This window comes from Lepus europaeus, chromosome 10 (assembly GCF_033115175.1).
Source record: "Lepus europaeus isolate LE1 chromosome 10, mLepTim1.pri, whole genome shotgun sequence".
NCBI classification, from domain to species: Eukaryota; Metazoa; Chordata; class Mammalia; order Lagomorpha; family Leporidae; genus Lepus; species Lepus europaeus.
Window position 1 is genome coordinate 51,875,797 of NC_084836.1, and position 71,870 is coordinate 51,947,666.

The following is a 71,870-nucleotide window of genomic DNA, read 5'->3' on the forward strand; positions in this document are numbered from 1 at the left end:
ATAGGCAGTGAGAGGGAGAGATAGAGAGAAAGGTCTTCCTTCCATTGGTTCACCCCCCAAATGGCTGCTACAGCTGTTGATGCGCCGATCCAAAGATTGGAGCCAGGTGCTTCCTCCTGGTCTCCCATGCGGGTGCAGGGGCCCAAGCACTTGGGGCATCCTCCACTGCCCTCCCGGGCCACTGCAGAGAGCTGGACTGGAAGAGGAGCAACCAGGACTAGAACCCGGTGCCAGTTTGGGATGCTAGCGCTGCAGGTGGAGGATTAACCAAATGAGCCATAGCACTGGCTCCCTACATAATGTTTTGGTTAACAAATGCATAAGTGACAGTAATCTCATAAGATTATTTCTGTCACTTAGTGATATTGTACCTTAATTCATGAACATACTCTATGTTTGCACAACTACAAAACCGCCTAATGATATATTTCTCAAAACTTATCCCCCCAGGTACACAATCGTGAATACTCAGATTTTTTTTCCATTAACCAATTTTTGAGTTCCAGTTGGTTCAGATAAACCATGTACATTTAAAATACTGACCGTAGACTATTGCAATTTTGTTGTGTTCTGTATGTGTGGTAGCTTTTATGTTCCTCCTTTCTTCCCTTGCTGTCACTACACAAAACACAACAGAAGCCATGCTTTGGTTTCTCATTAATTTTCCTTTGTGTATATTCTTTAGATATTCTGTGGTTACCACTGTAATTACATTAAGCATCTTAAAGTTATAACAAATCAATATTAAACTTGTGACAATTTAAACTTCATTTGTGTATAAAACCACTCCCTTATACCTCTGCCCACTCTTCACTGTGTTACTGATGACACAAATCATGTATTTCTATTAGTACCCATTAACATAAGCTTATAATTACTTATCATGCTTTTGTTTTAAAAATTCTACCCAGTGGAAAAAGATATTCCATGCTAACAGAAGCAAAATAAATAAATAAATAAATAAATAAATAAAAGCCAGTGTAGCCATCCTAATATCAGACAAAATAGACTTTAACACAAAAACTTGAAAACAGACAAAGAAGGCTACTATGTAATGATTAAAGGGATCAATTCATCAGGAAGATGTGACTATAAACATATATGTACCTAATTACAGGGCACCTGGCTATTTAAAAGAAATGTTAATGGATCTAAAGGGAGACAAAGACTCCAACACAATAGGAACGGTGGACTTCAATACCCCACTTTCAGCAACGGACAAATAAACCAGATAGAAAATCAGCAAGGAAACAACAGTTAATTGACACTAAAGACCAAAAACCTAACAGATATTTACAGAACTTTTTATCCTACAGTTACAGAAGAAACATTCTTCTCACGAGCACATGGAACTTTCTCTAGGACAGAACACATGCTAGACCATAAAGAAAGTCTCAGCAAATTCAAAAAAATCAAAATTATACCATGCATCTTCTCTAACCAAAATGGAATGAAGCTGGAAATCAACAACTCAAGAATCTCTGGGGCCAGCAGCGCCGCCACCCCGGGTTCTAGTCCCGGTTGGGGCGCCAGTTCTGTCCCAGTTGCTCCTCTTCCAGTCCAGCTCTCTGCTGCGGCCCAGGAGTGCAGTGGAGGATGGCCCAAGTGCTTGGCCCTTCACCCGCATGGGAGTCCAGGAGGAAGCACCTGGTTCCTGGCTTCGGATCGGTGCAGTGCGCTGCCCGTAGCGTCCATTTTGGGGGTGAACCAGTGGAAGGAAAACCTTTCTCTCTGTCTCTCTCTCTCACTGTCTAACTTTGCCTGTCAAAAAAAAAAAAAAAAGGAACTTAACCCCATGCCAAACATTCTAATTTGTCACAAAATGATTCCACACCAACTTAAAGACAGACACAGATTGTCAATAATAATAAAAAAAAGAATCTCTGGAAAATATGCAAACTCATGGAGACTGAACAACATGCTCCTAAAAAAAAGTGGCTCACAGAAGAAATCAAAAGAGAAATAAAAAAAATTCTGGAAATGAATGAAGACAATAACAACATATCAAAATTTATGAGATATAGCAAAAGAAGTGTTAAGAGAAAAGTTCAGAGCAACGGGTGCCTATATAAAGGAACTGAAAAGGCACCAAAAAATGAGTTATCAATGCATCTCAAGGATCTAGAAAAATAGCAAATTAAACCCAAAATTAGTAAGAGGAAAAATATCTAAAATTAGAGAATAAGAAAACTGAAACAAAAAAAATAAAAGATCAGCAAAATGAAGACCTGGTTCTCAACAAAACTGATACACCACTGGCCCAACTAACCAAAAAATGGAAAAAAAAAGAGGAAAAAGACCTAAATCAATAAAATTACAGATGAAAAAGTCAAGATAACAAGTGATACCACAGAAATAAAAAAAATTATCAGAAATTACTACAAAGAGCTGTGTATCAGCAATTCAGGACACCTGGAAGAAATGGACAGATTCCTGGACACATATAACCTACCTAAATTGAGCCATGAAGACACAAAAAAGCTGAACAGAACAATAACCAAGATGGAAACTGAATCAGTAATAAAGACCCTCCTAGCAAAGAAAAGCCCAGGACCAGATGGCTTCACTGCTGAATACTACCAGACATTTAAAGAAGAATTAACTCCAATTCATCTCAAGCTATTCAAAACAATTGACAGGGAAGGAATCCTCCTAAACTTGTAGCATCACCTTATCTCTGAAAACAGAAACAGATACAACAGAGAAAAAGAACTACAGGCCAATTACCCAGATGAACATAGATGGAAAAAATCCTCAGAAAAATACTAGCCAATTGAATCCAATAACATATCAGAAAGATAATTCGCCCAGATCAAGTGGGATTTATCCCCAGTACACAAGGATGGTGTAATATTTGTAAATCAATTAACATCACATTAACAAATTGAAGGACAAAAACCATATGATTATCTCAAGAGAAGCAGAGAAAACATTTGTCAAAATACAACATCCTTTCATGATAAAAACTTTAAGCAAATTGAGTACAGAAGGAACATTCCTCAACACAAAATCAAGGCAATTTATGACAACCCATGGCCAGTGTCCTACTGAATGCAGAAAAGTTGGAAGCATTCCCACTAAGATCCAGAACCAGACAAGGATGCCCACTCTCACCACTGCTATTCAATACAGTCCTGGAAGTTTTAGCCAGAGCCATTAGGCAAAAAAAAAAAAAAGAAAAGAAATCAAAGGGATAAAAATTGGGAAGGAAGAAGAAAAATTATCCTGACTCTATAAATAGGGGATCCAAACTCCATTAAGAGCCTATTGGAACTCATAGAAGAGTTTGGTAAAGTGGCAGGATATGAAATCAACACACAAAAAATCAATAGCCTTTGAATACACAGACAATGCCATGGCTGAGAAAGAATTTCCAAGATCAATCCCATTCACAATAGCTACAAAAACAAAATACTTTGGAGTAAATATAACCAAAGACATCAAAGACTACTATGATGAGAATCACAAAACATTAAAGAAATAGAAGACACCAAAATTGGAAAATCTTCCATGTTCATGGAATCAATATCATCAAAATATCCATACTTCTGAAAGCAATTTACAGATTCAATGCAATACTAATCAAAATACCAAGGACATTCTTCTCAGATATAGAAAAAATGATGCTGAAATTCATATGGAAACACAAGAGACCCCGAATAGCTAAAGCAATCTTATTCAATAAAAACAAAGCCAGAGGCATCACGGTAACACATTTCAAGATATACTATAAGGCAGTTATAATCAAAACAGCTTATAATCAAAACTGTTACAAAAATAGATGGAAACTCCAGAAATCAACCCATGCATCTACAACCAATTTATCTTTGACAAAGGAGCTAAAATCAATCCCTGGAGCAAGGACAGTCTCTTTAACAAATGGTGCTGGGAAAACTGGATCTCCATATGTAGAAGTATGACGCAAGACCCTTACCTTACACCTTACACAAAAATCCACTCAAATCGCTTAAAGACCCCAATTGATGGCCCAATACCATCAAATTATTAGACAACATTGGGGAAACCCTGCAAGACATTGGTATAGGCAAAGAGTCCTTGGAAAAGACCCCAGAGGCACAGGCAATCAAAGCCAAAATTGACAAGTGGGATTATTACATCAGTTGAGAAGCTTCTGTACAGCAAAATAAACACTCAGCAAAGTGAAAGAGGCAACCAACAGAATGTGAGAAATTATTTGCAAACTATGCAACTGATAAATTACCAGAATATATAAAGAGATGAAGAAACTCAACAATAATAAAAAACAACCCAGTGAAGAAATGGGCATAGGACTTAAACAGGCATTGTTTGAAAGAGGAAATCCAAATGGCCAACAGACACATGAAGAAATGCTCAGGATTACTAGTTATCAGGGAAATGCAAATCAAAACCACAATGAGGTTTCACCTCACTCCTGTTGGAATGGCTTTCATACAGAAGTCAACAAGGATCAGTCTGAATATAGACCTATCATATGACCCAGCCATTCCACTCCCGGGAATTTACTGGGAAATGTAATCAGCTTATGAGAGTTGTTTGTATTCCCATGTTTATTCAGCTCAACTCACAGTAGCTAAGAAAGTGAATGAACCCAAATGTCCACCAACTGAAAATTGGGTAAAGAAATTATGGGATATGTATACCATGGAATACTGAAAGACAAACAGAAAAAGGAAGGAAGGAAGGGAGGAAGGGGGAGAGGGAGGGAGAGAGGCAAGGAGGGAGAGAGCGATCATGTCATTTGCAACAAAATGGATGCAACTGGAAAACATTTCACTTAGTGAAATAAGCCAGTCCCAAAAAGACAAATACCATATGGCCTCCCTGTTCTCTGAAAACTAATAGAGCACCTAAAAGGTAATCTATAGAAGTGAAATTGGCACTTTGAGATGTGATATCTTTGAACAGCCCTTATCTTGACTGTTGAGGAAGTTTTTTTTTTTAATATTTGTTGAACTCTTTACTTAGTATAGTTAATCTTATGTGTATAAAGTTAATCAAAAATAGATCTTAGTGAAAAATAAGAATGAAGAATAGCAGAGGGAGGAGCAAGAAGGGTGGGATCATGGGTATGGTGGGAAAAATCACTGTATTTCTAAAGTGTATTTATGAAATGCATGAAGTTTCTATACTTTAAATGAAAGGTTTCTGGAGGAAAAGGAAATTCTATGCTGGGGGCCAGTGTTTTGCCATAGCAGATTAAGCCTCCTTTGTAGCACTGGCATCCCATATGAATGCTGGTTCAAGACTCAGCTACTCCACTTCCGATCCTGCTCCCTTCTAATGTTCATGGGAAAGCAGTGGAACATGGCCCAAGCATGTGGGAAACTTGGAAGCTCTGGGCTCCTGGCTTCTGCCTGGCACAGCCCCAACCTTTACAAACAACTGGGGAGTGAACCAGCGGATGGAAGATCTCTCTCTTCTCTTCTCTAACTCTGCCTTTCAAATAATTTTTTTATAAAAAAGGGGGAAAAATCTACCTAAGATTTAAAAGTTCTTTTCAGGCCCACTTACGTTATAGGACTCTGCTTATCAATATATCTCTATAATTGTCCATATCCATGGAGGATTGGTTCCAAGCCCCCTGCAGATACCAAAACCCAGATGCTTAAACTCTTTTTATGAAACAATATTTACATATAATCTATGTGCAACCTTCCATGTATTTTAAATCATCTCTAGATTACTTCTTTTAAAAAAGATTTATTTAAATTTAGAGAGAGTGAGAGAGGTCTTCCACCCACTGATCCACTCCCCAAATGGCCACAACGGCTGGAGCTGTGCCGGTCTGAAGCCAGGAGCAAGGAGCTTCTTCCAGTTTCCTATGCAGGTGCAGGATTCAAGGACTTGGGCCATATTACACTGCTTTCCAAGGCCATAGCAGAGAGCTGGATTGGAAGAGGAGCAGCTGGAGGCTTAGCCTGCTACACCACAGCACTGGCTCTCTCGAGTGAGTTTTAATGTGTTTCTCTAATGGTTAATGATATTAATCACCTTTTGTGCCCCTATTTCTAATACCTAATGCAATGCAATTGTTACCTCCATAGCTGTACTTTTGAATTCTTTGGCATCTCATCTAACTCCATTTCATTCGGGGTGGTTTCTGGAGATCTGTCCCTTTAAATGTGCCATGTGTCCAATTGTTTTGCAGGTCTTATTTTTCGTTAGCATTCCAGGACTTCTCCAATTTTATGGCCTGGTTTTATACAGAGAAATATTCCTCCAGTCTGCTTGGCTAGAGACCCTGGAGGCCTCTGAGGCTTTTTCATGGAATGCATGTTCTCTACCATCCTATGTGAGCAAACAGATTTGCCAGTGTGTACTCAGGAGCTCCCCCTGGTGTTTGTGATATGGTAGCCTCGCTGGTGCTGTAGTATTTGCTGTGCTAGACCTCCGCCTAGTGGCCATCTGCAGTACCACAGGCTTCAGTGTGCTCGAATTGTCTGTTACGAAGGACACCAACTTCACACCCTGTTCCTGTCAGTGCTTGGTTTGAAGCAGGACACAAACCGGTCCCAAGGGCAGAACACATGTTCTACTTCTTTCTCTTCCCAGGGAGAAGACCAAAGTTGGGAGCCTTCCTCCCAACGATGCCACGCATGGAGGGTGTGGTGGCAGCAGGAGGCTCTGAAAGAGTGTTCTGAATTTTCCTGCCTGATTTCAGTGAGGTGGGTCAGACTCACCTGCGGTACAAGACTGGCTTCAGGACTTCTCAGAGGTTAAGATTTTTCTGTGGGTCTGCTGACAGATTACAACAATACTCCTTTTAAAGACTATATCCTCCCCCTTCAGTCCCTTCTGAATTCACCCGCATCCTATTCTCATCACCACACTAAAACTGCACAAGTCAAGTCTCTGAAGAACCAGCTGTCAAATGATCAGTTCAGTCTTCATCTCAATTTCCCTTAGCATATTTTCCAATTCCTCTTAGGAAGCTGGGCTACTGGGACATCCCTCCTCTTTCTTTTCTAGCTCTCATTCCAAAAGCAGCCTCTTCTCAGGATTTATTACCCAATCATTATTTTAAATATAATTACACATTTTAAAATATAATTAACTTGGCCGGCTCTGTGGGTCACTAGGCCAATCCTCCGCCTGCGGCGCCAGCATCCTGGGTTCTAGTCCTGGTCAGGGTGCTGGATTCTGTCCCAGTTGCTCCTTTTCAAGTCCAGCTCTCTGCTGTGGCCCAGTAAGGCAGTGGAGGATGGCCCAGGTCCTTGGGCCCTGCACCCGCATGGGAGACCAGGAGAAGCACCTAGTTCCTGGCTTTGGATCAGCGCGGTGCGCCGGCCGCAGCAGCCATTTGAGGGTGAACCAACGGAAAAGAAAGATCTTTCTCTCTCTGTCTCTCTGTCTACTCTGCCTGTCCAAAAAAAAAAAAAAAGATTTATTCTTTTGGGGCCAGCGTTGTGGCTTAGAGGGTAAGGCCACTGGCTACTTGCTGGAATCCCACATGGGCACTGGTTCAAGTCCCAGATGCTCCACTTCTGATCTAGCTCTCTGCTATGGCCTGGAAAAGCAGAGGAAGATGGCCCCCAAGTGTTTGGGCCTCTGCACCATCATGGGAGACCTGGGAGAAGCTCCTGGCTCTGGAATGGCATAGCTACGGTCATTTGGGGAGTAAGTGAACCAGTATATGCAAGACCTCTCTTCTCTTTGCCTGATAAATAAATCTTTAATAAATTAATGAATACATTTTAATAAGGATCCCATGTTGAATTTTTAAAAAGTACCCTCTTATTTTTTACATAAACCTATCACTAGATGGCAGCACACTAACATTTCAACATTATCTGTCACTAAAAAAATTGATACCAGTGTTCATTGACAACACTAATACCTTTAAAAAAAAAAAAAAAACATTATTGGAGCCTCCACTGTGGCAAGGCAGGTAAAGTCGCTGCCTGCAGTGCCGGCAAACAATATGGGCACCGGTTCTAGTCCCGGTTGCTCCACTTCCAATCCAGCTCTCTGCTACGGCCTGGGAAAGCAGAAGGTGGCCCAAGTGCCTGGACCCCTCCACCTGCATGGGAGGCCCAGAAGAGCCTCCCAGCTTCGGGTCAGCACAGCTCCACCCATTGTGGCCATCTGGGGAGGTGAACCAGCAGATGGAAGACCTCTCTTTCTTTGCTCAGCCTCTCTGTAACTCTTTCAAATAAATATATTTTTAAAAAATCCATTATTGAGAATGATGTACAGAATTATGCACTGTCATATTCAGCCATGGTAAAGGTAATGGAGGAACAATTTAACATATCTCCACAAGAAGCCCATTTTTGGAAAATGAGATTTATGTTACAATTATAAAGATATTCACTTTAGTGTTCTTATGCTGGTCAAAATTCTAGTGAGGTAACTTGAATGTTCAACATCCTAAGTATATCCTAAGTTGAAATAACAGGTAATTCAATATATCCTAAGTATATCCAAAGTTGAAATACTAGGTAGTTATTTAAAAAGTTAAAAATACAACTTGCTCATTTTTTTTTTCTTTTTTTATTAAACTTTTATTTAATGAATATAAATTTCCAAAGTACAGCTTATGGGTTACAATGGCTTCCCCCTCCCAAAACTTACCTCCCACCCACAACCCTCCCCTTTCCTGCTCCCTCTCCCCTTCCAATCACATCATGATTCATTTTCAATTCTCTTTATATACAGAAGATCAGTTTAGTATATATTAGGTAACGATTTCAACAGTTTGCCCCCGTATGGCAACAAGAAGTGGAAAAAAAAAACTGTTGGAGTACTAGTACAACTTGCTCATTTTTTTTTTTATTTTTTATTTTTTATTTGACAGGCAGAGTGGACAGTGAGAGAGAGAGACAGAGAGAAAGGTCTTCAACTTGCTCATTTTTAATGTGCATACAAATATCTTGGAGACCTTGTTCCAATGCAGATTCTTTTTTTTTCTTTTTCTTTTTTCTTTTCTTTTTTTTTTTTTGACAGGCAGAGTAGACAGTGAGAGAGAGACAGAGAGAAAGGTCTTCCTTTTGCCGTTGGTTCACCCTCCACTGGCTGCCGCGGTGGGCGCGCTGCGGCCGGTGCAACGCGCTGATCCGATGGCAGGAGCCAGGTGCTTCTCCTGGTCTCCCATGGGGTGCAGGGCCCAAGCACTTGGGCCATCCTCCACTGCACTCCCTGGCCACAGCAGAGAGCTGGCCTGGAAGAGGGGCAACCGGGACAGGATCGGTGCCCCGACTGGGACTAGAATACGGTGTGCCGGCACCACAAGGCGGAGGATTAGCCTAGTGAGCCGCGGCATCAGTCCCAATGCAGATTCTGACATCACAGTCTGCCCTTGTAGTGTGATGTCAATAGTCCCTAGACCACATTTTCACAAGTTTTTAAGACTACAGAGTTTCAAATGTCCTCCACATACCCCACCTGTAAATACTAAGAAACTCACTGGCATGAGAAAAGTACACTTATATTGACTTCAACCAGCTGTTTCTTTTTTTTTTTTTTTTTAATCAGGCAGAGTGGACAGTGAGAGAGAGAGACAGAGAGAAAGGTCTTCCTTTTGCCATTGGTTCACCCTCCAATGGCCGCCGTAGCCGGCACACTGCGGCCGGCGCACCGCGCGGATCTGATGGCAGGAGCCAGGTGCTTCTCCTAGTCTTCCATGGGGTGCAGGGCCCAAGCACTTGGGCCATCCTCCACTGCACTCCCTGGCCACAGCAGAGAGCTGGCCTGGAAGAGGGGCAACCGGGACAGAACCCGGTGCCCCGACCGGGACTAGAACTCAGTGTGCCGGCGCCGCAAGGTGAGGATTAGCCTATTGAGCCACGGCGCCGGCCAACCAGATGTTTCTAAACTCTATCAATAGTACTTTGTGATTTCATATCTTCATATTATGTGAACCAACAGAACATAAGTGCAAGATTTGGTTCAATGTAAACTAAGTATTACTCAGCTACAAAGAAAATGAATTTCTGATATGTGCTGTGGTAAGGATGAACCTTGATAGAAGTTGGTCACAAACGGAAAACTGTTCTAGACTCCATTTACATGAAGAACCTAGAAAAAGCCAGCTGAGACAGAAATGCAATAGTGGTTGCCAGGGGCAGGGCCAGGATGGGCATAGGGAGCTCTTATTTAGGGAGCATTTTGTTTGAGAGGTTGACAAGCTTAAAGCAATGGACAGTGGCAAGGGCTGTACAATACTGGCAATGTACTTACTGCTCTTGAACTGTGCACTTAAAAATGGCCCAATCGGGGGCCGGCACTGCGGCTCAATAGGCTAATCCTCCGCCTGCGGTGCCGGCACTCCGGGTTCCAGTCCTGGTCGAGCGCCGGATTCTGTCCCGGGTGCCCCTCTTCCAGGCCAGCTCTCTGCTGTGGCCTGGGAGTGCAGAGGAGGATGGCCCAAGTCCTTAGGCCCTGCACTCGCATGGGAGACCAGGAGAAGCACATTGTTCCTGCCTTCGGAATAGTGCGGTGCGCCGCCCTGCACGCCAGCCACAGCGGCCATTAGAAGTGAACCAACTTGGTAAAGGAAGACCTTTCTCTCTGTCTCTCTCTCACTGTCCACTCTTCCTCTCGAAAAAAAAAAAGCCCAATTGGCAAGTTTCATAAGGTTTCACAATGAAAACTTCTAGTTCTTAGACTATGTTTAAGCTAACAAGATTACATGGTAAACACTTAAAAGACATTCACTCATGCATCATGTAAGGTCTGTGTGCCAGACCCTGATGTAGACTCCTGGGACTTAACAAAATAAAACGACTTTTGCTTTCATGAGGCTTTATATTTGGATAACTGCATTGTTAGGCAATAACTAACTGAGAAAAATACAGAGTAAAGCAGACTACAGGGAGGGAGTAGGTTCGGCTTAATGGAATATTGGGGATAAATCGGAGACACGTACACAGGTGTCCACAGCATCTCGGGCAAGGGAAATGTCACTGAAAAGGCTCAGAGCCAACAGCAAATAAGGCCTCTCTGAAAGGCAAAGGAGCAGAGGAGCGGCAATGAAGTGGGCACTAGGGAAGTTACTAGGAGATGCAGTCCAAGGCATCTGTGGGAGGAGGCAGGGTGAACAGTATAGAGTTCAGCCTTGGCATTTTGAGAGGCCTATTAGACATTCAGCAGAGATGTCCAGTAAAGTAAACTCTCCAGTTTGGGGGTTAACTGGTCTAAACAGGGATACAGACTTGAAAACTGACAGCATATAGACATTACTTAAACCCCTGAGACTGGAGTATAGGGAAACTAAGTTCCCTAGGAGGGCACCAAACTCAAAGTCATGGGAAAGAAAGAACAAAATAGACTAAGAAGGGTGTAAATACCTGTCAACGTGAACTTTCACTTGATTTAACTCTACAAACTGATCAACCGGTCTTGGCCAAGTCTAGCGAGGGCATATTCTGTCCTTGATATGTGTGTTAAGAAATTCTTAACCACCATCAGGTATTCTGACTAGGGAAAAAAGACACTGCCTTTCAGTGTCCATTCATACTCTCACTTAGGAAAGACAACAGAAAACGTACTGCTCTATCAGTTTATATGTAGTCTCTCAGTGGGCACACACACACACATTAATATATTTGTGAGAATGTGAAACAGTTCAACAGTTAAACTAAGACCAACCATTAGCTGGGAAAAGCTAGCCATCACTAAATTCATTTATTAACTGTTACATTCAGTGTTCTTCACAATTCCACAAATCACTTTTAAATTAGCCACGTGTTCCTAGGATAAATTAGATGTGCAATACAGTGATACACTGAGCCGAAGTTGGTATACCTTAATAAGATAGGGCCAATCTCTAATCTGCCTAATAGCAAAAGGGGGAACTACATAAATAGACTCTGTTCAAGTATTTATAGGACTTTTCTTAAGCATTTTTCCTAATTTTGAAAGGCAAAGTGACAGAGGTCTTCCAGCTACTGCAGCCAGGCCAGGCAAAAGCTAGGAGCTAGGAACTCTTCCACATGTGTGGTAGGGACCCAAGCACTTGAACCATCATCTGCTGCCTCTTAGCAAGCAGCTAGATTGGAAATAGAGGCAGGACTCAAGCCCCAGCACTCTGATATGGGATGCAGGCATACAAAGCGGTAGCTTAACCTCCTATGCCACAATGCCCAACCCTGCATCAGTTTTGAAATACAACAGGACACCACTATGCTGCTATGGCCTGTCTTACACAAAAGTATCCTGAATGGAAGGTGTGGAAGGGAACATTTTAACGTGATACATTCCTAAATGCCTACAGGTCATACATCACTAAGCTTTAAAAAGCACTTAAGGGAGCAAGCAGTGGGAAGGGGGGCAGTTCAGCTTGACATATTCAGCAAACAACTGAAAATTTACAATTATAAAATCATTCTAACTTCTACTCACCACTCTGCTGGTCACCACCTCTCAGAGCCTCCTATGGGAGAGCCAAATATAGGGCCAGCGTTCGTTGTGGCACAGCAGGTTAAGTCGCTGCCCACGATGTAGGTCCTGCCTGCTCCACTGCCAATGTGCCTGTGAAAGCAACAGAGGATGGCCCAAGTCCTTGTTCCCTGCCACCCATGTGGGAGATCTGAATGAAGCTCCTGGCTTTGGCCTAGCCTAGCTCTGCTGGTTACAGCCATCTGGGGAGTGAACCAGCAGATGGAAGATCTCTGCCTTTCCCTTTGTGTGTAAAGTCTGATTTTCAAACAAACAAATCTTTAAAATATGTTATCCAATCTACTTTATGGGGTGACAAAGAAACTAGAGGGGTAAAAAACACAAAAGCAACTTGAAGGGGCTGGCAGTGTGCCACAGAGGGTTAAAGCCCAGGCCTGAAGCACCGGCATCCAATATGGGCCCCAGTTTGAGTCCCACCTGCTCCACTTCTGATCCAGCCCTCTGTTATGGCTTGGGAAAGCAGTAGAAGATGGCTCAAGTCCTTTATCCCTTGCACCCATGTGGGAGACCTGGAAGGAGCTCCTGGCTCTTGACTTTGGATTGGCTCAGCTCCAGCCATTGCAGCAATTTGGGGAATGAACCAGCACATGGAAGACTCTACCTCTTTCCATAACTTTCAAACACATCTTTAAACAACAAAAAAAGCAACTTTAAAACGGGACTAGAATCCGGGTGCCAGCGCCACAGGCAGAGGATTAGCCAAGTGAGCCGTGGCATTGGCCATGGCTAACCCTAAATGTAAAATGAAATCGCTGTGCAAGTTGTTTTCATTTCTCACCACCTTTTTCAGATCTGTTGTGAGATGACATCACTCAAGCCATAGCTTGTGCAAAGAGGGTCGTCAGTGATCCACAAGGCATCAGAGCATGGTATGTGTTTCATGTATGATGTGAGAGAAGACTTTTTAAAAAATTTTTATTTAGTAAATATAAATTTCCAAAGTACAGCTTATGCATTACAATGGCTTCCCCTCCCCCCCATAATTTCCCTCCCACTCGCACCCCCCCCCATCTCCCGCTCCCTCTCCCATTCCATTCACATCAAGATTCATTTTCAATTATCTTTATATACAGATGATCGATTTAGTATATATTAATTAAAGATTGCATCAGTTTGCACCCACACAGAAACACAAAGTGTAAAATACTGTTTCAGTACTGGTTATAGCATTACTTCACATTGGACAACACTTTAAGGATAGATCCCACATGAGATGTAAGTACACAGTGACTCCTGTTGCTGACTTAACAATTTGACACTATTCTTTATGGCGTCCGTAATCTCCCTAGGCTCTAGTCATGAGTTGCCGAAGCTATGGAAGCCTTTTGAGTTCACTGACTTTGATCTTATTCCGACAGGCTCATAGTCAAAGTGGAAGTTCTCTTCTCCCTTCGGAGAAAGGTACCTCCTTCTTTGGTGGCCCCGTTCTTTCCACTGGGATCTCACTCACAGAGATCTTTCATTTAGGTCTTTTTTTTTTTTTCCCAAGGTGTCTTGGCTTTCTATGCCTACAATACTCTCATGGGCTCTTCAGCCAGATCCGAATGCCTTAAGGGCTGATTCTAAGGCCAGAGTGCTATTCAGGACAGCTGCCATTCTATGAGTCTGCTGTGTATCCCGCTTCCCATGTTGGATCGTTCTCTCCTTTTTGATTCTATCAGTTAGTATTAGCAGATACTAGTCTTGTTTTGTGATCCCTTTGACTCTTAGACCTATCAATGTGATCAATTTTGAACTGAAATTGATCACTTGGACTAGTAAAATGGCATTAGTACATGCCACCTTGATGGGATTGTAATGCAATCCCCTGGCACGTTTCTAACTCCACCATTTGGGGCAAGTCCAATTGAGCATGTCCCAAATTGTACATGAGAGATGACTTTCTAAGCCCAAAATATGCTGTTGAGAACTGAATATGGTCGTTTTGAGTCTGTTCTACAGTGTATTGCCTAAATCCTTGAAGATACAATGTATTTTAATGGACTCAGAATCTCATTCTTTCATTCCTCATTTGGGGGATTTCTAGGGTTTCTAACTATCCACACTCTGCCAGTTCCTTGCCGTGTCTTGAGATTAGGTTTAGAATAAGCAAATATGGAACATGGTTTGTGTCTGCTGTTGCACAGAGCATCTCACTCAGTGTTTGCACTTCGCATCCTGTGCTTTCCTGAGGGCAGAAGGGAGGCTGAAGTGCTTTGTGTGTGTATTTCCTTTTAGCAAGTAGCAATGCCTCAGTCTGTCTGTGGTCTTCATTTTATTTATTTATTTGCCTACTTTTCTTTTATAAGAAGTGGAACTCTATAGTGTAAAATGTCATAATGTCAGATGGAACTGCATAAAACATTTTGGCTTCCTTTTCTTCAGAGAAGGTGTTATTTGGAAACTTTCCCATCCCCCACCCAACCGCCCATTCTTCTACATCCAAAGTCGAAGGCAGGTTATCTTACCGGATCCATCACATCTTCTGAACTGTAAAACCACTCATCCCACTTTTTACAAACCTTTATTGAGTTACTATATTTAAGGGTCAAAGAGACAGAGACAGAAAAGATCTTCTATACACCGATTCAGTCTGACATGGCCACAATAGCCAGGGGTGTGCCAGGCCAAAACCAGGAGGCCAGAACACAGTCTTAGTTTCCCACATGGGGGGCAGAGATGCAAGTACTTGAGCCATCAGCTTCTGCCTCCCAGGGTGCGCATTAGCAGGCAGCTGGCAGCAGAAGGGAAGACCCGGATTCTCACACCAGCACCATGGTGGATGCAGACATCTGAACGAGCATCTTCATGGCTGCACAGAAGCCTGTCCCCCCTCCCATCCCCACTTTCCTCCCATCTTCAGCAACCTAGAAAACTTGCGCTGTGCCAGGGAAGACGCCACAAAAAGGATGGTGCAGCTTGTAACATAGAGCCTCCCATCCTAGGGAGGTGAATAGCCCTCTACCCTGGACAAAGAACTCTCTTGTTTTCTTTCCATGTCCTTTTTTTTGTGGTTTTTTTTTTTTTTTAATTATTTATTTGACAGAGTGAGACAGTGAGGGAGAGAGACAGAGAGGAGAAAGGTCTTCCTTCTGTTGGTTCACCCTACAAATGGCTGCCATGGCTGGAGCTACACCAATCTGAAGCCAGGAGCCAGGTACTTCTTCCTGGCCTCCGACACGGGTGCAGGCGCCCAAACACTTGGGCCATCCTCCACGGCCTTCCTGGGCCACAGCAGAGAGCTGGACTGGAAGAGTAGCAACTGTGACCAGAACCCAGTGCCCATTTTGGGATGCCGGCACCACAGGGTAGGATTGACCAAGTGAGCCATGGCGCCGGCCCCTCCATTTCCTTTTGACTAGACTGAAGCATGCGTTCATTGGGCTAGCTGTGGCACAAACTGGTCCCTTCTTAGAGAAATGAAAAACACAAATTACCAGCCATCCAATGACTTCTGAAAAAGAAGTCAGCAACAGCTTGAAGAAAAATTCCTCTTTTCAACCAAAAATGTGGGTAGACCCAGGTAAATATGCACACTTGACAAGAAACTGAACATTATTCACATACAAAATTAACCGTGATTTCTCGTCTTTATGCTTTTTTGTCACATCAAAGATTTAATTGCAACATTGGACCTCAGTTCTTATTCAGTAATTCTGTGTCTCAGGAGGAGTCAAGATTGAAGACATCACTATGTGTCACTTTTTAGCATCTCTCCTTATTTCAAATTAGAACATGTATTTGAAATGTAGTGCCATGGTCTCAGCTGTGCTGTTGATAGTGGCTGAAACTGGAAGACATTTTTTGAAAGCCCTTCGGTCATCCATCCTTGCTATTTATGTTGCCTTCTTGTTTGGAACAAGCAGCAAAGAAATTCACAAACACCTGTCTCAAATTAACAGGTCTTCAGTTTGCAAAGTCATTTCTTCATAGTGAAGCAAACTTGAGGAGAAGGCCCGCTTCAGCTGTTTCTTTCTTCCTGAAGAAGTAGGCAGGATAGCTGCATCCCAAGGGCAAAAGCAGAGTGTCCGTTTGCGTTCCAAATCCTGGAAGTATGTGGAGAAGACCCCCACCTTTGCAGAACATGGAAAGAGACTGGATAGGAGTAGAATTCTGTCTTTAAGATGAACACGAGGCCGGCACCGCGGTTCAATAGGCTAATCCTCCGCCTTGTGGCGCCGACACACTGGGTTCTAGTCCCGGTAGGGGCGCCAGGTTCTGTCCCAGTTGCCCCTCTTCCAGACCAACTTTCTGCTGTGGCCCAGGAGTGCAGAGGAGGATGGCCAAAGTCCTTGGGCCCTGTACCCATATGGAGACCAGGAGAAGCACCTGGCTCCTGGTTTCGGATGAGCGCGGAGCGCCGGCCGCAGTGGCCATTGGAGAGTGAATCAACAGTAAAGGAAGACCTTTCTCTCTGTCTCTCTCTCTCTCTCACTGTCCACTCTGCCTGTCAAAAAAAAAAAAAAAAAGAAAAAGAAAAAAGAAATGAAACACATAATGTTTTTAATTCATTTTAAAATCCTTCAACAAAAAGTACATAGAGAAGAAGCAACTATTGCAAAAAGAACTTAAAAGTCAGTTATTTGAGGGCAGTCATTAGGCAAAGCAAGAAAGATGCCGCTTAGTAGCCTGCATCCCATACTGGATTGCCTGGGTTCAGAGTCCTCACTCTGCTCCCAATCCTAGCTCCCTGCTACCCGGAGATGGAGCAGGTGACGGCTCCAGTAGCTGAGTCCCTGCCATACACATAACAGGCTGAGATTGAGTTCTGAGATCCTAGCTTCTGCCTGGCCCACACACAGCTGTTTTGGACATTTAGGGAATGAGAAGTATTTGTTATTCTACTACCTCTAATTTTCTGTGTATTCAGAACATTTCATAGTAATATATATACAATCAAAAAAGGAACCAAGACCAAATCACTCCTCTCCTCCCCTGAGTCAGCAGGAGGAAAGCATCAGTAAGGCCATTTACAGTTAACAGATCATTCCAGAAACTTGCGCATATGAAAGAGCACCAACCTTTCATACTACCAGCTCTTTACTTTCTTACTTGGGGAATTAGGAGGAGGATAACAAAACTTTCTGGAAGCTGTGATGGGAGCTTTCCTAGGTCCCTCACGAATTTGTCTTGAATCTCTACTCTTACAAGACACCCAGAGGGGTCCTGTGCCATCACTCAAGTATTATCAAGTCTTACCACTGCAGGGTATACGGCAGGAGTTAACTGCTCCTGGGGTTTTGCCGTCATCACACCAGTAGCGGCTATTGATCTGAAATATTCCATAATCGGTGCTTTGGTCTCCAGGTAGTTTGTGTGTTATAACTGCTCTCCCATTTGGTCAAACACATCCCTGAAAAAGTAATTTTTGTAATGAACAGCAACATAAAATGACTTACAGTGTAAACAAAAAGCAATCCACGTGTCTAACTCTGTTTTACCAACGACTTGATGTGTTTAACTTATAACTGAACACTTTAGTGAAGAAAGGCCCTTAAGAGAACCATTTTTGTAATGCAAGTGAACTTCTGCTACTACTGCAGCAAGAGAAGGTGCTTCAAAAATATTAAAGTAACAGTTTCTTCTTTCCTTTTACCCTCTCCCTGCTCCCATGGCGCAGGCAACATGCAGCCTTGAATAGAAAAATCTACAGAGTTGACAGGCTCAGGTCTATCTGAGTCTAACAGCAAACTGGATGTTCCTTTCTTTGATGTGGGCCTGTGAGTCACTGTAAAATCTACCAATAAGATGCTAACTGTGCTAAGATGGGCAGTTTGATTCTTCATGATTCCTGGTCTCTCTTCACAGGCCAGGGGAGAGATTTTGGGGCCCAAGAGAATCTCTATCAAAAGCATTGGGGAATAGGCTGGGCTTTGTTATCGGGAAGTCGGAAGGAGTGGAGACTTACAGTTCACCAACCTGATTCCCCTGAAGCCCTCCAATGCAAATCTTTTCATAGTTCTGGCCAACTCACACCTTTCATAGATCTTTGCCTGGACAGTGGTGGAAAGGAGGAGCCCCAGCATCAGGAGCGCCTTCCTATTGACTGGGAAGCTGGACCTCTATGCTGACAGGAGAGAGGCAGCCCCAGTATTTAACCTCTTTCAACTTCCTTCTTCACCAGGTGGTTTGAAGGCTCTACCCTTTGTGTGGAAAACATGCCTGATTTTCTGATCACTGACTTGAAAGGTTTTTTTTTTTTTTTTTTTTTTTAATGTTTGAAGAGAAACGGTCTGATGTCCTAAGCATTAATCTCAGTAAAATGATGAAAAGACATTGCTTGAAGATTTGTTCAGGAAGAATTGGGAAGTAGCAGTTTTCCAAAATAAAAGTTTTCTTCTATTTTATTAGGAGTTTAAGCAAATGCGAAGAAAAAAATGGACTGTGTTATGTAACTTAAGATGAGCTGTGATTTTTTGGCTAATATTTTCATTTCCATTAAATGGTCTGTGTAAATTCACTATTTTGTATTCATCTTCACTTTACAATTATTTTGCATATACTTTTATAGAGAATGGACATGGCACTTGGACCTGTTGTCTTCATGGGTACATAGCCTGTTACCAAGAACTCAGTCCCTGTCCCCAGTGCCAATCAAAATAATGAGGCCAAGGTTTGGGATGAAGGGAAGAGAACACTTAATCAGCTGACAGATGAAAGCATGGCAGACCTCAGGGTCTCAAGAACCACCACCCTGCTAGACAGGGTGTTTGGGGCTTTTAGAAGAATTACAGGGGAGTCGGGAATAAGAGGGACAAAGGAAAGGGACAGCTGCATGTTGGCCCGCTGGCCAGGCACTAAGGCCTGCACATTCCTTTTCTGTTTAATGCTCCGGTTGTCTGTAGAAGAAACTGAGGTAAGGAGAAAAAGCAATGTGTGCTTAAGACAGCGGTGAGTGGGAAGCCAGGAGTCCAGCTCCAATGCATCACCCAGATGCTCTGCTGGTAGGGAAGGGATATGAATGTTGCTGGGGTCCTGGGTGATACGCTGGAGGAAATGGCACGTTATACCTGCTGTGGGAGTAAGGATTATAGCCCATGGGCATGGACGTTTGGCAATATCCAGGATATCCTGGATGTGGTGGATGCTGGGTCTGTGAAGGAGGGGCTGAAACAGGGGTTTGCGCCACAGCTGGTGCAAGATCCCAGTTCCCACAGGAGCCAGAGCAATAGCTATTTTGAAAGAGGGTGCCAAGTTTTACAATGAGCTACTGCTGAAATCCTGGTCAAGTTCCAAAACAAATGCAATCATACAGTATTTGCTTGGAAGACAGGAAGAGGGGAACTCTTCAAAGATTTGCAACAAAGCATTGCCTGAGAACCTAGTGCTCCTTCAGTCCCTACACTTGCCTATCAGTGTTCCCCAGCAGGAGGACATGCACCAGCTCCCTGACCCCAGTACCAAGAAACATGCTGCCTCCTAAGCCCAGGCCCCGGCCACCACCACCTGTGCTTGCAGCAAGTAGTGCTCCTTCTGCACATTTTTAAAAATGATGCAATCAGCACTCCAGAGGAACTGTGCTTCCAGATCAACCTATGAAGACAGATTCTTTTTTTTTATTTTTAAGACAGATTCTGAGCCACACAAGAATACCATCACTTCGTAGCTATCCTTATTTTGCATCAGTGACAGTCTCTTTCTCTTTGGCCTTTACAGACTGTCAGTATTGGCTATGACTGCTGGACCCTGTCCAAAAACCAAGTATAACTCGATGTATTAGGTCAGGCCTAATTTTGAAGCAGTGAGATAGATTTTTCAGGACCCAAAGAGACAAAAAAGGAGCTAAAAGAGTTCATCTCTAGTCTCTTATATATTCTTCTAAACTCAAGGGCAAAGAACATCCAGTTATTAACTATGCTGGTTTCGACTTGAGATTAGCTCTTCTTTTGAAATGTTTGGATAGATAAAGTCTAATTTCTTAGAGTGGAATAAACAAATATTTGGAAACCGAGAGCATGACAGCATGTAAGTACTGAAAAAGAAGAAGTGTTTTTAGTCCCTTTAACTCTGAGATCAAAGGGCCTAATATGGCCTGAACTCCATGGAAGAGAAACACTCGCTAGACTTATCTGAGTGGCAGCACTGAGCTATTACTCTTATTAGGTTAGTTTGATGTGGGTGATGTGTACATCTGGAACAACCCTGAGCTATCCTTTGTTGATACATTTCTTATCTATTCTCAGAAATATTCTCCCTAATATTAATCTGTAATCTTTTCAATAGCTGCTTTCTAACACACAATACTCTCCCTGGCCCTGAAGATGAAGAAAACAATTCTCAAGCAGTAAGAAATTTATTCTCCCCCCTTTACCTAAATCCCATCTTTTAAGGCCAAGCCAATGTGTGCTCACTGTGTGATACATAAAGATAAATTCTTTCAAGAACTGACCACTTCAGAACACTTCCCAAATCTCGTTGAAATTCACTTGTCTTCTGCCCTGAATACATCTTAAATTTGTCCTTTTACAGATCTTGCTTATTTCCATCAACAGTATTGTGGTGCCCAATGTGGGACCCAGAGAAGACTCAGGACCCCTGGAGATCCAGATTAGCACTTGGTACCAGCACCAGGACCCTTGTGCTCCTCTGACCTCAGCTTCTTCCCTGGGTGGAATGCTAACTATTCCTGGGCCTCCAGACATCCCTTCTGGTCACTGATGTTCAGGGTTTATTCCTGACCCATTTTTCCCTTTTTCTTTTTGTCCTTCTTGCTCAGAACATTTTTTCAGTACCTTAAGTCACACATCTAAGAGGCCTCTCCTTCTTGATCCTATCTATTGGCTATTTCAAAAAAACTAAAGAACAAGATCAACTCACTTCCTACGGTGCATAAGCTGGCATGACGCCTTCCTAGAGAGGAGCACAGTGTGCTCCAGTCCTGCACAGAGACACCATGATACTTCTGAGATCCCCAATAAAGCGACATCAAAGCTAGTGGTGCTCAAGTCCTGCCCAAACCCCACCACCTTCGAATACTAACCTTCCTGGGCACCATCCCCTAGCCTATAAAAGGATGACCTGCTGGTATGGGCAGCAGCACTGCCCTCCTCCTAAAGAGAGGTTGCCCAAACTCACACCTGAGCATGTGCTATCTCTTTCAATAAATCCTGCTCTCCTCTATACCTTTGCATCTCCTCTTTCATTTCTTTTTTTTTTTTTTAAGATTTATTTATTTATTTTAAGGCAAAATTATAGAGATAGAGAGAGAGAGACAAAGAAAGTGGCAGAGAGATATCATCCATCCATTGGTTCACTCCCCAAATGACTACAACGGCCAGGACTGGGCCAAGTCAAAACCAGGAGCCAGGAGCTTCAACTTCCACTTGAGTAGCAGGGGCCCAAGGACCTGGGCCATCTTTGACTCTTTGCCTGGTGCATTAGCAGGGAACTGGATCAGAAGTGGAGCACATGGAACTCAGGTCAGCACATATGGGCTGCTGGTGTTGCAGGCAGTGGCTTAACTCACTGCACCACAACACTAGGCCCTGCTCCCTGAATTCTTTTCTCACGTGGAGCAAAAACTTGGAGCAAGCCCAGCTGGGGACTGAGTTCCCCACAACAAGTAGACCTTATAGGTCAAGAACATGCCCTTGCATGAGGGTGATCTCAGTGGCTCCCAGTGAAACCATGGACAGCAAGCTTCCCAACACTGCAAACCACACTAACAGCTGACAATAGTCATGTGCCTACCTGCTGCATAGTAACATAATACTTGTTTGGGATTAAGAAAAAACCTGCTGCCACATCTTTCCAAAACCCGTGATACAAGTAAACCTAACTTGTGGAGCCAAGACTGTAAACGAAGCATGTGCAGATCCACTCAGACTGACCTGAGAGTTACCTAGTGCTTCGTTATCATGTTAGGTGACACACATGCTAAGTCTTTCACATGGGTGCCAGAGGTGAAACACTTGAGCTACCTCTTGCTCACTTCCCAGGCTCTTTAGTAGAAATTTGAATCAGAAGCAGAGGCCAGGATGTGAAACTGGCACTCCAATATAGGATGACAAAACCACAAACTGTGGCTTAACCCACTTAACCACAACACGAGCCCCATGCAACCCAATTTTTTCAAAAGCACAAATTACGAGGGCCAGCATTGTGGCTTAGCGGGCAACGCTTACACCTACAACACTAGCATCCCATATGGGCACTAGTTCAAGTCCTGGCTGCTCCATTTCTAATCCAGGCCCTTGCTAATGTGTCTGGGAAAGCAGCAAAAAATGGTCCAAGTGCTTGGGCCCCTGCACCCATGTAGAAAACCCAGAAGTTCCTGGCTTCTGGCTCCAGCCTCATCCAGCCTTGGCTGTTGTGGCCATGTGGGGAGTGAATTAGTGAATGGATGATCTCTGTCTCTCCTCCTCTCTCTGTAACTCTGTCATTCAAATAAATAAATAAATAAATCTTAAAAAAAAATACAAATTATACCCTCTCTGTAATTCTGCCTTTCAAATCTATCAATATTAACAAAAAATTATATCGGAGGCAACTTTTTTAAAAAAAGAACCCTGTTGTGAATTCCCTCATAATTTATAGTAAACAGAACTAAATTATGGGGGCTAATGCTGTGACACAGCAGGTTAACACCCTGGCCTGAAGTGCCGGCATCCCATATGGGCGCCAGTTCTTGTCCCGGCTGCTCCACTTCCGATCCAGCTCTCTGCTATGGCTTGGGATAGCAGTAGAAGATGGCCCAAGTCCTTTGGCCCCTTCACTTGTGTGGGAGACCCGAAGAAGCTCTTGGCTCCTGCCTTTAGATCGGCACAGCTGTTGTGGCCAATTGGGGAGTGAACCAACAGATGGAAGACCTCTCTCACTCTCTCTGTGCCTCTCCTCTCTCTGTGTAACTATGAATCTCAAGTAAAAAATAAATAAATCTTTAAAAAAACAAATTATGTTCCTAATTCACTTCTTTTGAATATTCTGCTTTTAGATACCACAATAAACAATACTGTAAATCAATTTTGATTTTTCCACTAGCAGTACATTTCTAGTATTTCTAAAGAAATAATCATATAAATCATGGCAAAGCTATAGTCACCATCAAAGAAACACTATAATAAATAATACTAAAAACAAAAAATCTAGGGCCAGTGCTGTGGCGTAGCAGGTAAAGCTACCGCCTAGAGTGCCAGCATCCCATATGAAAACAGTTCTAAACCCGGCTGCTCCATTTCTGATCCGGCTCTCTGCCATGGCCTGAGAAGGCAGTGGAAGATGGCCTAAGTGCATGGGCCTCTGCATCTATGTGGGAGACCCGGGAGAAGCTCCTAGCTTCGGATCAGCCCTGCTCCAGCCATTGCAGCCATTTGGGGAGTGAACCAGTAGATGGAAAGTCTCTCTCTCTCTCCTTGTCTCTCTGCCTCTGCCTCTCTGTAACGCTGGCTTTCAAACAAATAAATAGTAAAAGAGAACAAAAAAATCCAAAACAATCTAAAATGAATATAAAATCTGACATTCATTAATTATATTTTGAAGCACAGAAGCATAATCATTAGTTCTAGCAACAAGAGGCTTCTGATGAAGTAGCTTTTGATAACATAATGTATTCTAGAAAAATAAAATGTAGGGGCCAGTGCTATGGCACAGAAGGCTAAGCCTCTGCCTGCAGTGGCAGTATCCCATATGAGTGCCAGTTCGAGTCCTGGCTGCTCCACTGCCAATCCAGCTCCCTGATAATGCACCTGGGATAGCAGAGGAGGATGGCCCAAGTGGTTGGGCCCTGCACCCACACGGGAGACCAACATGAAGCTCCTGGCTTCGGCATGGCCCAGCCCTGGCAGTTGTGGTCATTTTGTGAGTGAACAAGCGGATCTAAGACCTCTCTGTGTCTTCCTCTCTCTCTTTCTCTGTGGCTCTGCCTTTCAAATAAATAAAATATCTTTTAAAAAAAAAATCTTGTATCATAATGATTTTTCTGAGGTAGATTTTCATACGCATCTTTGAAGACTATTTTTGGGAATACTTCATTACTTTTACAAATATTTAAGTGACCACCAATACTGCTATACCACCTAAGTATACAACGGGGGTAAGAACAGGTTCTCAGCATCAGGAGCCAGATGTCCTGCCTTAAAACCTGACGTGCGGGAGGCCACAGCAGAGAGGTTAGGAAATCACTGTCAAGGCTCAGGTAGGCTCCAGGTCGACTCCGTGAAACAGCAAGCCGCTGCTGTTCACTGCTTCCTAGGTGCCAGGCAGGCACAAGTGTTGTTCCTCACACGCATCCATTCGTCTCTCGCCGGCCGCCTTGGCGTCTCCTGACCCACGGCCACTTTCCTGAACTTTCTACGCCTGGGTGCCTCAGCGGCGCACCCGCCTACCGGGACCTGGGTGGGCAGCAGCGTCCCGGGCTCCCCAAGCCCCCGCTGGTCGTGTCTGTGTTCCGGCGGTGACGCGCCGAGCCTGGGGACCAAGGGACACTGCTTTTTCGCTCTCCGCCTTTGGCTCGCTCTCCGCCTTGGAGTCGCGGTTCAAATCCCCGGGGAGAAGGCGCGAAGGGGAAACGCGCGGGAGAGCGCCACCCCCGGCAGGGCGGCGCGGCCAGCACTGACCTTCACTCTCCCCCCGGAGTCAGGCCCAAATTCGGCCATTCTCTTGAACATATTGTCCCACGGAAGAGGCCGCCGCTGCCAGGGAAAGAGACCGGGCCGGCGGGGTCGCCGCTGCCCTCAGAGGACCCGCTCCTCCCGCGCGGGCGCAGGCGGACGCTTTCCGGCTGAGGGAAGGCGAGTCACAGCGGCTCGAGGCGCTCAGCAGCCGCCAACCCGTCCAGGCGGACGCCTTCCCTGAAGGCCATTCAGCCCCGGCGCGGCGCGGGAGGAGGGCAGAGCGGGAGGAGGGCCGACGGCGACGCAGTACGCAGGCGCGCCGGGGTGGCGCGCGCACGCCGTACACACCGCGCACGCGCCTGGGCGGTGCCCTGCCAGCACCAGAGGGCTGCTGTAGTTCCTGAGAGAACAAAGTGGAAGGGAGGACCTAATGAATACATGGTTCCAGAGGGCTTGCCAGAACTTAAGCATAGGAGTTTCCACACTGAAAGAGTCCACGCTGTGCCAAGATGAAGACAGACCCACCTGGTGATCTCTGCAGAACATCGGGGACCCAGAGAAGATCCTCCACACGTCCAGTTATGAAGATTCTGGAATCAGAACGGCTTCAGATTGCTCAGTAGCAACAGTCTAGGGAGCAGTGCAGTGCTACCCTCGATTTTCTGAAGGAAACTTACTTCCAATTTAGTTGCAACGCTTGGACAACTATCCTGCAAGTTTCAGACATGCACAATCTAAACTAAACGTGCCTCTCAGTCACCTTTCTCAGGAAGATGCTAGAGATGGATCCATCACAATGAGGGAATGAGCCAAGAAGAACATTAGGAAACACACTAGATACGAAACATAAGGGGAACATAGTGAATGCCAAGAGGATGCTGAAAGAGCCATAATGCCAGCTGTGCGCAGGCACAGCCAGCCAGCTGCCCCGGCCAGACTTCCTTTTGGTCAGAAATCTGGGAAATTCTGTCTCAGAGGATGGATTTGACAGCACTCCAGCTGCATCTGAATCTGAAGAGAGATTTAATGTTCAACCTAGAGTCTGGGAGTTGAACGGATACACAGAAACCTAAAGAGATTTAAGGATCATGAAGGTATTAGCTTCAGGGAAAACAAGATCTGTGCAACAAAGGGAGGTGTATTTATGACTACTGAGTGTTATTTAACCCACACGCGTGGAAGGACGGGCTTTGGAGAGAGTGATCTACATGATGAAGGTAGGAGAGGAGGATACAGAGCTTCATCTTTAACTCCTATAGGTTGAGAAACCAATATCCTAAAATAGGGGGTGGGGGAAGAAAGAATAATATAAACTTAATATTTATTTTTTAAAGATGTATTTATTTATTTGAAAGTCAGAGTTACACAAAGAGCAAAGGAGAGGCAGAGAGAGAGAGAGAGAGAGAGAGAGAGAGATAGTGAGGTTTCCATCCATTGGTTCACTGCCCAATTGGTTGCAATGGCTGGAGCTGGGCTGATCCGAAACCAGGAGCCAGGATCTTCCTTCAGGTGTTCCACCCGGGTCCAGGGGCCCCAGGACTTGGGCCATCCTCCACTGTTTCCCAGACCATAGCAGAGAGCTGGATGGGAAGCGGAGCAGCCAGGACTAGAACTGGCGCCCTTATGGCATGCCAACGCCTTAGGTGGTGGCTTAACCCACTACACCACAGCGCTGCCCCCAAACCTAATATATAAAGGCATGAAAGTAACTATAACACTGTTCATGGTAAGCTAAAAGAGAAGAAAATCACAACTGATAATTTTTAGAAATCCCAGCAAATTTTTTACAAAGATTTATATATTCATTTGAAAGGCATAGTTACAAAAAGAGAAGAAGAGACAGAGAGCTTCCATCTCCTCCTTCACTATCGTAAGGCCACAACAGCCAGGACTGAGCCAGGCTGCAGCCAGGGGCCAGGAGCTTCTTCCAGGTCTCCCACATGGCTGCAGTGTGCAACGCATCTTCCACTGTTTTCCCAGGCGCACTGGCAACAGAGCTGGATCGGAAGTGGAACAGTGGGGACATGAACCAGCACCCATATGGATGCTGGCATGGCAGGTAGTGGCTTCACTACTGCCCACAAGGCGGGCCCCAGCCAGCCTTCTTCAGTCGACTTTTGTTGATCTCTGGCCGTTTCTCCAGTCAGCCCGTTATTGGACTATCCTATAGGCACCATCTGTGTTTCTGAACTGCCATTCTCCAAGTCTCAGTACTCTACTTTGACCCATTCTTGTACACCTCGGGCTATACTGATCTGAATTAACTCAAATTCTTTCTGAGTATATCGGCATCAGAGTGGTCCTAGAATCTTGAAGCCAAAGTACGCACTGGCGTAGAGGCCCTCTGCTACCCTCTCATGGCTGATCTATGAACTACACTTACATAAACTAGTTAAAACTGGATTGCAGAAACTATTGCTTGGGAATCCTGTGGGTTAAAGGGTAAGGAAAATCTTAGAGTGCTCAGCACAGAAGGAATGTACTACATGAGCAATATGGCTATTCAATCAACTTATGTTCATTCCAATCACTGCTCTAGATGTTTGAAATAAGGAGGTGAACAAGAGCCAAACACGTCTCTCTTCCGAATCAGGGCAGTGGCTCTGCATGGTGTGTCAGACATGTGACATGATAGAGAGCATCCAGTGGGGAGAAGGAGCAGCCCACCGAGGGGCTTCAGAGCCTTAGTGGAGGCATCTGTTACACGGTGTGCCCGTATTGGGAGATTGATTGATATATTTTGAGGATATTTATTAAGCATGGTGGATATATGTTTCTCACTGTCAGACAATCGAGCATAAAACATGAAGAAGGAGAAAATTCAAACCCCATGGCATGGTGTAAGATTAGCATTGCAGGTATTGGTGTGAGTTAATGAATTCTGATATAAAGATATAAGAAAAATAAATTGGGGCGAGCATTTGGCACAGCAGTTAAAATACCACTTGGGATACTCATATCCCATATTGGAGTGCCTGAATTTGAATTTCAGCTCTGCTTCCCATCCAGCTTCCTAATACTGTGCACCCTTAGAGGCAGCAGGCAATGGCTCAAGGAGTTGGGTCCCTAACACTTATATGGGAGGCCTAGATTGAAATCCAGGCTCCTGATTATGACCTGGCCCAGGATTGGCTGTTATGGGCATTTGGGGAGGAACCAGCAGACAGAAGATCGATCTCTCTCTCTTTCTGAGTCTCTGTGTCTGCCTGCCCTCTGTTTCTCTTTCAAATAAATAAAAATACAAAAATGTTCTTTAAAAAACCCCAAGGGGGCGCCAGCGCTGTGGCATAGTAAGTTAAACTGGGGCCTGCAGCACCTGCATCCCATATGGGCGCCGGTTCCAGTTCAAGCTCCTTCTCTTCTTATCCAGCTCTCTGCTAATGAGCCTGGGAAAGCAGCACAAGGTAGCCCAAAGCCTTGGGACCCTGCACCCACTTGAGAGACCCAAGGGAAGCTTCTGGCTTCCGGCTTCAAATAGCCCCAGCTCCGGCTGTTGTGGCCATTTGGGGAGTGAACCAGTGTGTAGAAGATCTCTCTCTCTGTCTCTCCCTCTCTCTCTCTCTGTAACTCAGCCTATCAAATAAAATAAATCTTTAAAAAAAAAAACCCAAGACTTTAAAAATTGTTTAAATTTAAAAATATGGTGTATATATATATGTATATATATATATGTATATATATATATATGTTCTCTAGCTTTTTCCACTGACACTGTCACCTAGGAACACCCTAATGTCCAGATCTTGTTTTAAAAATATTATTAACCACTGTGATAAATTAGGGCTTCTTGAAGAAATGGCTATTCCAGGGCTGGAGCAAGGAAAGAACAAGGCATACCTTAGAGTACCTTGTGCCAGAAAACAACTAAGTGCTCAAAAAATTATAGTCAAGTCAAAATGAAACAGAAGTCAGCTTGCAGGGGCTCACTGCCTAAATAGGGCACAGTGTGGACAGCAAAGTAAATGGTAGTAATGAATTATGACTCATTATAATTTGACTAAGACAGAAACCATGGGTCCACAGTGATCTCATAAATAAATGAAGTTGGAAATTTGATGAGCAACAGTCTCCTAGTACCTCCCTTACCAGAAACTTTACAATGGACATGACTTACAACCACATTTAAATCAAGTTGTCTAAGTGAACATCATCAAATCAAGACTGCATGCCACTTAAGGCAATGAGAAGGGAATCACTTCTGTGGTATTCCTGCCAAAGTTGCAAAACCTACTCTAATTAAGAGAATATCAGAAGCACCTTAGAGAAATTCTGCAGTATAACTGGTCTGTGGTCTTCAAGAATGTCTAGGTCCTAAAAGCCAAGAAAGAAACAACCATTAGGAAATGATCCAGATTGAAAGAGACTAAAAAATATGGCAACCAAATACAACACATGATTTTTTGGAAAGATTTGTTTCTTTGAAAGGCTTATAGAGAGAGGTAGGGGGTGAGGGAGGTTTTCCATCTGCTTGTTCACTCCCCAGATGGCTGCAACGGTCTGAAGCCAGGAGCCAGGAGTTTCTTCCGAGTCTCCCACGTGGGTACAGGGGCCCAAGGACTTGGGCCATCTTCTACTGTTTTCCTAGGCCATAGCAGAGAGCTGGATTGGGAGTGAAGCATCCAGGACTCGAACTGGTGCCTATATGTGATGCCAGCATTGCAGGAAGCGGCTTTACCTGCTATGCCGCTGTGCTGGTCCCTAAGGGTCCCTTTGAGATCTGTAGCTATGAATTTAAAGTGAGACATGTAGCATGCTTGTGGATTTTTATCCAGCAATATCCAGCTGTTCAGATGCATATGAACACATAGGAGATTTTAAGAGTGCCAAGTTATTTTTTTATACGTATGGCATAGCAACAGTTAAAATACTCCTTTCAGGTTCCTAGAATCCCATATCAGAGACTCAAACCTGGGTTTGAGTCCCAGTTCTGCTCTCAATTCTAGTGTCCACTTGATGCACACACTGGGAGGCAGCAAGTGATGACTCAAATAGTTGGGTCGCTACTACCCATGGTGGGAGACCTGGACCAAGTTCCTGGCCCCCAACTTTGGCCTGGCCCAGTCTTGATTATTGTGGGCATTTGAGGAGTGAAATCTTCTAAACTGAAATGAGGAATGAAAGAATGAGATTCTGGTACACTGGGTTAAGCCACTGAGGGGGTTGCCCACATCCCATATCAGAGTAATAGATTCAGTGCTATGAATCTGTCTGTGAGGTCAGTTTTACTTGGGTGATATACACAAAGGTTCTGTTAGGCCTTTGCTTTCTTGAGCATCCCTGAGCCATCCTTTGTTCTTTTTTTTTTCCATTTTTTTAAACTTTTATTTAAGGAATATAAATATCCAGTGTACAGCTTATGGATTACAATGGCTTCCCCCTCCCATAACTTCCCTCCCACTCACAACCCTCCCCTCTCCCCCTCCCTCTCCCCTTCCATTCACATCAAGATTCATTTTCAATTCTCTTTATATACAAAAGATCAATTTAGTATAAAGATTTCAACAGTTTGCACCCACATAGAAACACAAAGTGAAACATACTGTTTGAGTACTAGTTATAGCATTAAATCAAAATGTACAGTACATTAAGGACAGAGATCCCACATGAGGAGCAAGTGCACAGTGGCTCCTGTTGTTGACCCAACAAATTGACACACTAGTTTATGGCACCAGTAACCACCCTAGGCTGTCGTCATGAGTTGCCAAGGCTATGGAATCCTTCCAAGTTTGCCGACTCTGATCATATTTAGACAAGGTCATAAAAGACGGAGTGAGGATAGTAACCAATGATCCTAAGAGTGGCATTAACCAGGTTTGAACAATTATACAGCATTAAGTGGGGAAGAGGACCATCAGTACACACAAGTTGGGAGTAGAGCCATTGGTGGTAGAGTAGAGGTTATGATTACAAAGGAATGAGGCCCAAGTGCGCTAGACAGGGTCTAGAACAAAGGACAGAGTCAATATTAGAGGAGCTAAGAAAGGTGCTGTCTAAGCTACAATTAAGTTTTCTGATTGAGAGGCAAATAGGACCTGATAGAAGAATAGAGAAATGAGGGAACAAGTACTAGATCACCTGCTGACAATAGCAATATTACATGAATACTTAGCAAACCATTTCAACCATTAGATAACAACTTAAGAAAACATTTACCAGACGGTCCAATGCCTTCTATAAATTTTAAGAATCATGTATTTGAAAACACCTCTTAAATATCTAACATGGTGTACTTTGTTTAACTAGTAAACTTAAGCACAACCATATAAAATGTTTTTAGTTTCTTTCCACCAACAAGTTTAAAACATATGATACACAGAGTCAGGTCACACAAATTAAAATGTATCTTTGATTGATTTTAGCAGCTTAAATTTATGGACAATCTTATCTATAAGCCATTTAAAATAAAACTCTTAATAAAATTTCCCCATGTGGACATACAATATGTACACACATATAACATAGCATAATAGACCAATATAGCAATTTTAATAATAGCTTTTAAAATCTTTAACTCTTTTTGTGGCTTGCCAATTGATTTGAATTGCTTTTTGTTTTAGTAAACTCAGTCAACCATACTTTCTCTTAGTTGGTACTGTTAATACATTATTGGCTTCATCTGTTTACAGAGCCATCCCAAAGTACTGAATACAATCGAAGTGGCTGGAAAAAGTCCATAGGAACCTATAGGAGGACAGCTAAACACAGAACCAACAACGCTTTAGTTTTATGAGCAGCAAATCATATATAACTGTGGATGACAAAAGACTTTAAGTCGCCATGTTTAAAATTATAAACTCATCAACCAACAAGAGGCACTTGCTTACTTCACAGTAGTTTTGAAAGCACCTGTAGGATTTTACAAGTATTTAACCCTTTAGGCCTCTGGGACTTTCTCATTAAGATAACTATCATGTCTAGTAACACAAGATCATTAGACTTTTTAATTCTCAAACATTTGTATTAATAGCATTTTCCATTATAGAAACTTAAAATTTAGTACCACGTCACATCTTGACAGTACTTCTAATATAATCCAAATAGCCTGATTAGTTGGTGTCTCTATAAGATGAGAGACATAGGTCCTTCGATTTTTTCAGTTGGGCCCAAAAAGGAAAAACCAAAGTCCAAGATTTACTGGAAATTTTAGAGTCCAGATTGTTTGAAACTTTGATTTTTTGAATGCCTGTCAAGAATGCCAAGAAGGCTCAAAATCCAAAATATCTGGTTGAAATAAGATTCCTTAAAAAATCATGACATAACATAGACCAAATTTGATCATTGTTACAAGGTGATTATTCAAATCTTTGAAAATAAGCACATATTTAAATAACCCATAGCTCTTAATAAAAATGCAGCTGTTTTTGAACAATTAGAATTTAACAGACATCAAGAGAACATAATAGATTACTTTAACACATTGCTTTAACAGAGCATCAGAGTTTAATTCTATGTCAAAGAGAAATTGAGCTTCCTGTGATCTTTTGCTGTGAGGTTTCCTTCCTTTACCTTCTTTCATATTGGTGACCATGTTTCTGTGTTTCTGTGTGTAACACATCTTTAAGCATCTTTTGCAGGGCAGGATGAGTGGCAACAAATTCTTTCAGTTTCTGTTTGCTATGAAAAGTCTTTATTTCACCTTCATTCACAAATGAGAGCTTTGCAGGATATAATATTCTGGGCTGGCAGTTTTTCTCTCTTAGTACCTGGGCTATGTCTCGCCATTCCCTTCTAGCTTGTAGGGTTTCTGATGAGAAGTCTGCTGTGAGTCTAATTGGAGATCCTCTGAGAGTAATCTGACGTTTCTCTCTTGCACCTTTTAGAATCTTTTCTTTATGTTTCACTGTGGTGAGTTTGATTACAACGTGTCGTGGTGAGGATCTCTTTTGGTCATGTTTATTAGGAGTTCTATAAGCTTCCTGTACTAAGATGCCTCTGTCCTCCAAACCTGGGAAATTTTCTGCTAGTATCTCACTGAAAATGCCTTCTAATCCTTTCTCCCTCTCCATGCCTTCAGGAACTCCTAGAACCCGAATGTTAGGTTTTTTAATAGTATCCTGTAGATTCCCGACAATATTTTTTAGATATCTAATTTCCTCTTCTTTGGTTTGCCTATTTCCTTTCATGTTCTCCATCTTATAAGTCTGATATTCTCTCTTCTGCTTCGCCCATTCTGTTTTTAAGGCTCTCTAATGTGTTTGTCATTTGATCTATTGAATTCTTCATTTCAATATGATATCTTGTCACTATCACAGTTTCTTGTTCTACTAGTTGTTTCATTTCTTTTTGATTCCTCCTTAATATTTCATTTTCATGAGAGAGATTTTCTATCTTGTCCATTAAGGATTTCTGTAGTTCAAGAATTTGTTTTTGAGAACTTCTTAATGTTCTTATCAATGTTTTGAGATCCACTTCTTGCATTTCTTCTATCTCATCACCTTCATAATCTTGAATTGGGGTGTCTTTTTCATTTGGGGGCGTCACAGTGTCTTCCTTGTTCTTGTTACCTCGGTTTTTGCGTTTGTTGTGTGGCATGTTGGAGATATTTGGTTTCTTCACTGTGGTGTTTTTTCTTGTTATACTATGGCTCTATATTAAGTGGACTGTCTGCTGACTAGAACTGACTCCTTGAAAGTCACTGGGCCTGTGTCTCCAAGGCTTCTGTCACTCATCTTCTGCCCTGAGTAAACTTAAAGTAACCTTTCTACAGATCCTGTTTGTTTCCATCAATGATATGTGGATGCCAAATGTGGGGCTCAGAGAACACTCACGACTCCTTGGAGGCCTTACTCAGATCGGCTCTTGGTATGAGCCTCGGCCCGTTATGGTCCTCCAACCCTGAAATTCTCCCCTGAATGGCATGCTAAGCCCTCCTGGGTCTCCAGAATCTCTTGTTGGATCAGTGGTTCCCCAGGTTTATTCTTGGCCCATTTTTCTGGTCTTTCTTGCTGAGAACATTTGAGGAAAACATTTTTCAGCACCTGGTGTTGCGCCTTTAAGAGGCCTCTCCTCCTTCATCCTACCCACTGGCTATTTCAAATACTAAAGAACAAGGAGATCCACTTCTTTCTGGTGCATCAGCTGGCTTTATGTTTAATAACTGTGGCATTTTTACTTGCAAGTATTCGAGTAAATCATCTCAGAAAAGATGATTTAAGTCTTTTATTTCCAAAACAGGGAACATTCGATACTCTGAAACTAGTTTTTCTTAGGTCGAAATTGGGAAAGGCACTTAGAGCGACTATATCCCATGCCAGAGTGCCTGGTTCAAGTTCTGGGTACTCTGTGGTTCTGATCCCGTTTCTTGCTGTTACTGGCTAGGCAGGCAGACAGGTAGGTCTGCTGAGCTAGAGGTACCAGCAAGCCACCATACCCTGTGCCCATGTGTGATTCTATCTGCCTACTTGTCAAACAAAATACCCCTTTTCCCAGGATGCATCTGCTTTATCTGGGCCCAGGGGGGATGATGCCATGAAAATACAGATATTGAACTCCACGGGGAACTTGTGGAGGTGCCATATAATTCCCAGGAGCTCCACACGGAGAGGCTGATAAAGGAGACCAGCAACTGGCAGAGGGTCTCTCTTCCACCGCAGACCATGACTGCAGGGACTGGCAGGTGCCCTCTCTATCCCCACCCCTTCTCCTTTTGGGCAAATCTTTCAGCTCATTGCCTACCCACAATGGGTGTTTTTCTGTGTGGGGCACCACATGCTAATGTGTGTGTGTGGTAGCTTTCTCACCTGTTGAGTAAAATTTACCTCATTTGAGTCAGTACTTAGAATGCATATCTTTGTGCATGACAAGGACCTGGAGTAAAAACCAAATAAATACCCCCACTCACCCACATCACTGCGAATGCCTCTGGCATGGAGGATTGTCCCAGGGCACTTGTCAGACTGGGAAAATCCCTAGCTAAGGGTAGTGCAGATTTCCCAGCTCCACCAAGACTTGCAAATTACCTACCTGGAAAAACCTGCTGGACCACAAGAAAACTCTCCCTAAGAAGAGACTGCTATTACAAGTATATACCTCAGATCATGGTCCATGATGCAGCTATTAGCCTCTGTCAGCCTGCTGGCCTGCCTGTTGTTCTTATTCAGTTTCAATGAATTTAACTCTCTCCACTCTATCTGACTGCTCTGGTGAATTCTTTGAACACCCATGGCGCTGGCCTGAATGAGTCACATCCTGCAACATTTTGATGGCGCCCATAGGGACTTTTCCTCTGATTGCTGGGAGTCAACCTTCAGAGTGTGGCGCGATATGTAGTGGCAGCTTGTCTGGGTGAACCCACAGCTGCTGTTAGACCCCGATCACGGTCAGTCCTTCTTTCTCCTTGACCTGGTCGTTGAGGAACAGCTTACCCCATAAGACCAGCTGATGATTCCTGGCCAGGGCAAATGCCTGGTGGAATTTGAAGGCCCCTGTTCATCGCCACCCAGAACCCATTTCCCTCAGGGTTGAGGACTGAATTTCTATCTGTTCCATCTTTTTTTTTTTTTTCATCTTAATGCTTGTATATATCAAAACTCATACTGATCAATGAGTTCTGGGTTGCAAAAGAGGATTTATTTTTTGCACCTGTATATCCACTAGTTGAAACACACAGAAGTAAAAGGGGCCAGGGCTGTGGCACAGTGGGTTAAAGCCACAGCCTGCAGTGCCAGCATCCCATACGGGCGCCAGTTCTATTCTCAGCTGTTCTTCTTCCGATCCAGCTCTCTGCTATGGCCTGGGATAGCAGTAGAAGATGGCCCAAGTCCTTGTGCCCTTGCAGCCATATGGGAGACCCAGAAGAATCTCCAGGCTCCTGGTTTCAGATCAGCTCAGCTCAGCTCTGGCCGTTGCGGTCATTTGAGGAGTGAACCAGTGGAATGGAAGACCTCTCTCTGTAACTCTTTCAAATAAATAAAATAATTCTTTGAAAAACATGCACAAGTGCAGTTCTCTGTTCCACCTCAGTGGGTTCCCTTTGTCCTTTACAAAAGCCGAATGTCTGCCATCCCCTGGTAACCATTTTCGGCTGACCAACCCTTCTGGAATGATCCTAGGGCTGCAGGGCTTGATGTCTCAAGGACGTGTACAGTTTTTGCTCCTTCCTCCAGATCTGGATTGGCTACCAGCAGGAGAGAACCTTCTTGAGAAGGCAGCACTGGGCTGTCTTCCAGGCAACAGGAGCACCACTGACTCCCTGCAGTGGGCAGGATGCCCCATTAAGCACACACCTGCTTTTCACCCATTGTCTGGGCCGTGTCACCTCTTTGCTGGGCTGTTTTTGAAGAATCACCTTCCACGCCTCATGATCCACCCCGAGATGCATCCTTATTGGGATCAGTTTGATCTCCAGAAGCATCTAATTTTCCTTTGTAACACTGACTGGCCCCAATATGAATTTCCGGAATAGGAGGCCTGGCCCTTGAATGAAATCTGAGCTCAGACACTGTCCTTCGGCTTGATCTCTTCTGTTGCAATCTTTACTAAGATAATCTCTTGTGTCCTTGCTGTCTTTGCTAAGTTTTAACTATCTGGGAAAGCTGAATCTAAAAGAGTCAAGATTTTGATGAGAAAGAACCCAGAGGCCTTTCAAAGATCTTTGTCACTACCCTTCCCATCAGAGATGAAGCCATAAGGGGATAGAAGTTTTGTAAAATCCTTCTGGTGCTTTTGTACTGTTGTATGCAATGAACATAACTGGTTCTCTTACTCAATTGCTAAGTTTTATAATTTTAACCACGGCTATCTTAAATATTCTGATTCTTGTTCTGATTCTTCCCTGAAAACAGCTGCAGGATTTGCAATCAGATTCAAGGAGAAGACTAACAAATTCTTAAATACAGGTTTTATGACAGCTTTAAAATCAGTGAACTAGAGAAGGACTTCCAGAACTTTGGAACAATAAACCCAAAAACTGGTAAACCCAAGAAACTGCTATTGGAGATCAAATAAGAATTTGTTTCATGAGACTTAATGAACTGATGAAACTTGTAGATTTCTATGTTTTTATTAAAACGTTGCTGAGGCCATAGCATATTAAGCCACCACGTGTGACACCACATTCCATATCAGAATGCCAGTCTGAGTCCCAGCTACTCTGCTTCTGAACCAGATTCCTACTAATGTGCCTGGGGAGACAGCAGATAATGGCCCAAGTAATTGGGCCCCTGCTACTCTGTGGGAGATCCAGATGGAATTCCAGATCTCTAGATTAGGCCTGATCCAGGCCCGCAGTGGGGAATGGACAAACAGATAGAAGTTCTCTTTCTTTCTTACTCTCTGTCACTTTGCCTTCCAAATAAATAACTTTAAAAAATTAAATTAATGCAAATAAACTATTTTTGGTTTTGTATCTGAATGTTTCATTTTCTAGGTTCAGGAATCCATTTTCCTGTGATTTATATAATTTACAGTGCTTTGGTAAACTACAGTTTCGTAAACAGAGATAGAAGGGCTTACTTCTTCCTACCCTCACTTAATTCCTCTAAAATTCAAAAATTTTGTGACAATTTTTGTTTTTTCATGGCAATGTGATTGTCTGTATGCATTCAGTAAGAATCTGTTATCGGCCGGCGCCGCGGCTCAATAGGCTAATCCTCCGCCTTGCGGCGCCAGCACACCGGGTTCCAGTCCCGGTCGGAGCACTGGATTCTGTCCCGGTTGCCCCTCTTCCAGGCCAGCTCTCTGCTATGGCCCGGGAAGGCAGTGGAGGATGGCCCAAGTGCTTGGGCCCTGCACCCCATGGGAGACCAGGAGAAGCACCTGGCTCCTGCCATCGGATCAGCACGGTGCGCCGGCCGCAGCGTGCTGACCGCAGCGGCCATTGGAAGGTGAACCAACGGCAAAGGAAGACCTTTCTCTCTGTCTCTCTCTCTCACTGTCCACTCTGCCTGTCAAAAAAAATTAAAAAGAGTCTGTTATCATCACAACAGGATATAGTTGCAAATATTGGCATATCTAAAAATTATGTACGGAAAGACTGGCTTTAAATGTTTCCAGCCTTGCAGTGAATAAATGGAGTTGTTACTTCTTAGTAGGCCCTGGAACTTCAAAGATTAGGTAGCAAAATTAAAAAAAAAATATTTGGGTGCCAGTGTTGTGGCACAGCAGGTTAAACTACTGCCAGTGACACCAGCATCCCATATGGGTACTGGTTTGAGTCTTGCTACTCCACTTTCAATCTAGCTCCTTGCTAATGTGCTTGGGAAAGCAGTAAAAGATGGCTAACTTGCTTGGGCCCCTGCCACCCATGTGGGAGACTCAGATGGAATTCAGGTCCCTGGCTTTGGACTGGCCTGGCCCTGGCCACTATGGCCATTTGGGGCGTGAATCAGCAGATGAAAGATTTCTTTCTCTCTCTCTCTCTCTCTCTCTCTCTGACTCTCCCTCTTTCTCCCTGTAACTTTTTCAAATAAAATAAATATTTTTAAAAACCTAAGACTAATTAACCCTTCCTGCTATGCTTATATGAATAATCAATTATGTCTGCTATTATATTATAACCTTCATCATTTTTTTAAGATACAAACTCAAGGCCGGCGCCGCGGCTCAATAGGCTAATCCTCCGCCTTGTGGCGCCAGCACACCGGGTTCTAGTCCCGGTCGGAGCACCGGATTCTGTCCCGGTTGCCCCTCTTCCAGGCCAGCTCTCTGCTATGGCCAGGGAGTGCAGTGGAGGATGGCCCAAGTGCTTGGGCCCTGCACCCCATGGGAGACCAGGAGAAGCACCTGGCTCCTGCCATCGGATCAGCACGGTGCGCCGGCCACAGCGTGCTGACCGCAGCGGCCATTGGAAGGTGAACCAACGGCAAAGGAAGACCTTTCTCTCTGTCTCTCTCTCTCACTGTCCACTCTGCCTGTCAAAAAAAAAAACAAAAAGAATCAACCCCACCGGATGTTGAGAACAAAGGACTAATCATGCTCCCTCCTGGACAAAAACAGAGTTAAAGGCTTTAGTTTCAGGATTCCATGATCCAAGACATGTTAAGATTTGCAAAATAATTTAAAATTACTCTCGGGCCTTGTGACCCTGAGTACAATGACCTAAACCAGATACTCCAATTGTTGGCATCAGGGAATAAATCTGAAGAATGGAGGTTGGCAGAGTGGAAGAAAGCACTAGATGATTTAGATAAAATAGATGCTGATACCTAGAATGCTTGTAGGGAGCTTGGTGGTAGATTGTGTATACTGTTGCCCAAAGGTTTTTCTAGAGTCACAGATTGGACTAAGACACAGCGGTGTAAGATAAGACCCAATGAAACTGTCCCTGATTTTTATATTTGCTTTGAAAAGACCTTTAAACAACACTCTAGGGTCCCATTTGAAAATTTTAAAAATCACAAAAGTGACATCCTTTTAAGTGGCTTCATAGAAGGACTTGATGAAGAGCCAGCTGCCCTAATAAAAAGAAAGAATGTAACATGAGCACCTCTTCCCTCTGATAGTCACTGACTCCAGCTGACCATCTGTCCTGCACCTTAATTAAAAAGGAAAAAGAAACCTCCAAAATCATGAGCTTGTAATTAAAACAGCTAAGTCCCAGTTGCGAGGATATCATAAAACCTGTCAACTGAATCTCCTACACCCAGAAAGGAAAGAAATAATCAACAATAAGACTCAGAATCAGAACAAAGATCAGAACACGGAACCTCAGAGGAAGCAGGGAGTCTTCCTATAGCCTAACAACTTGGGAGCATTAGAAACAGTCACTCAGGCCGGTGCTGTGGTATAGTAGGTTAAGCCTCTGCCTGCGGTGCCAGCACCCCATATGAGCACCAGTTCGAGTCCCAGCTGCTCCACTTCTGATCCAGCTCCCTGCTAATGTGACTGGGAAAGCAGATGATGACCCAAGTGCTTGGGCCCCTGCACCTACCAGGGAGACCTAAAGAAGCACCTAGCTTTGGATCAGCTTAGCTCTGGCTGTTGCGGACAATATGGGGAGTGAACCTAGGGATGGACAAGCTCTCTAGATCAGGGCTACACAGCAGTATTAAATTCTACCTTAGGGACCTGCACTGTGGCACAGTGGGTTAAAGCCCCCGTCTGCAGTGTTGGCCTTCCGTATCGGTGCTTGTTTGAGACCTGGGTGCTCCATTTCTGATCCAGCTCTCTGCTGTGGCCTGGGAAAGCAGCAGAAGATGGCCCAAGTCATTGGGCCCCAGCACTCACATGGGAGACAGGGAAGAAGCTCCTGGCTCCTGGCTTTGGATCTGCACAGCTTCAGCTGTTGTAGCCATCTGGGGAGTGAACCAGCAGATGGAAGACGTCTCTCTATCTCTCTCTCTCTCTCTCTGCCTCTGCCTCTCTGTAATTCCGCCTTTCAAATAAATAAATATTTTAAAAAATTTTACCTTAATTAAAAAAACCCTTCCCCTCAGAGTACAAAAAAACAAAACAAAAACAAAAAAGTTTAAAAGGTAAGAGTTTCCAATTTCCAACTTATGCCTTTAAAACTTCAAGATCCCAACAGGGGGAATTACACTTTTCTTTTTAAAAAGATTTATTTATTTACTTGAAAGTCAGAGATACACAGAGAGAGAAGGAGAGGCAGAGAGAGAGAGAGAGAGAGAGAGAGAGAGAGAGAGAGAGGTCTTCCATCCACTGGTTCATTTCCAAAATGGCCACAACTGCTGGAGCTGCGCCAATCTGAAGCCAGGAGCCAGGAGCTTCTTCTGGGTCTCCCAAGTGGGTGCAGGGGCCTAAGGACTTAGACCATCTTCTACTGCTTTCCCAAGCTATAGCAGAGAGCTAGATTGGAAGTAGAGCATCCAGGACTCGAACTGGCACCCACATGGGATGCTGGCACCACAGTGCAGGCCCCGAATTACACTGTTCTTATCTCTCCTATCAGAAGGACATTGGCCCTTATCTGCCACACCTATTGAGAGAACATAGAAAAATCAAAACCTTTTACCTGACATCATTCAGCATCCCCTTAGATTGAAGATAATATCAGGAATAAAGTTACAATCCAAGAAGATCTAAATATGGGAAAATAAAATCAGCCAGGTCCCCTCCAATGGAAAAAAAGAAGAAAGAACAGTTGTAGGAGCACTCAAGAAGCCTTACTGCAGGCCCGGTCTGACCCTAGGACACACCAGGACAAGCCTGTTAGTCATTTCAGCCAACAGTGAGACCCTGTGGATCAAGAACACGCCCCTTGCAGGAGGATGACCTCAGCGGCTCCCACTGGAACCATGGACAGCAAAGAATCTCCCTCCCCTTGCTTGACATCAAGCTTCCCAACATTGCATAACACATTAACAGCTGACAATAGTCATTTGCCTACGTGTTGCACAGTAATTTACTATCTCATAATAAGTGCTTTGCTAAAAAAAAATCTACAAAGCTTTCAAGAGTCTCAGAAAACACTGGACAGAACTAGTTGCCCCAACACTGTAACTAGTGCCTGTATAGATGAACTCATACTGACCCAAGAGTTACCTGATGGTTCATTAGCATGTTAAGTGACACACCTGCTATCATGTTTCAGCAATGAATGTGAAGGCTCGGCTTGTCAAGGTGCATGCTCCAAGGACTTTCCCACCCCTACTCTGCACCTGTCACATTCTGTCACATTGCTGTGCCCAGTTACACCCCACTTACCCTAACTCCATAAATTCCTCCACCCCTTTCTGAATGGGGAGATTGGAGTCGGTTTCGTCACAACTGGCCCCTTTCTCCCAGAGGGCTGTAATAACGTTAACAATAATATTCTTATACACTTTCTCAGAAGGTGAATTGAGTGTTTTATAATAGAAATAGGGTGTGCAAGTAGGAGGACCTGTGATTCAGTACCACCACCCTTTGTAAACGTATAAGGCAACTTTCCATTGTGTGCATCACCTCCTGCCCTCTGGCTTGGAGGAACAAGCCAATACGCAAACATGAAAATTTGGTAATTGCGTCTTTCCACAGTGACATACTAGCAGGGTCGGCGGTGTAGGAGCCATAACACATTTCAACTTGAGCCAGAGCAGAGAATGGAAGGTGGACATTAACGACACCCTCTGTGCAAGCCACCTCGTAGAGGGGCAAGATAAGCACAGGTGGCTGCTGGGAGTGCCCACGGATGATAGGAGAGAAGGGATAGACAGGAAGTAGGGGGAGAAGGAGGCTGAAGAAAAACTCCCCTGAGAGTGGGAAGTGGGTGGCACGGGGCAGATTGGGGTGGAGCGAGGAGGAGACTGGGATGAGAGTTCAAAGCGTCCAGGGGATTCCACGGCAGGAGCTGAGGCAGCATGAGGAGGTGGACAGCGGTGGGCGTGGCACGATCTGACAGATCAAAGTCTGGCTCAGATTTTGGAGGATAAGAGATGAGGGGTTTGCTATCCCTTCTAAGAGGTTCAGGGTTAAAGGCCAGATCTTCTCCCTGAGGAGGAGAAATTGGTATGTAGTGCAAGACTGACAGGGCGAGGAAGGCTACAGACAGAAAAATGCTCATGCTCTTTTCCATTGTGATGAATGAAGTTATCTACATCTCAGATAATCTGGGAGTCAGAGGTACCATTTCGAGCCATTAAATATTTCTAAAAAATATTTATTCATGGCACTGTGGCATAGCAGGTTGGCCCACTGTCTGCAGTGCAGGCATCTCAAATGGGCTCCAGTTGAGTCCTGGCTGCTCCACTTCCAATCTAGCTCCGTGCTAATGTGCCTGGGAAAGCAGCAGAAGATGGCTCAGGCTCTGAGGTCCCTGCATCCATGCAGGATACCCAGCAGCTCCTGGCTCCTGGCTCCTGGCTTCAGTCTGGCCCAGCCCCTGCTGTTGTGGCCATTTGGGGGAGTGAACCAGCGAATCAAAGACCTCTTTCTCTGTTATCTTCCCCACTTTATAATCTTTTTAAAAAAATATTTATTTATTTATTTATTTACTCGAAAGTCAGAGTTACACACAGAAAGGGAGAGAGAGAGAGAGAGAGGCAGAGAAAGAGAGAGGGGTCTTTCATCCGTTGGTTCACTCTCCAGTTGACCACAATGGCCAGAACTATACCAATCCAAAGCCAGGAGCCAGGTCTCCCACATGGGTACGGGGACCCAAGGACTTGGGCCATCTACTGCTTCCCCAGGCCATAGCAGAGAGCTGGATGGGAAGTGATGCAGCCGGGATTTGAACGGGCACCCATTTGGGATGCTGGCATTGGAGGATGGTGGCCTTACCTGCTATGCCACAGCACTGGGCCCCTCCTCTGTAATTCTTTCAAATAAATAAATAAATCTTAAAAAATTACTTATTTATTTTGAAAGTCGGAATTAAAGAGGAAGAAACAGAGAGATATCTCCCACCCGTTGGCTCATTCCCCAGAAGGTCATGATGGCTAGGGCTGGGCCAGGCCGAAGACAGGAGACAGGAGCTTCCTCCAGGTCTCCCATGTAGGTATAAGGGTCCACACACTTGGACCATCTGCTGCTGCTCTTCCCAGGCCATTAGCAGGGAGCTGGATGGGAAGTGGAGCGGCTGAGACATGAGCTGGTGTCCATGTGGGGTGCTGGCTTCACAGGTGGTAGCTTTACCCACTATGCAACAATGCCAGCCCCAAGCCATTGACCTTTATTATCTAGTTTATAGTGTGGCCAAACTGAATTATAGAAAAAGATGAATTTTTTTAACCTAATTTTTGTTGTTGTTGTTGGATATAGGGCCTTAAGATTACGGAGAGGGAGCCGGTGCAGTGGTGTAGTGGGGTAAAGCCCCAGCCTGCAGCACTGGCATCCCATGTGGGTGCCGGTTCTAATCCCTGCCTGCCACAGTGGCATGCCTGGGTTTGAGACCCAGCCCCACTCCCAGTTCTAGCTTCCTGCTATGCACATCCTAGGATACAGCAGGTCATGGTTCAAGTGGTTGGGTCCCTGCCACCCACAATGCAGACCTGGACTGAGTTACTGCTTCCTGACTTTGGCCTGCTCCTACCACAGTGGTTGTAGGCATCTGAGGAGTGAACTGGTGGATGGGAGACCTCTGTGTGTTCATCTATCTCGGCCCCTTTCCTTTCAAATAAAGTAAGTAAATAAATATTTATTAAGAAAGAAAGACAAAGGTATGCACTGCAAAGCCTTTAATGATAATATACTTTTTTACAACATGCATAATTTCACACCTGTGGTTAATCAGCAATCATTTCAATACCTGTGAGCTCACCTGACTCAGATTTAGTTATAATGCACAAATCTAAATAAAGTTAAGAAACAGCAACTGCTCATCTAACCCCTCCACAATAGCAAGATGCATCTAAATGTTCTTTAAGGGGCTAAAACAGATTGATATTTAACTGGACATTCTTTTTGTAAAGATGTATAAATGAAATCTTTCCCAGAAAATATTCAAACCAAAGGTCACATACACCTTATGAAAACAAAATTCTTAACCCAGGCAGTACGACTGCTCCCTTAACAGCTGTGTATCACCCACTGAAGAGGGGTCAGTGTTCCTGTGTTGGAGGTGCCTGACAGGAGGCATCGGGGCCCACGCAGCTGGCATTCTGCTCTAGACACATGTGTTATGAGACTGTCCTCTTTAATATTTTAATCCAAAACTGAGGAAGAGTAAGTCTGGGTTATTTCGGTTTAAGAACTGAGTGCACTGGCGATGTATTTGGTAGCTAAGAAGAAAGGCCATATTTTGCTCCTGCTTCTGGGACAATGTTAGTTTGTTTGAAAAGGCAACACTGGCTACTGAAAAAAGGGACAAGATGAGCGGAAGAAGAAAATTCTGCAGTTACACTCCACAGCCCTGAATATACGAAGTGAGATCTCGGTTTTGACAATGACTTCTCCACGCCATCCTGTAGAGAAAGGCAAAACAAGTGAAGGGGTGAAAATATGTCTTCATGGAAAAATACAAGTACAGACTTCAAACATTTTGGGAGAACAAAACACCTCATGAACGAAAACAACCTAGAAAAGGAGAGGGATGGCCAAGTGCAGCTGCTGCACCGTGCGAGCTTCCCCAACACGGGAAGAACATTAGCCTTGACCTCTGCGTGTTCATCTTGAAGACAGAATTCTGACTCCTATCCAGTCTCTTTCCATGTTCTGCAAAGGTGGGGGTCTTCTCCACATACTTCCAGGATTTGGAACGCAAACGGACACTCTGCTTTTGCCCTTGGGATGCAGCTATCCTGCCTGCTTCTCCAGGAAGAAAGAAACAGCTGAAGCGGGCCCTCTCCTCAAGCTTGCTTCACTATGAAGAAATGACTTTGCAAGCTGAGGACCTGTTAATTTGAGACAGGTGTTTGTGAATTTCTTTGCTTCTTGTTCCAAACAAGAAGGCGACATAAATAGCAAGGATGGATGACCGAAGGGCTTAAAAAATGTCTTCCGGTTTCAGCCACTATCAACAGCACAGCTGAGACCACGGCACTACATTTCAAATACATGTTCTAATTTGAAATGAGGAGAGATGCTAAAAAGTGACATATAGTGATGTCTTCAATCTTGACTCCTCCTGAGACACAGAATTACTAAATAAGAACTGAGGTCCAATGTTGCAATTAAACCTTTGATGTGACAAAAAAGCATAAAGACAAGAAATCATGGTTAATTTTGTATGTGAACAAATCTTCAGTTTCTTGTCAATATACATATTTACCTGGGTCTACCCACATTTTTGGTTGAAAAGAGGAATTTTTCTTCAAGCTGTTGCTGACTTCTTTCTCAGAAGTCATTGGATGGCTGGTATTTAGTGTTTTTCATTTCTCTAAGGAGGGACCAGATTGTGCCGCAGCTAGCCCAATGAATGCATGCTTGGGTCTAGTCAAAAGGACATGGAAAGAAAACAAGAGAGTTCTGTGTCTGGGGTGGAGGCCTATTCACCTCCCTAGGATGGGAGGCTGCTGTGTTACAAAGTGCACCATCCTTTTTGTGGCATCTTCTACGGCACAGCATAAGTTTTCTGGGTTGCTGAAGATGGGAGGAAAGTGGCCTAAGTGGGGGGCAGGGTTCTGTGCAGCCATGATGTTGCTCATCCAGATGTCTGCATCCACCATGGTGCTGGTGTGAGTATCCGGGTCTTCCCTTCTGCTGCCAGCTGCCTGCTAATGCGCACCCTGGGAAGCAGAAGCTGATGGCTCAAGTACTTGCATCTCTGCCCCCCATGTGGGAAACTAAGACTGTGTTCTGGCCTCCTGGCTTTGGCCTGGCCCAGCCCTGGCTGTTGTGGCCATGTCAGACTGAATCGGTGCATAGAAGATCTTTTCTGTCTCTGTCTCTTTGACCCTTAAATATAGTAACTCAATAAAGGTTTGTAAAAAGTGGGATGAGTGGTTTTACAGTTCAGAAGATGTGATGGATCCGGTAAGATAACCTGCCTTCGACTTTGGATGTAGAAGAATGGGCGGTTGGGTGGGGGATGGGAAAGTTTCCAAATAACACCTTCTCTGAAGAAAAGGAAGCCAAAATGTTTTATGCAGTTCCATCTGACATTGTGACATTTTACACTGTCTAGTTCATTTTTTATAAAAGTAGACAAATAACTAAAGTGAAGACCACAGACAGACTGAGGCATTGCTACTTGCTAAAGGGAAATACACACACAAAGCACTTCAGCCTCCCTTCTGCCCTCAGGAAAGCACAGGATGCCAAGTGCAAACACTGAGTGAGGTGCTCTGTGCAACAGCAGGTACAGCACGTTCCACATTCACTTATTCTAAACCTAATCTCAAGACACGGCAAGGAACTGGCAGAGTGTGGACAGTCTTAGAAACCCTAGAAATCCTCCAAAATGAGGAATGAAAGAATGAGATTCTGAGTCCATTAAAATACATTGTTTCTTCAAGGATTTAGGCAATACACTGTAGCACAGACTCAAAACTACCATATTCAGTTCTCAACAGCATATTTTGGGCTTAGAAAGTCTTCTCTCACGTATATATGAAACACATACCATGCTCTGACGCCTTGTGGATCGCTGACGACCCTCTTTGCGCAAGCTACAGCTTGAGTGATGTCATTTTTCAACAAATCTGAAAAATAGGTGGTGAGAAATGAAAACAAATTGCACAGCGATTTCATTTTACATTTAGGGTTAGCCAGTTTTATTTTGTTGGACTAAGGAAAGAATATTAAGAAATTATTTTTCAAGAGTCCATTAGGCAGTAATGGTGGGGAAAAACTCTCTTCACTCTTTTCTCTCAGGCAGCAAATAAAGCATTTTGTCTCATTTACAATGGAAGCTCTGGAATTACCATGATATGGAAGGTCCACTGCATACTAGACACTGTAGGAAAAAGCATGCCTAGTAATTTTTTACTCGGCAATTGTACTATTGCAACTTCATCATAAAGAACTAATGAGACATCTATCCAAAGGTGTTTGCATGAAGATGTTCACAGCAATTATTAAGTGAAAAACTGGAAACAACCTAATTGCTTAACAGGAAGAAGTAGAGCCAGCACCGTGGCTTAACAGGCTAATCCTCCACATTGTGGTGCCGGCACACCGGGTTCAAGTCCCGGTAGGGCGCCGGATTCTATCCCGGATGCCCCTCTTCCAGGCCAGCTCTCTGCTATGGCCCGGGAAGGCAGTGGAGGATGGCCCAAGTCCTTGGGCCCTGCACCTGCATGGGAGACCAGGAGAAGCACCTGGCTCCTGCCTTCGGATCAGCACGATGCGCCGGCCGCAGCGGCCATTGGAGGGTGAACCAACAGCAAAAAGTAAGACCTTTCTCTGTCTCTCTCTCACTATCCACTCTGCCTGTCAAAAAAAAAAAATAGGAAGAAGTAGATAAACACATTACAGAATAATCATAGAGTGGAATTCTACTCATCCTTTAAAATGATAATAGATATTTGTATTTGTTGATAGGGAGATAGTATTGTGTCAGATGTAAACTGTATAGCAGTCTATTTAATACAATTTAATTTTTGTAAAAATTTACATTGCTGTCATGTTTATATATGGGTACCTGTATACATGATATAATTTTATTTTTAGGCTTATTTATTTATTTGAAAGGCAGAGTTACAGAGAGAGAAAGAGGGAGAGACAGAGATATCTTCCATCTACTGGTTCACTCCCCAAATGATCTCAACAGCCAAAGCTGGGCCAATCCAAAGCCAGGAGCTAGAAGCTAATTCCAGGTCTCCCACTTGGGTGCAAGGGCCCAATCTCTAGGGCCATCTTCTGCTGCTTTCCCAGCACATTAGCAGGGAGCTGGATAGGAAGTGGAACAGCTGGGACTTGAACCAGCATCCATATGGGATGCCATCACTGCTGACGATGGCTTTACCTGCTACACCTCAGTGCCAGTCCCTGTAATTTTACTTGCATGTACATGATTGATGTACACTCTGGAAGAATATATACCAAAAGTGACAATGGTCAGACATCTCTGGTAGTAAGGTTACGGTTGCTATTTTATTCCAGTTTGTATTTTCCATTTTTTATTTAATGACTACATCCTATTATACAATGCAAAATACATTTGAAAGTAAATTAACTAGATTTTAAAAAGAATATGCTAAAATTAATCTTCTTGATGTGGGTGTTGTGTGGTACAGCAGGTCAAACTGCTGCTTGAGACACCAACATCCCCTTTTGGAGAACTTGTTTAGGTCCTGGCTGCTTCATTCTGACCCAGTTCCCTGTCAATGTGCCTGGGAAATATCTGGGTTCCTACCACCCATTTGGGAGACCAAATGGAGTTCCTGGCTCCTGGCTTTGGCCTGGCGGCCAAGTGCTGGCTGTTGTATAATGATTATGTATGAACTGCGGTTTTTAGAGATACAAACTACAGAATTTAGAAATGAAAGACATAATGTTTTTAATTCATTTTAAAATCCTTCAACAAAAACTACATAAAGAAAAAGCAACTATTGCAAAAAGTTAAGAATTTAAAAGTCAGATATCTGAGGGCAGTCATTAGGCAAAGCAAGAAAGATGCCGCTTGGAAGCCTGCATCCCATACTGGATTGCCTGGGTTCAGAGTCCTCAGTCTGCTCCCAATCCTAGCTCCCTGCTATCCGGAGATGGAGCAGGTGATGGCTCCGGTAGCTGGGTCCCTGCCACACACATGGCAGGCTGAGAATGAGTTCTGGGCTCCTAGCTTCTGCCTGGCCCACACCCAGCTGTTGGGGGTGTTTAGGGAATGGGAAGTAGATATGAGATATGTGTGTTTGTCCTTCTGTATTTAAAATAAAGAAAGAAAGAAAGTATGAAGTTGGATTTATGGGGGCCAGCATGTGGTGCAGTGGGTTATGCTGCTCGCCTATGATGCTGGGATCCCATATGGTTGCTACTCAATTTGTGGCTGTTCTACTTCTGATCCAGCTCCCTGCTAATGCACCTGGGAAAGCAGCAGAAGATGGCTCATGTGCTTGAGGCCCTATACCCACCCGGATGAAGCTCCTGGCTCCTGGCTCCAGCATGCCCAGCCCCAGCTGTTGCAGTCATTTAGGGAGTGAAACAGCAGATGGAAGACCTCTCTGTCTCTCCCTCTCTGCATAACTCTATCTTTCAAATAAAGATAATAAATAAATAAAAAGCTGCATTTATGGCTGTTTGTTATACTACCACCTCCAATTTTCTGTGTATTCAGAACATTTCATAGTAATACATACACAATCAAAATAGGAACCAAGACCAAATCTCTCCTCTCCTCCCCTGAGTCAGCAGGAGGAAAGCATCAGTGAGGCCATTTACAATCAGTTAACAGATCATTCCAGAAACTTGCGCATATGAAAGAGCACCAACCTTTCATACTACCAGCTCTTTACTTTCTTACTTGGGGAATTAGGAGGAGGATAACAAAACTTTCTGGAAGCTATGATGGGAGCTTTCCTAGGTCCCTCACGAATTTGTCTTGAATCTCTACTCTTACAAGACACCCAGAGGGGTCCTGTGCCATCACTCAAGTATTATCCAGTCTTACCACTGCAGGGTATATGGCAGGCGTTAACTGCTCCTGGGGTTTTGCCGTCATCACACCAGTAGCGGCTATTGATCTGAAATATTCCATAATCGGTGCTTTGGTCTCCAGGGTTGTAGTGTGTAGCTTTTGTGTTATAACTGCTCTCCCATTTGGTCAAACACATCCCTGAAAAAGTAATTTTTGTAATGAACAGCAACATAAAATGACTTACAGTGTAAACAAAAAGCAATCCATGTGTCTAACTCTGTTTTACCAACGACTTGATGCGTTTAACTTATAACTGAACACTTTAGTGAAGAAAGGCCCTTAAGAGAACCATTTTTGTCATGCAAACCAACTTCTGCTACTACTGCAGCAAGAGAAGGTGCTTCAAAAATATTAAAGTAACAGTTTCTTCTTTCCTTTTACCCTCTCCCTGCTCCCATGGCTCAGGCAACATGCAGCCTTGAATAGAAAAATCAGCAGAGTTGATAGGCTCAGGTCTATCTGAGTCTAACAGCAAATCGGATGTTCCTTTCTTTGATGTGGGCCCGTTAGTCGCTGTAAAACCTACCATTAAGATGCTAACTGTGCTAATATGGGCAGTTTGAGTCTTCATGATTCCTGGTCTCTCTTCACAGGCCAGGGGAGAGATTTTGGGGCCTAAGAGAATCTCTATCAAAGCATTGGGGAATGGGCTGGGTATGGTCTCAGGAAGTTGGAAAGAGTGGAGACTTACAGTTCGCCAAGCTGACTCCCTTGTAGCCATCCAGTCCAAGACTTTTCAGAGTTCTGGCCAACTCACACCTTCCATAGATCTTGCCCTGGACAGTGTAGGAAAGGAGGAGAAGCCCCAGGATCAGGAGCGCCTTCATGTTGACTGGAAGCTGGACCTCTATGCTGACAGGAGAGAGGCAGCCCCAGTATTTAACCTCTTTCAACTTCCTTCTTCACCAGGTGGCTTGCGGGCTCCAACCTTTGTTTGGAAGCATCCTTGTTTTTCTGATTCACTGATTGAAAGGTTTTTTTTTTTTTTTTTTTTAATGTTTGAAGAGAAACGGTCTGATGTCCTAAACATTAATCTCAGTAAAATGATGAAAAGACATTGCTTAAATATTTGTTCAGGAAGAACTGGGAAGTAGCAGTTTTCCAAAATAGAAGTTTTCTTCTATGTTATTACGAGTTAAGCAAATGTGAAGAAAAAAGGGACTGTTTTATGTAACTTAAAATGAGCTGTGTTTTTTTGCCTAATATTTTCATTTCCATTAAATGGTCTGTGTAAATTCACTATTTTGTATTCATCTCCACTTAGAATCATTTTGTATATACTTTTCTAGAGAATGGACATGGCACTTGGACCTCTTGACTCATGGGTACATAGCCTGTTACCACAAACTCAGTCCCTAACCCCAGTGCCAATCAAAATAATGAGGACGAGTTTTGGGATGAAGGGAAGAGAACATTTAATCTGCTGACAGATGAAAGCATGGCAGACCCCAGGGTCTCAAGAACCACCACCCTGCTAGACAGGGTGTTTGGGGCTTTTAAAGAACTACAGGGGAATCAGAAATAAGAGGGACAAAGGAAAGGGACAGCTGCATGTTGGCCCGCTGGCCAGGCACCAAGGCCTGCACACTCCTTTTCTGTTTAATGCTCTGGTTGTCTGTAGAAGAAACTGAGGTAAGGAGAAAAAGCAATGTGTGCTTCAGACAGCGGTGAGTGGGAAGCCAGGAGTCCAGCCCGATGCGTCACCCAGATGCTCTGCTGGTAGGGACGTCAAGTGGCCGTTAATCAGCCTGGGGGCTATATGCAGGTAGTGATTTCCTGCCCCGACCTGGGATTCCCTGGCAAGGATCCGGGATTTCCCCTATTTCCCCTAATGGAATCCCTGGAGAAAATACTGGCCACCCACATAGTACCCATTGAAGAAACAAATGACCTCATGAGCCTAGAGACCAGAATCTTGTAGGGCCAGCTGTACCACTCCCTCAATTCAGTGAGTTAAGCCAAGATAGTGTTCCTAGGAGACCAGGGCCTGATGGTATCTAGCCTCTGCACTCAAAACTTTTTTTTTTTTTTTTTTTTTGTGGGGGCAGGGAGAGCCCAGTCCAAGCATGGCATCCCAATGTTCAGCTGGTTTTCTACTTTTGACTGGTTGTATATATTTTATTATTATAAAACAGTGTTTTATAGTTACAAACAAGGGTCACGTGAACAACTTTCCTAACTCCTTCTCCATCGTGACTGGCCTCCCACTTTTATGTCAGAATGGAATAGGTCACTTTTTTTAAAAAAAGATTCATTTATTTATTTGAAAGGCAGAGTTACAGAGAGGCAAAAGCAGAGAGAGAGAAAGAGGTTTTCCAGTAGTTGGTTCACTCTCCAGATGGCCACAATGGCCAGGCTAGGTTGACCCAAATCCAGGAGCCAGGAGCTTCTTCCAGGTCTCCCACATGGGCGAAAGGACCCAAGGACTTGGGCCATCTTCCACTGCTTTCCCAGGCCATAGCAAAGAGCTGGATTACAAGTGCAGTAGTCAGGACCCAAACTAGTGCCCATATGGGATGCCGGCCCTGCAGGCTGCGGCTTTACTTGCTACAGCACTGCGCTGGCCCCCAAAGAGGTCATTTTAAGGCAATAGGACTTTATTCAACTAAGTGTTTCCTTTTAAAATACCCATCCGAAGAGGCTTCGCACATTTTTTTTGTCTTGTAAGTAATTTTTTTAAAGATTTTATTTATTTATTTGAGAAGCAGAGTTACAGACAGTGAGAGGGAGAGAGAGAAAGGTCTTCCTTCCATTGGCTCACCCCCTAAGTAGCCGCAATGGCTGGAGCTGTGCCGATCCAAAACCAGGAGCCAGTTGCATCTTCCAATCTCCCATGTGGGTCCAGGGGCCCAAGCACTTGGACCATCTTCTACTGTTTTCCCAGGCCACAGCAGAGAGCAAGATTGGAAGTGGAGTAGCCGGGACCAGAACCGGCGCCCATATGGGATGCCGGCGCCACAGGTGGAGGATTAACCTACTGTGCCATTGTGCCAGCCCCAGCTTGTAAGCAATTTATTTTTAAATTATAAGATTTGTAGGCCAGTACCATAGCACACTAGGCTAATCCTCTGCTTGTGGCACCAGCACCCCAGGTTCTAGTCCTGGTTGGGATGCCGGATTCTGTCCCGGTTGCTCCTCTTCCAGTCCAGCTCTCTGCTGTGGTCCGGGAAGGCAGTGGAGGATGGCCCAAGTGCTTGGGTCCCTGCACCCGCATGGGAGACCAGGAGGAAGCTCCTGGCTCCTGGCTATGGATTGGCGCAGCGCCGGCCATAGCGGCCATTTGGGGGGTGAACCAACAGAAGGAAGACCTTTCTCTCTGTCTGTCTGTCTCTCTCTGTCTAACTCTGCCTGTCAAAAGAAAAAAAAAGATTTATAATGATTTGTTTACTCAAAATAGCATATTGGAAATCAAAGCACATCAGTAGACAAAAGAAAGTTTAGTTTTTTGACTATCAGTACTGAAGCCATCTTTATAAGTATCTGACATCCAACCATGTCTCATGTAAAAAGAAGAGTAATCTCACATGTTTCACTTCCAGGCTTAGTTCCTAGTTTTCAAACTTTATGAAGTGCAATGTAATTTACTTCAAATTCCATTACACTTAGTGTTTATATTGCAACAGCAGCAGATTTCACATGGAACAAGGGCACAGCTTTTAGCTTTTAGCCACATACAGAAATTATATACCACATTCAGTACAGTAGAGTACACTATATTAACAAGTGCACGGAGTTTAGTAAAATTAATGCAGGGTCGCTATATCTTCCCCTCTAAACTGAACCAGCTGAGCTTCTGAGCAGACAGATTGCTGCTATGGATAGGACTGCTGTGGGGGCTCAGCGAAGGGACATGAAGGTTGCTGGGGTCCTGGGTGATATGCTGGAAAAAACAGCGCGTTATACCTCTGTGGGTGAAAAGATTATAGCCCATGGGCATGGACGTTTGGCAACATCCAGGATATCCTGGATGCGGTGGATGCCAGGCCTGTGGAGGAGGGGCTGATCCAGGGGTTTATGTGACAGCTGGTGCAACATCCTAGTTCCTACAGGAGCCAGATGAATCGCTATTTTGAAAGACGGTGCCAAGTTTTACAATGAGCTACTGCTGAAATCCTGGTCAAGTTCCAAAACAAATGCAATCATACAGTATTTGCATGGAAGACAGCTAGAGGGGAACTCTTCAAGGATTTGCAACAAAGCATTGCCTGAGAACCTAGCGCTCCTTCAGTCCCTACACTTGCCTATCAGTGTTCTCCAGCAGGAGGACATGCACCAGCTCCCTGACCCCAGCACCAAGAAACATGCTGCCTCCTAAGCCCAGGCCCCGGCCTCCACCACCTGTGCTTGCAGCAAGTAGTGCTCCTTCTGCACATTTTTAAAAATGATGCAATCAGCACTCCAGAGGAACTGTGCTTCCAGATCAACCTATGAAGACAGATTCTGAGCCACACAAGAATACCATCACTTCGTAGCTATCCTTGTTTTTCATCAGTGACAGTCTCTTTCTCTTTGGCCTTTACAGACTGTCAGTATTGGCTATGACTGCTGGACCCTGTCCAAAAACCAAGTATAACTTGATGTATTAGGCCAGGCCTAATTTTTGAAACAGTGAGACAGATTTTTCAGGACTCAGAGACAAAAAAGGAGCTAAAAGAGTTCATCTCTAGTCTCTTATATATTCTTCTAAACTCAAGGGCAAAGAACATCCAGTTATTACCTATGTTGGTTTCAGCCTCTGACAATGAGATTAGCTCTTCTTTTCAAATGTTTGGATAGATAAAGTCTAATTTCTTAGAGTGGAATAAACAAATATTTGGAAACTTAGTGCATAATAATATGTAACTATTTAAAGAGGTCTTTTTAGTCCCTTTAACTCTGAGATCAAAGGGCCTCTAAAAGGCCTGAACCCCATGGAAGAGAAACACCCACTCGACTTATCTGTGTGGCGGCACTGAGCTATTACTCTTATTGATTAGCTTAGTTTGGTGTCGGAGATGTGCACATCTGGAGCAACCTTGAGCTATCCTTTGTTCTTTGACAATACATTTCTTATCTATTCTCAGAAATATTCTCCCTAATGTTAATCAGTAACCTTTTCCATAGCTGCTTTCCAACTCTCCTAGTCCCTGAAGATGAAGAAAACAATCTTCAGCCAGTAAGAAATTTATTCTCCCCCCTTTATCTAAATCCCATTTTTTAGGCCAAGCCAATGTGTGCTCACTGTGTGATACATAAATCATAAATTCTCACAAGAACTGACCACTCTAGAACACTTCCCAATTCTCATTGAAAGTCACTTGGCTTCTGCCCTGAATACACCTTAAATTCGTCCTTTTACAGATCTTGCTTATTTCCATCAACAGTATTGTGGTGCCCAACATGGGACCCAGAGAAGACTCAGGACCCCTGGAGGTCCAGATTAGCACTTGGTACCAGCATGGGACGCTTGAGCTCCTCTGACCTCAGCTTCTTCCTGGGTGGAATGCTAACTACTCCTGGGCCTCCAGACATCCCTTCTGGTCATTGATGTCCCAGATTTATTCCTGGCCCATTTTTCCCTTTTTCTTTTTGTCCTTCTTGCTCAGAGCATTTCTCAGTACCTAAAGTCATGTGTAAGAGGCTGCTCCTTCTTGATCCTATCTATTGGCTATTTCAAAAACTAAACAACAAGGAGATCAACTTCTTTCTGGTGCGCATGGAAATATCTGAGTAAATAAAAACATTTTATTAAAGGTGATTTAAGTCTTACATTTCAAAAAATGGGAAATATTTAATATTGTAAAATTAGTTTTTCTTCGGTAAACATTGGAAAGGCACTTGGGAGGACTGCTCCCCATGTGAGTGTGCCCAGTCTGCCTCCCAGCTACTCCATGCTTCTTATTTAAATCCAGCTTCTTGCTAACGCCCCTGGGAGGCAGTGGATGACGGCTCCAGCACTTGGGTCCCAGCCGCCCATGTGGGCTACCTGGATGGAATTCCTGGCTTAATTCTGGCCTAACCTTGGTTGTTACAGGCATTTGGAGAATGAATTTGGAGAATTTGGAGATGGAAGATCTTTTTCTCCCTCTTTAACACCACCTTACAAATAAATAAATCTTTTCTTAAAAAGTTAGAAAGGGTAGACTCTTGAACAAAATACATAGAATAAGAAAGCTATTTTGACTGGTACTTTGAAGCTTAAAAAAAAAAGGATGATAAATTCATCTCAATACTTGAAGCAAGTAAGAAAATGTTTGGACTGTCACAGAACTTAAAAGGGCCACTGGAGCTGCAACAGGAAAACCAACCACATTGAATCTGCACACCCACTTGGTCTACATGCAGTTCCTCCCTGTCCTTCCTCCCCCTAGTTTCCTCATACTCTGGATCTCAACTTTCCTCACCTCCCTGCACCTGAACCTTTGCCTGTAATTAATGAAAGGAAGGAAACCCTACATGAAGGGACAAATCTTGTAACTGCATCTTTTAGAACCAAACCCACTGGATGTGGGGAACTACATATTACCTATGTTCCCTGGACACAAAGAGTTAAAACCTTAGTCTCAGGATTTCATGGTCCAATTCAAGACATACTATGATCTACAAAAGAATTTAAAATTACTTCTCAAAGTAATTACTCTCAAGAAGTCTTGACATAGGCCCCTGCCCTAGGACAAGCCTGTTAGTTATGGTAGCCAACAGTTATGATGTGGACAGGCAGGTAGCTAGGGAATGAGAAGCTGAGGACTGCACGGGTGAGCAGCCCAAACCCCATTTCCTTTTGTGAGTGACAGTTGGCAGGCTGGAAGTATCAGCATGACTGCAGGTTCAGTACACCCATTCCCCATCATGCACTGGAGGCTCGCTTCCCATGGTACATAAGCTGCCATGACGCCTTCCTAGAGACAGCACTGTGTGCTCCAGCCCTGCATGGAGACACCATGATACTTCTGAGGTCCCCAATAAAGCAACATCAAAGCTAGTGGTGCTCAAGTCCCGCCCAAACCCCACCACCTTCGAATACTGACCTGCCCTGGGCACCATCCCCTAGCCTATAAAAGGACGACCTGCTGGTGGGGGCAGCAGCCCTTCCCTCCTCCTAAAGAGAGGTTGCCTGGACTCACACCTGAGCATGTGCTATCTCTTTCAATAAATCCTGCTCTCCTCTATACCTTTGCATCTCCTCTTTCATTTCTTTTTTTTTTTAAGATTTATTTATTTATTTGAAAGGCAACGGACCAGGGCCATCTTTAACTCTTTGCCTGGTGCATTAGCAGGGAACTGGATCAGAAGTGGAGCACATGGAACTCAGGTCAGCTCATATGGGAAGCTGGTGTTGTAGCAGTGGCTTAACTCACTGCATCACAATGCTAGGCCCTCCTCCCTGAATTCTTTTCTCATGTGGAGCAAAAACGTCGAGGAAGCCCAGCTGGGGACTGAATTCCCCACAACAATTAGAACTTATAGGTCAAGAACATGCCCTTGCATGAGGGTGATCTCAGTGGCTCCCAATGAAACCACGGACAGCAAGCTTCCCAACACTGCATAACACACTAACAGCTGACAATAGTCATTTGCCCACCTATTGCACAGTAACATAATACTTCTTTGGGATTAAGAAAAAATCTGCTGCCATGTCTTTCCAAAACCCCTGATACGACTAGACCTAATTTGTGGCAGTCAAGATTGTAAAGGGAGCCTGTGCAGATCGACTCAGACTGATCTGAGGGTTACCTTATGCTTCGTTATCATGTTAGGTGACACACATGCTATGATGTTTCTACAGCCATGTTTAAACATGCGATGTGAAGGCATGATTTATCAAGGTGCATGCTTTAAGGACTTTCCTTACCCTTTACCTCTGCACCTGTCACATTCTGTCACACTGCTGTGCCCAGTTACACTCCATTTACTCTAACTCATCAATTCCCTAACCCCATTTTGAATGGGAAGATTTATGGGGCTTTGACATGATCTGCTCATTTCTACAGGCCTATAATAATAACTAATAATAATAATAATAAATGTCCCCTTTCTCAGATGAATTCAGTTTTTAAAATAGTAATAATGTGTGCAAATAGGAGGACTTGTGGTTCAACAACAGCACCCTTTGTAAACGTATAAGCCAACATTTCCACCTTGTGTATTACCTCCTGTCCTCTGGGTTGGAGGAACAAGTTCTGTTAGAAAAATAAAAAATTGCTAATTGAGTCTTTCCACAGTGAGCTCCTGGGAGATGAAGACACCAAAGACCACAGACTGAACCCTGGGACTTCGTGGGGCTGGCATTTTACAGCTGTTAAGAGGCTGCTCAGAACACCCACATCCCATTTAAGAGTACATTCAAGAGGTGAGAGTTCCTCCGCCACTTCTGATTCCAGATTCCAGCTACTGTGCGCGCTTGGACACAGTGGTGACAGCTCAGGTACTTGGGTCCCTGTCACCCAAGTGGGAGATCTGAAGTTGAGTTCTGGCTCCTGGCTTCAGCCTGGCCTAGTCCTGGCTATGGTGGGCATTTAGGGGAATGAATCTGCAGATGGAATATCCCCAACCGTATCTCCATCTTTTGGCCTTTCCAAAAAAATATCCCTGGAGATTTTTTGCTTTGGAAAAGGAACCAAATAAAGGAGTCCCCACAGCCTTGATGGAAAGGACTGTATCAAGTGCATCTTACCAGCTCCTGCACTGCCAAACTGAAAGGAGTCAATCACTGGACACACATTCCGCACTACAAGCATGCACCTGATTCAACACCTAAACCAATGAGGACTGTGAAAGCCATCACTGACTCGTCTTTTACAAACATAAGATGAGCCAAACAGGATAACTGATGACCGCAAACTTTTACTTTTTACCTGTATGTTGTTATATGATATCTCCACTGACCCTGAATGTCTTAATTTAGCCCCTGAAGACTTTCCTTTGGAAATCCAGCATGATCCTTGGTATATGCTCTTATAGGGTTCTGATAATGATTAGAACTGTATTTAAACTTTATCATATATTCATAAATAACATATTTCCTTTGATTAATGCTCTATGTCTTCTAGAGATACCACCCTCAAACCTCCTCATGATGTAATCAGTGTAGAAATGGCTTGGCCTAGGGTCAGCATTGTGGTGTAGCAGGTAAAGCCACCACCTGGGATAACCACACCCCTTGTGGGCACTGGTTGGAGTCCTGGCTTTTCCACTGCCAATCCAGCTTGCTGTTCATGTGCCTGGGAAAGCAGTGGAAGATGGACCAAGTGTTTGGACCCCTGCACTCATGTGGGAGACCCAGAAGTTCCTGGTTCCTGGCTTCTGGCTTCAACCTGGCCCAGCACTGGCCATTGCAGCCATTTGGGGAGTAAACCAGCAGACGGAGGATCTCTTTTTCTCTGTCACTCCCTCTCTCTATGTAACTCTGCTTTTTTAAACAAAAATAAATCTTGGAAAAAAAGAAAAGAATGGTTTGGCCTGAAGAAACGTTAAAGATACAACCTAAGACATAATAACAGTACTACACACCTCTAACGAGGTCACAGGGTCTGAATGACTGGAGATAACAGAACCTCTGAACCCCACAAAAGAAGGATGGGGGCCGGCGCCATGGCTCAATAGGCTAATCCTTCGCCTGCGGTGCCGACACACCGGGTTCTAGTCTCGGTCGGGGCACCGGATTCTGTCCCAGTTGCCCCTCTTCCAGGCCAGCTGTCTGCTGTGGCCCGGGAAGGCAGTGGAGGATGGCCCAAGTCCTTGGGCGCTGCACCAGCATGGGAGACCAGGAGAAGCACCTGGCTCCTGGCTTCAGATCAGCGCAATGTGCCGGCTGCAGTGCGCCAGCCGCGGCGGCCATTGGAGGGTAAACCAACAGCAAAGGAAGACTTTTCTCTCTCTCTCTGTCTCTCTCTCACTATCCACTCTGCCTGTCAAAAAAGAAGAAGAAGAAGAAGAAGAAGCAGAAGAAGGATGGGAAGATGACCTTCTGAGATGATGAACCACAGACTCCGGACTGGATGAAGGCACAGCTAAAGGCAGGGGTAGGACACCACAAAGGAAACATGCAAATGAAGTGAGAGTCTGCATGCTGAGCAGGAAGCCATCCATAGCTCTCCACCTGCCCTCACTGAGCTTCAGGACAACTGGCTGCCAGAAGGACCTCCCTGGCAGGAGCCAGCAGCACTCCTTGTGGGGTGCCTGCCTGAACCAGAAGAAACAGCCCCTAGGGACAAATATTTAGGGCCCACAATGAAATCTATCTATTTATTTTTTACTTGAGAGTAAGAGTCACACAGAGTGAGGAGAAGCAGAGAGACAGAGAGAGAGAGAAAGAGAGAGAGAGGTCTTCCATCCGATGATTTACTCCCCAATTGGCCGCAATGGCTAGAGCTGCGCCACTTGGAAGCCAGGAGCCAGGAGCTTCTTCTGGGTCTCCCACACAGGAGCAGGGGCCTAAACACTTGGGCCATCTTCTACCTATCCCAGGCCATAGCAGAGAGCTGGATTGGAAGAGGAGCAGCCGGGACTAGAACTGGCTCCCATATGGGATGCCGGGGCTTCAGGCTAAGGCGTTAACCCACTGAGCCACAGTGCCGGCCCCTGAACACTACAGACTTGATGATAACTGCTAATGTGGATGACAGATCCAATTAAATAGAGAAGAGGAAACAAGGGCAACAGAAAATAAAATACAAACTATAATGAATAGATCAAAGAGAAGAGACAGGGGCTGGCCCTGTGGCATAGTGGGTTAAGCCTCTGCCTGTGATGCCTGCATTCCATATGGGTCTTGGCTTGACACTCAACTGCTCTACTTCCCATCCAGTTCCCTGCTAATGTGCCTGGGAAAGCAGCAGAAGATGGTCCAAGTACTTGGCCCAAGTACTGCACCCATGTGGCAGACCTGGAAGAAATTCTGGCCTCTGGCTTTGGCCCAGCCCAGTCCCAGCTGTTACAGCCATTTGGAGAGTGAACCCGCAGAGGGAAGATCTCTGTCTCTCCTGCTCTCACTGTAACTCTGCCTTTCAAGCAAATAAAAAAAAATCTTTAAAAAAAGAGAGACAAGAGAAATATCATGTCCATAGAACAAGCAAGTATGTTATAATACAGAGATCATTAGAGAATCTAGAAAGCAGCACTATGGGAAAACCCTTGGTGCAGTGGTTAAAATGCCCCTTGGGAGGCCTGTGTCCCCTGTCAGGGTGCCTTGCTTGAGTCGCAGTTCTGCTTTTGCTCCAGCTCCCTGCTAATACACATCCTTGCGAAGGCTCATCACAAGGCTCCCTGCCACTCATGTGGGAGACCTGGATGGAGTTCCAGGCTCCTGGCTTCTGCCTGGCCCAAACCTGGCTGTTGTGGACATATGGGGGAGTGAACCAGCAGATGTTACATCTCTATCTATCTGCCTTTTTTTAATTTATTTTTTTTATTTTTTATTTTTTGACAGGCAGAGTGGATAGTGAGAGAGAGAGAGAGACAGAGAGAAAGGTCTTCCTTTTGCCGTTGGTTCACCCTCCAATGGCCACTGCGGCCGGCACACTGTGGCCGGCGCACCGCGCTGATCCGATGGCTTATCCTGGTCTCCCACGGGGTGCAGGGCCCAAGCACTTGGGCTATCCTCCACTGCACTCCCTGGCCACAGCAGAGAGCTGGCCTGGAAGAGGGGCAACTGGGACAGAATCCGGCGCCCCGACTGGGACTAGAACCCAGTGTGCCGGCGCCGCATGGTGGAGGATTAGCCTGTTGAGCCATGGCGCCGGCCTCTATCTGCCTTTTAAATACAAGGAAACTAAAGAAATTTTTAAAAGTTCTTAGAAGGAGCCCTTGGTATTTAAAAATATGACCACAGTAATAACCCATTTAATAGAAGAATTAACACATGCCCTGGATCCCACTTATTGTGGGGCCCAGAGGCAATGCTAAAGGCCTCTTGGATGGCACATAGAGCTTCTGGGGAAAACGGGCACTACTGCCCTGCCTCGGGAGTCACACAGCTCAGAACTGGAGCCACCTGTCTTTGAATGGCCATGTCTGCCTGGGCAGTAACCACAGTTTGCACACCTCAGCGTAAGCCCGACAGATTGAAGCTTCGATGTCCTCCCCAGGTTTTTCTGGACTTTGTAGTTTCTTGAGAAGCTTCTGCACCGGGGATCAGCTGCAGACATGGAAGAAAAGTGGTGTTGTGGTGCGGCAGGTTAAGTGGCTGCTTGCGACACCAGCATCCTGTATTGGAGCACCTGCTCAAGTCTTAGCTGTTCTGCCTCTGATCCAACTCCCTGATAAAGCACTGGGAAAGCAGCAGAAGATGGCCCAAGTGCATGGGCCCCTGCCACCCACATGGGAGATCCAGATGGAGTTCCAGGTTCCTGGTTTTGGCCTGGCCCAGCCCCAGGCAGTGTCGCTATGTAGGAATTGAGCCAGTGGAGAGAAGTTCTTTCACATTCTCTCTTCCTCTCTCTCGCTATCATTCTGGCCATCCAATAAATAAATATTTTTTAAAAAGCAAATCAAAAATCAAGAAAAAATATTATTGCTTCACTACTCATGGAGAGGTGGAACTTGGGCATGAGTTTTGTTTAATTTAGAAAAATCAGTGGGGGCTGGCGCCATGGCGCGGTAGGTTAATCTTCTGCCTGCTGCGCCGGCATTCCATATGTGCGCCGGTTCTAGTCCCGGCTGGCTGCTCCTCTTCCAGTCCAGCTCTCTGCTGTGGCCTGGGAAAGCAGTGGAGGATGGCCCAAGTCCTTGGGCCCCTGCACCTTCATGGGAGACCGGGAAGAAGCTCCTGGCTCCTGGCTTCGGATTGGCGCAGCTCTGGCCATTGCAGCCATTTGGGGAGTGAACCAACAGAAGGAAGACCTTTCTCTCTGTCTGTCCCTCTTACTTTCTGTAACTCTACTTCTCAAATAAATAAATAAAATCTTAAAAAAAAAAAGAAAAAAGCAGTGATGTTTCTTGTGCCCATTTTTGGAAGAGCCAATTTATACCCACTACAGCACAGTATCTTGACTTGCTTGGTCTGAGTACCGTAAGACTGCAGAGTGGACAACGAGAGGCCTCCTAGGATCCCTAGGACTTAACTCTTGTCCTGAAAATGGCTCTGTGTTCCCACGAATGGGGTCACCATCAACCCCACAGGCGGTCCCAGCTGTTCTGGTTTTCAGTGACTCAGACTGTGGGGACAGTCCCCTCTGCTTTCATAATTGTTTCACTGTAATTTACAGCACTACTACTTTGGTGTCTTTGCTGCTGCTGCTGTTGATCCTGCATTCCTATTTTCTCTATTAGTGTTCAGTAATTACCGTCTATTTGTGCCACTGGGAGAAAAACATGAAACGCTGTAAAAGAATGCCTCAGAAAACCACTGACGGAGGCAAACAGCGCCCACATTCGGGAAGGAAGCGGTGCATGTGTTTTTGTCGAAGGGTCCAAGTCCTCACTTGCCTGTGAGCAGCACTACCCCTGATGCTGTCGGGGACCTTAGGAGCCCACGGTCAGGCCAGCTGCACCTGGCTCCTTACTCAGCTCATGCTGCCCTGCTGGGTTTGGCTCGTGGGTGCACGGGACCTAGTCTTATCTCACTGCAGCAGCATGGATGCTGGGATGGGGACAGACAACACCCTCTGGCTGAAAGCTGAAGGTGAAGCCAGGTGGAGGTGCTGCCTTTGCCTGGCTATGTCCTGGCTGGGAACAGAACCAGCCCCCCAAGCAGCCGCTCCCTGCAAGGGCAGCAGCCTGGCGGAGGTCGGAGTGGTTTCTTGTAGGGACATTTCTTGCCTCAGGAGCAGGGGTTGGCCCCTGAGGTGCACCGGTCACCAGGAAAACATGCAAATGATTTGAGTGTGTTTAATCCAGACCAGTGCATTTTCTTTCCAAGGATGAGTGATCACTTTCTGTCCTTTTAGTGCTCAACATCTTTGTAATTTATGTTCCTGCTCAATGCGAAATAGATCAAACAGGCAGATTATTTTCCTGAGTTCTCTGATGCCATCAAAACTCCAAAAATCATATATATAAATGTGTGTGTAGTTTATTTTCATCTATTTGAAAGAGTAAGACATAAACACACATACACACAGAGACCATCCATCCTCTGGTTCATTTCCCCAAATTCCTCCAACATTCAGGATTGGGCCGGGTCTCACATGTGGGTGGCAGGGACCTAAATACTTGAGTCATCATCTGCTGCTTCCCAGGATGCATGAGTTGAACTGTCTCTCCAATACGGAATGCAGCTTAACCCACTGCGCCACTATGCTCACCTCCAACACTCACCTAACTTTAATTTATGCTATGGTCTTGCTGTTGTTGAATATTGAGCCAAATTACTAGTTCATGTGAGAGAAACTAATGCTATTCCACATACCCAAAGGACCGAGTAACAGGAATTATCGCTGACATAGTGCCAATACTCTGCTAAAACAGCCTCTACCAAGAGCTACCGTGACTTCAGAGCTCCTGTGTTTCTTTCCGCATGCCTTTTATTGTGGTTGTCTCTGCCAGGTGGCAAGCTGAGTGAGAAACACTGTTTGACAGTATTCTTTAGAGCTGTTTTCACTGTCTGCTAGGCAAACACCGGAACTCAGGCCGTTGGAGGAACTATGAAGATCTCATCCTTGCCCACAGAGAATTTATGGCATAGTAAGCCATGCTGATTGACAGCTCATAATTTTAAGCATTTTAAGTTCCTGAGTTTGAAACCCACCACCTGATCATTTAGCCTGACACACACTCTAGCTAATAAGACCCAGCTGTGCACGTTCCCTCCAGCCACTGAAGAAAACACACTGTTCCTGGTGTTGTGCACTTGCTCTCTCCTCTGCCTTGTCTCCTGTTTCTTCAGTCTGCATGCTCTTCTCTCATCCACTCTGCCTAGGGAAACCCTGCCAATTCTATAAAGTTCAACTAAATTCCATCAGGATCAATTATTCTTTCATTTTTAAAATTTTTATTTTATTTTTTATTTGACAGGCAGAGTCACAGACAGTGAGAGAGACCAACAGAGATAAAGGTCTTCCTTCCATTGGTTCACCCCTCAAATGGCCGCTACAGCTGGTGCTGCACCGATCCGAAGCCAGGAGCCAGGTGCTTCTGGTCTCCCATGGGGTGCCGGGCCCAAGCACTTGGGCCATCCTCCACTGCCATCCGAGGCCACAGCAGAGAGCTGGCCTGGAAGAGGGGCAACCGGGACTAGAACCCAGTGCCCATCCCTTTTATTTGAAACAGCATTTTCCAGAAGTCTCATATAATTGGTTACCCAATTCCCTCTCTTACTAGACTTGAAGATCTTTTTATGTATCTCCCTTTCCCATGACACCTAACCCTGTACTTGGCACATGGTAAGTCTCTAATAAGCACTTATCAGAGTGACTGCCATGGCTGAATTGGAGGCATAAGGAAATATAAGCTGTGGATAACACTCTATCTCACAACTGCAATCATGGGTCTTATTTTAATCATCAGAGCACAAATCCCCTAACAGGGAGGACTCAGTGTTTCGCCAAGCCTGACTTCATTCACTTCTCAACAAAAACTAAGCACTGACTAGACCATTCTGTGCCAGGTGCAAGGGGTTCTAAGACATCAGAGGGAGCAAGGAAGACGGGGCAGTCCTGGATGAGAGTCAGGCCCATTTAAGTAGTTGAAAAGTTAGTGCAAAGAAAACCAGGGGCCTGGAGGCCATTGAGGGTAGGTGGGCAGTGTCCTAGATGGAGGAGGCAGGATGAGCAAAGGCAGGGAGCAAGGGGAGGCGGCCTCACCTGGAGAAGTCACTGAAGGTAGTTTTGAAAGAGAACACTTCTGTAAAGTTAAGACTCGTGGAGGTGTGCTTATAGTGTAGACACAGTTTAGCAAAGCTACCGTGACTTCAGAGCTCCTGCGTTTCTTTCCGCATGCCTTTTATTGTGGTTGTCTTTGCCAGGTGGCAAGCTGAGTGAGAAACACTGTTTGACAGTATTCTTTACAGCTGTCTCTACTGTCTGCTAGGCAAACACCGGAACTCAGGCCGTTGGAGGAACTATGAAGATCTCATCCTTGCCCACAGAGAATTTATGGCATAGTAAGCCATGCTGGTTGACAGCACATAATTTTAGGTGTGACAGGCATTACAGACCGGAGAATGCAATACATATGGGAGATCTCAGCAGAGAGAAACTTGTGTAGAAGTTTCCAGCTGAGACCTGATTGAATGAGCTGTGGTTCTCCAAATAAGAGTAAGGAAACTGGGGGAGAGAGGCTGAGACAGCAGGCTCGAAAACCCAGAGGCCACCAGGCAGGAAGAGTCAATGTAGACACTGAAAGAACAGCTAGGGTGTCTGGTGAAAAAAAATAGCAAAGAAAACGAGGGGATGGGTAGGGCCAGACCCTGATGCTTGGGAGCTTTAGGATGTAGACAAAGGGAGACTATTCCTGAGTATTTAGATGGGAAAGTAACAGGATCAAATCTTTAAAAAAAAAAATCACCCTAGATGGGATGCAGGAAGAGCTGCTGGAGACCTGAGAATCCAGATGGCAGGGGAAGGGGGAAGCGGTAAGAACCAAGAGGCATCAGGAAATACTCAGCAGGCTAAAAAAGCCCAGATGTGGTGTCTACCCAGACTATTTGGAGGTAAAGAAAAAAGGAAAAAGAAATGATACTAGTTTTTATTTCTCAAATGTTCACAGTATGAGAGTTGCTTAATAAACATTACCTCTGACCCTTAGAGTGGCCTTCCATTTAAGCATTATTTCCATTTTATAGATGAGTAATATGCATCCTAGAGGTGTAAAGTAATTTGCCCCAGGAAATAAGGGGCAGAGCTGGGACCTGGATTCAGGTTGGTTCTAGCCTCTTTTCAATCAACTACACCACCAGGGAAGAACTGAAGCAGGAAGGGAATAAATTCTCACCAGCACACTCTAACTTGTTCGCCTCCCCCTTGCCTGACTGCAGTTCCTAATGTCATTGTGCAAACCCATTTTACATATTTACTTTGAAGGTGTGAGTTTTGTCTCCGAGGTTTGTCTAACACCAGGCAATGCCGTTGAACACCTAGAGGCTACTTTAAAACTAATTTCCTAGGGGTTGAACAATGACAATATAATTCTGGAGGCCTTTCCATTTCTTTGTATTTCTTCAACACTCTTATTTCTGTAATCTGTAAGCATCCAGGGCCAAAGCAACTACGACTTTGGCTGGATTTCACTTCCCATTTTCGACCTTATAAACAAACACTTTCCTTCCCACTTTGCTCAAGTTACAAAATGCTTTTCTTAATTTGCACAATAACTGAACATTCCGCATTGAGAAATTATAATGAAAGTGTTAACTAATGTTTCAAATATGTGATGACATGCAGCCTGGTTTGCAAAGACATGCATATGTTCCCATTTTGTTCCTCTCCCCAGAAGAACATTCTGATTTCATTTCTGTACTAAGTGATCTTTGGGTTTAGGTTCCGTACTTTGACTTATGTCAGTGCAACTAGATTTTCATGAAATTCCCTCTCACTAAGCCAGACATCTAGAATTAATCCCATAAATGAGCTCTAGTACCACTGTAAAACATTGGAGGAAGAGGGAAGAAATTGTCGCCAAGAGGGCGGCTCAACAGGCTAATCCTCCGCCTAGCGGCACCAGCACACTGGGTTGTAGTCTTGGTCGGGGCACCGGATTCTATCCCGGTTGCCCCTCTTCCAGGTCAGCTCTCTGCTGTGGCCAGGGAGTGCAGTGGAGGATGGCCCAAGTGCTTGGACCCTGCACCCCATCAGACACCAGGAGAAGCACCTGACTCCTGACTTCGGATCAGTGCAGTGTGCCGGCCGAGCACGCCTGCCGCGGCGGCCATTGGAGGGTGAACCAACAGCAAAGGAAGACCTTTCTCTCTGTCTCTCTCTCTCTCTCACTGTCCACTCTGCCTGTCCAAAAAAAAAAAAAAAAAAAAACTGTCACCAAGAAAGGGGAGTGGGCTCATAAACTGGGTTGTATTTTTCCCTCCCTTGACAAACAAGCATTTCATTATAACTCTTAGCAAGCAAATAAGATAACATGTTTACTGTATTGTTAACAATTTATATGTACATTAAATTGAAAATGATGATGTTCCCTCTTTTGACATCACTCTAAGTTATTTTGGATGCAGCTACATTATTTAAAAAGAAAAATGGCGGGGGGATCAGCGCTATGGCACAGTAGGCTAAGCTTCCACCTGTAATGCCAGCATCCCATGTGGGTGCTGGTTTGTGTCCTGGCTGCTCCTCTTCTGATCCAGCTCTCTGTTAATAGCCTAGGAAAGCATGCAAGATGGCACAAGTGCTTTGGAGACCTGGAAGAAGCTCCTGCTTTGGGATTGGTCCAGCTCTGGCCATTGCAGCCATTTGGAGAGTCAACCAGCAGATGGAGGACCTCTCTGCCTCTCCCTGTCTGTAACTCTGCCTCTCAAATAAATACATAAATCTTAAAAAAAAAAAAAGATTTACTTCATTTATTTGAAAAGCAGAATTACAAGAGAAGAGAGATGGAAAGATCTTCCATGTGCTGGCTCACTCCCCAAACGGCTGCAATGGCCAGGGATGGGCCAGGCCAAAGCCAGGAGCTCCATTGGAGCTCCTTGGACCTTGCCACTCACATGGGAAACCAGGATGGAGTTCAGGGCTCTTGGTTTTGGTCTGGTCCTGTCCTGGCCATTGTGGCTATTTGGGTAGTTCATCAGTGGATGGAAGATCTTTCTAACTGCCTTTAAAACAAATATTTTTTAAAAGAAAGGTTTACACATGTATACATACATGACTACTAGATTTTGTAAAAATCAAAAACAATGGGAATACAACAAACCTAAAGCCATAAAGATTACATTTAAAATTAAAATATCTCCCTTAAAATTAAAATCTCTCTCAATCAGACTGCAAGCCACATATCCTCTGTGGGCTTAGGAGTGTGGATTGTTTCAGACCTGAATTTCATGACTGGACCACCAACATGGCCTTCTACCTCATCTCCTTAACTCCAGTCTCTCCCTCTGACCCACTCTATACCCTGAGCACACCATCTCTGAGCTCAGAGGACTTAGCACTTATAGCACGTACATGTCAATCACACATCATCTATGACTGACATTTATTATCACAAATTTGTACCTGCCACCATGTGCTCTTTGAGGACTTATGCTCCTTGAAGCCTTGTCCTCCGCCTTCCCACTGAGGTGCGCAGTCACTTGTGTAAAGTCACTGTATCAAAAATGCACTCTACCTGCCATGGAAGTGTTGCTCTTGTTTCCTGACCACCATGTGTTAAAACAGGATTCGGACTTTACAAGTAATGAAATGAAGTAGCACGAACGTGCAAACAAAAACCATCCACAAACTGCTGAAGGACATCTTTCTTCATTATAAAAGACAGCTTGGAGTTTCAAAAAAAAAAAGAATAATTTTAGAAACTTTTTAATTTCAAAATAGTTTGATTTACAAAACAGAAATTGTGAAGCAGTACAAAGCACCCATATACCCCCACTCAGCTTCTCCATCAACACATAAACATGATCAATAAACCATGTCTAGCTTCCTGTTTTTTTTAGAATTAAGCAACAAGTCTTCAATATCATAAAGCTGTTAATATTAGTAAAGTAGCACTCACATTTTACTCTTTTTAAATATGTACAGAATTCAAATCACAACTTGGATTCTCAATAATTCAAGTGTTCCACCTTGCACAGTAAGGGTTTCTCCATTTTAAGATAAAAATCCCTCCAGACATGCATCCTCAAGTCCTCCATACTGCCATCCCTCCACTTACTCAGTGAGGGAGCTGGCTGTCCTGGAAATGACACAGTGGTTGTCTTTGTCTTTAAAGATTTTTACGTAGCCATTGCTGCCCCACTCTGGACCCCGCTGTTCTTCACCAGCCAATGTTTAGTGCTATTTGATGTGTTCCTTCAAAGCCACAGCAGCCAACCAGCAGGATACCATGATCCAGAGCTTTGCTGCTACAGCCTGGATCCTAATCAATGCCTGATTTATAGAACTGAGCTTCCTCTATCATTAGCAGCTTGTAGAGTATATTTGTCACAATTAATAAACCACATTTCTATTTTTCCAAACTCTTTCCATTCCTTCCACTCCTCTCCACCTCTAATAATCAACCTTCTGTGCTCAGATGGAGGGGTTTTTTTTGTTTGTTTTTTTGTTTTTTGTGAGAGGCAGAGTGGATAGTGAGAGAGAGACAGAGAGAAAGGTCTACCTTTTTGCCGTTGGTTTACCCTCCAATGGCCGCTGCGGCCAGTGCATTGCGCTGACCGAAAGCCAGGAGCCAGGTGCTTCTCCTGGTCTCCCATGCAGGTGCAGGGCCCAAGCACTTGGGCCATCCTCCACTGCACTCCCGGGACATAGCAGAGAGCTGGCCTGGAAGAAGGGCAACCGGGATAGAATCCGGCGCCCCAACCGGGACTAGAACCCGGTGTGCTGGCGCCACAGGCAGAGGATTAGCCTGTTAAGCCACGGCGCAGGCCCTGGTATTTTATTATTTTAAAAGACATTTACTTATTTGAAAGTCAGAGTTACAGAGATAGAGGAGGATAGAGAGAAATAGATCTTCTATCCACTAGTTCACTCTCCAAATGGCTGCAGTGGCCAGGGCTGGGACAGGCTAGAGCCAGGAGCTCTTTCCAGGTGTCCCACATGGGTGGTGGCAGGGGCCCAATCACTTGGGCCATTTTCTGCTGCTTTTCCAGGCCATTAGCAAGGAGCTGGATCAGAGGTATGCCAGCGCTGTGGCATACCAGGTAAAGCTACCGCCTGCAGTGCCGGCATCTCATATGGGTGTTGGTTCGAGTCCCGGCTGCTCCTCTTACAATGCAGCTCTCTGCTATGGCCTGGGAAAGCAGCAGCAGATGGCCCAAGGGCATCCCTGCATCCGTGTGGGAGTCCTGGAAGAAGCTCCTGAATCCTGGCTTCGGATCAGCACAGCTCTGGCTGTTGCAGTCATCTGGGGAGTGAACCAGTGGATGGAAGACCTCTCTCTGCCTCTGCCTCTCTGTAACTCTCTGCCTTTTCAATAATAAAGAAATCTTTAAAAAAAAAATGAAGACGTGGGCTCTGCTCTGGCCATTGCTGCCATTTGGGGAGTGTACCAGTGGATAGAAGACCTCTCTCTCTTTCTCTCTCTCTCTGCCTCTGCTCTCTGTAATTCTGCCTTCCAAATAAGTAAATGTTTTTTAAACAAGTAAAGTTCACAAGGGTAAAACAATAATCCATACTGTCAAGGAATTATATGTAATTTTATTATAGAAAAGAATACAGTGTAATACTTTGTTATAAAGTTTAAGGATGCATCCATTCATAATTCAATAAAGAATAAAAGTTGGTTAAATATTTTCAATGGAAGAGGTGCTAAACTGGTGTGAAGTATGCCAAAGTCAGAAAGGATGGCTGTTTGCTTCTACAGGACAGGCAAACAACCGTAATCCAGTAAGATGTTGTCTTTTTGCTCATGTACAGAGTGCTGATGGAGCAGAGAGAGAACCTAAAGTCTTTTCGGAAGAGACAGTGAAGGCCTCACAGGATTCCAGCCGACTGAGAACTAGAGGCAGAAGAGGATCTGTTTGGTGAGCAGCTGAGATAGAAGACTTATGGTAGAAACTTCATGTACTCTTGCATGTTTGGTTCTGTCTCCTTCCCAGCACTAAGAGGACCATACTTCCTCAGTCTTGAGTGGTCTGGCAGAGCTATGTAACTAGTTCTGGTCAATGAACTATGGATAGAAATGTCATTTTTTGGAACTGATGTTGTGACATAGTGGGTAAAGCTGCTGCCTGTGAAGCTGACAACCCATGTGGGCACTAGTTTGAGTCCTGGCTGCTCCACTTCCCATCCAGCTCTCTGCTATGGCCTGGGAAGGCAGTGGAAGGTGGCCCAAGTCCTTGAGCCCCTGCACCCATGTGGGAGACCCAGAAGTTTCTGGCTCCTGGCTTCGGCCTGGCCCAGCTGCACTCATTGCAGCCATTTGGGGAGTGAATCAGCAGATGGAAGCTCGCTCGCTCTCTCTCTCTGTAAGACTACCGTTCAAATAGATAAATCTTAAAAGAGAAAATAGAAATGTCATTTCTGAAGCATTTAATT

At 44.5% G+C, this 71,870-nt stretch overlaps 1 protein-coding gene, 1 long non-coding RNA gene and 1 pseudogene across 3 annotated transcripts; all 3 read right to left on the reverse strand.

Moving 5' to 3' along the window:
* Positions 1-13,429: 13,429 nt before the first annotated feature.
* LOC133768582 (uncharacterized) lies at positions 13,430-25,181 on the reverse strand. Of its 2 annotated transcripts, none has more exons than XR_009867026.1 (3): positions 24,936-25,181; positions 17,581-17,734; positions 13,430-16,824 (listed from the first exon to the last, which is right to left on the reverse strand). It is a non-coding gene; the product is annotated as an uncharacterized LOC133768582 (long non-coding RNA). The 2 variants fall into 2 exon arrangements; XR_009867025.1 differs by having other exon boundaries at positions 13,430-16,828.
* Positions 25,182-35,435: 10,254 nt separating this feature from the next.
* On the reverse strand, positions 35,436-35,546 carry LOC133769278 (small nucleolar RNA SNORA40; annotated as a pseudogene).
* Positions 35,547-43,969: 8,423 nt separating this feature from the next.
* Positions 43,970-50,654, reverse strand: LOC133768580 (lysozyme C-like). Its single transcript, XM_062203255.1, has 4 exons — positions 50,513-50,654; positions 49,795-49,959; positions 46,810-46,888; positions 43,970-44,710 (listed from the first exon to the last, which is right to left on the reverse strand). Exons 1-4 carry the CDS (start codon positions 50,646-50,648, stop codon positions 44,644-44,646), a joined length of 447 nt encoding a protein of 148 aa, XP_062059239.1. The 5' UTR covers positions 50,649-50,654; the 3' UTR covers positions 43,970-44,643.
* Between the last annotated feature and the right edge of the window lie 21,216 nt (positions 50,655-71,870).

What these genes read in the sequence shown, in the direction of transcription:
- LOC133768580 (XM_062203255.1), bottom strand. Translation starts at nt 50,648, where the DNA reads ATGAAGGCGCTCCTGATCCTGGGGCTTCTCCTCCTTTCCTACACTGTC. An exon ending in GGGAGTCAGCTTGGCGAACT is followed by an intron (nt 49,960 to 50,512) that starts GTAAGTCTCCAC and finishes TTACTTTTTCAG; the next exon opens with GGATGTGTTTGACCAAATGG. An exon ending in CCACAAGGCGTCAGAGCATG is followed by an intron (nt 44,711 to 46,809) that starts GTATGTGTTTCA and finishes CTTTCTCTACAG; the next exon opens with GATGGCGTGGAGAAGTCATT.